Raw genomic sequence first — 72,089 nt, forward strand, 5'->3', positions numbered from 1 at the left:
CACAGCCCGATCAGTCGGCGAGCTCGTTAACTTCCAAATCGGGCTCAAATCAGGCTTAAAATCCTTTAGTGTGAACTAGGCATAAGGCACTCGGCCTGCTGCCGTGTGCCAAGCACGCTTCTCACCAATGATAATATACAACCATATCGCACTGCGACTCATGTAATATTGCTCATATATATTACTTAACAGCTGAAAATGTCTTTATTTGTTACAAAAAAATATATATATAAAAAAAAAAAAATATATATATATATATATATATATATATATATATATATATATATATATTTATATCTTTATAGTTTGTATATCTTTATTGTTGTTACTAAGTTAATTTAAAAAAAAGTTAATCAATACAATAACAAATGTTTTAATGATTTACTAATGTACACCAGACATCCCAAGTCTCCCGGATGTTCGGGAGTCTCCCGCAAACGTATAGTGGCTCCAGGATGCCTGCAAACGAGTGATAATCTCCTGGAAATCGCGTGTCTCCCTCCAGGTCCTCAAATAAGTCACGCACCCTTCTAACCCCTCTCCACCGGATCTCTCCTCGCTCTTCAGACATGTCGTATGCACTCTGTCAAACACCCCCCATCCCCCATCCCCCCCTCACCCCTCTTCAACTGTTTTACGTAGCATAACTCTCGCAAATTGCAACACTCTCACCTTGGGAATGACTACTCTCAACTTGAGATGTCGGGTACACTGTAAAAATGATATATGTTTTCATGACCTATTGAACTGCATAACCAATGTTACTTATTAAAGCAAGTTAAACATATTTCAGCTTCATTAAAGTTACACAAGATCCAGTAGTATATGTACAGTTAATTTGACCCAATCTGAACATTTCAGTCAGCACCTCAGTTTAACACTAACTAACTAGACTCTGTTGTACAGTGTTACTGTTTAAACAATCACACACACTTCATCATGTGTCCACTCATGTCCAATGTAAAAATCTCTATCCTGAAGCAAAACCACTGATGTAGTTCAGGGTTGCCATAACCTCATCTCTGGCCGAAACTCAACTATGTAAAAAGGAACATTTCACTCAATGGCATGCATGGAAAAAAGCAAGAAAAGGATGAGGAGAAGTAATGAAATAAAAGACCGGGGCCAAACTTCTTGACCGTGCAGCTCATTGACTGAAACATGCGATAGGTGTGGCACAGTGGCAGAGAGCGGAAACCAAAACCAAATGGTAATAAGCTGAGATGGAGCGAGGCCTCCGTCGAGCCAGCCCAACTAGGGTTGTAAATCATGCGACTGGGCGTTTTTCGAGCGACTTCAGTGCTGACACACACTCGCACACCGCAGACGGAGAGCCAGACGCTGGAGGAAGGATCCAGGCAGTGCCATGACTGAGGCTCTTGAGTCTCTAATGACAAACGGTAATGAAGATGAACGTTATTAGTATTAAAGACTATTGAGCAGATGCTAGCCAATCATGTTTACACAACACTGGAAAAGTAATGTGATTGGTTGTTGTCCTCTGCAAAGTATAAAAGTTGACATGTTTTGTGAATGAACTATGAAGTGTATGGGCAACACAGTGACTCAGTGGTTAGCACTGTCACCTCACAGCAAGAAGGCTGCTGATTCGATTCCCAGCTGGGCCCATTGGCATTTCTGTGTGGAGTTTGCATGTTTTCCCCGTGTTGGCGTAGGTTTTCTACGGGTGCTCCGGTTTCCCAAACAGTCCAAAGACATGCAGTATAGTGTTATAGTGTTTGAGTGTGTATGGGTGTTTCCCAGTTCTGGGTTAAGGCTGGGTTGGCGATTCATTCCGCTATGGTGACCCCTGATGAATAAAGGGGCTAAGCTGAAGAAAAACGGATGTAAATATCATCCCAGGTGAACGTGGTGAAGATGTGGAGCGAGGAGACATCTGATAACCAAGATGAGCAGTAACAACTAAAAAGATCTGACTTGAGCAAGATTTTCAACAGCTACCAACTACACTTGAAATGATCTCTGGTTTTGTAATCTGTATTAAACGAATGTGATAGACAATCTGACCTTGTGAATTCCTGCCATTCAAAACTAAAATCACTTGACGTCAACCACTTGTACAGCCACAAACTTGTAAAGAAAGATGTCAATGTCGTTTTGGGAGAAGATTTGACTTCAGGAATTGCTTATAGAGTACTTTTAAAAGCATGAGCAAATAGACACGGCTTCATTCAGAAGATTATATTGTATACTTTCGGTAGTTTCATAGTTTGATTGACAGCATGATGTCTGATCAAGTCTTTCAGAAATGTTCATTAAGAAGGTTGGTGCCGTGATTTCGTTTTCTTCGAGTGTGCATGAGCATTAGCTTGGACAACCTGAAAAAAAAATAGTGTTATTGAGATTTTTGAAACTAAATAAATTCTTAACATCTACCCTGCAAATGATGGCATATTTTGTGCCTCTGGGTGGATTTCTGGATAAGTTTGTCATGTTCAGAGTTTCTCAACTGTGTTCCTGGAGGCCCCCCAAGAGCACACATTTTGGATGTCTCTCTTATCAGAAACACCCTTTTTAAAAAAGATCTTGGAGTTCGTTGTAACAGGCTAATGAGTTCAATCAGGTGCATTCGATTAGAAAGACATCCACAATATGTGCTGTTGGGGAGTCTCCAGGAACACGGTTGGGAAACACTGACAGAGCGAGTTTACAAGCACGTTCTTATGGAGAATATGCCAAAATTGAATCAAAGGTCATGTAAACGCCTTAAAATTAGTTTTTTTTTTTGTTAGGGAAAAGGTCACAAACAGTTTACAAAAAAATATATATATAATATTAATAATTATATTAATTTGATTAGTACATATATACATACAGTTGCAGTCAGAGTTATTAGCCCCCTGTTGTTATTTTTTTTATTTTTTTTTTTATTCCTTTAAATATTTCCCAAATTATATTTAACAGAGCAAGGAAATTTTCACGGTATGTCTGATAATATTTTTTCCACTGGAGAAAGTCTTATTTGTTTAATTTTAGCTAGAATAAAAGCAGTTTTATTATTAAAAAAAAAAAAAAAAACATTTTAAGGTCAAAATTATTAGCCTCTTTAAGCTATAGTTTTTTTTTTCTTTTGATAGTCTACAAACTGGTGGACAAACCATTGTTATACAATAACTTGCCTAATTACCCTAACCTGCCTAGTTAACCTAATTAACCTAGTTAAGCCTTTAAATGTCACTTTAAGCTGTATAGAAGTGTCTTAAAAATTATCTAGTCAAATAGTATTTATTGTCATCATGGCAAAGGTAAAAAAAATCAATTATTATATGGGTTATTAAAACTATTATGTTTAGAAATGTGTTGAAAAATCTTCTCTCTGTTAAACAGAAATTGGGGACAAAAAATAAACGGGGATAATAATTCTGACTTGAACTGTAAGTATTTATTTACAAACCGGAGACTCTATTTTTGCATTTGTTCATTTGATTAATTGTATTATTTCACTTTTTTCAGATATAACTAGTAACTGATAAAGGAAAGAATGACAAATTGAACATTGTGAAAGAGAGACACATATAGCTAGACAAAAAATGACGTCAAAGGAAATCGCAAGCTGTATACATATGTAGTAATCAGACAAAGATGGATGGATGGATAGATAGATAGAACAATAGATAGAACTCTAGATGGATAGGACAGAAAGACGGACGGACGGACAGACAGACAGATACATAGATAGAATGCTAGATAGCTAGAACAGACAATCAGATAGACAGTCGATAGATAGATAGCCAATTATTTATTAATTATATATAAAAACTAAATGACATTTTTGTAACAAACACACACACACACACACACACACATATATATATATATATATATATATATATATATATATATATATATATATATATATATATATATTTAACACGCGGCATACATAGTGAGCACTTTCAGAGTAAATAACTTCCTCCGTGTTAATATAGCGATCAGCAGCTGAAGTTTTGGTCATCTTTGATCTTTAACCAGGGAAACTGGGGAGTTATGAAATGCATCATCGAGGGAGAACATTTTTAGAGAACGCACTGGGGAAAGAACTCATCGCCTTTTCACAAACGGCTCACAAGCTGACCATAACACGCTTGAATTTACAACCCTTGTCTAAGTTCATTTATCATTCCAGTCAAGAGCTTTACATAAACCCTCATGCTTTTGAAATGAAACCTATCATTTAAAGTTACTAAACGCAGTGCCTTGGATGTATCGAATAAACAAGCGGCATGGAATCAGGCAAACCCATGTTATATTAGTATTCAAAATGTGGCTGAGGGATGAGAAAGCTAACACTGAGAACTCAGTTTAAACTGCTCTGGAGCAGGCGATTGATACATTTGTTGGCGAGCCAGCCAGAGGTCATGCATGCACCAAATGAAATCTCCTGATCAGAGTTGGGCAAGTTACTTCCAAAATGCAATACAGTATACACTGTAAACAAATGCTGGGTTCCACACAATCGATTTCTGTTGGGGCAACATGAAGGAGTTAAGTTAATTTATTAGCTTTTACACATGTAAGTGAATTGAACACAAAACAATCCAGTTTAAACTTAAGAATTGTTTTGTTTCATATCATTTTAAGTAAGTAGTTTGGACAAAGAGCAAGCATCATTTTTGAGTGTATATTGCTAGTTACTAAAAGTGGTATGTAACAAGTTAAATTCAACATAGGCTCATTCTGAAAATAGGTAGGCCCGTGCACACCGGGACGCTTTTTGCTTGCGTTTTTTTGTCTACGCTTAACGCCTCGTGACTAAATTAAGGACGCCAATGAGACTGTGCACAAAACACCAGGCGTAAAAGCGTCGTTTTTAAAAAAAAAACGCCTCATGCTCGGTCAAAACCTTCTCCTCCAATCAGATTGGCATTTTTGTTCACGTGCATGGAGTTGCTAAAGTTACAGTAAACAGCACTTGGAGGCGCTCAAGCGCAAAACTGTTAATGAGAGCGCACATTGAAAATGATGCCTAGAGGCGAAATGAACGTGCAGCTGCTTATTGCTCTGTGAACAATAAACATTTCCTCATCTCTAGAGCTGAAGCTGCTACTTGAACCATCCATGCTTGTTCGAACAAAGCTCTTTGGTTCGAGTCACCATTAACTTTTACAAGTGTGTGAACTTACCCTCTTCCTCAGAAAAACTGAACGCTTCACTAGCAAGAAAACAGATAAACAGACCATCTGCAGCACGAGGATAAAGAACGAGCCTCTTCCATTCAGCCTCTTTACTTTTACTTTTTACTCCTTTACTTTGTAACGGTGGTTGGTAGTAATAATTAAGTTTATATATAATTTGAATGAAGAAAAATAAAAAGAAATTTCAAATTTCAAAATCCAGTTTAGGTGGGATTCGAACACAGGCCCATCTGTACCACAGTCCACACTCAACTGCTGGTCCAAGTGATCACTGGGAAATTTCAGATTTTCACGGCCTTTAATCTCACTCCCAGCGGACCTCAAAAAAAAAAAAAAATAAATTAGTTAACAATATTTTTAATTAAACTTTGGGCGCCAGACAAGATTACCTTGCCAAAAAGAAAAACATTTACTAATACCCTGGTTAGCCACGGCCGGCATTCAACCACCATACACAATGAAAAAGAAAAGGATAAATAATAACAACGCAACACACTTTGAATGAAATCAACTGTTGTATTTTTAACACACAGTACAACAAATATATTTTCTAAATAATAACTAATTTTTTTCACCACTGTTAAATCTTGGTTAATGATTTTTAACAAAAAAATAATTATTACTGCTTAGTCAATAAAATAAAATAAAGAAAACATCAAACAACAAACAATCAATCAAACAAACAATAACGTGTGGCTGAGGTAAAAGAAACCAGAGAGAAAGAGAAATGTAAAGAAAGTTTGTGAAATTGAGTTGCAATGGCTGTGGATTGTATGGGTGTATGAATGAATGTGAATGACCTAAATAACTGACCCGGCAAACAACGCTGATTCGGTACAGGTCCACCTTTGCTTTCGATCCCCATAAGATCCTGCAGACCCCTCGCACTTAATCGCTAGTGTAGTTTTCTGGTCAGCCTGTCCACCATCACTTTCACACCACAGTATTTATCGTCACACCTCCATCTTCAAAGCCAACAGCTCTTCACCTTTGTATCTTTCTTGTTTCTTGTCTTTTCTCCTCCCACGATTTCACCACCAACACACAAATAAAAAAAATAAAAAAACAGCAAAGAAAACAGCAACTCCAACAGCAGCTCTAACAACCCGGAGCAACCCTCAATAGTGATGTGACGTTGTGCGCCGAGGCTTCGAAGCATGTATCAAAAAACGATACATCTCGCATTGAAGCAGTGTACCGGAGCTTGATTCGTTTTGCCATCATCACGTGATCAGTGACGTCCGAAGCTTAATTTTCGCCTATACCCACGTGACTGCTTCGAATTTTGATTCAAAGGTTTAAACACCCTCATAGTAAAGTGTATAGCGAGAGATTAGGCGTCGATTACATACATTTGTAATGTTTTAAAGCACTGCACCAGTCCCACACACCAGTAATTAAACTAAAATAAAATAGTATTTTTTAGTAAAAAGGTTTTGAACCATACTAAAGCGCATTAGCGTATTTTTTTTTTACAAATATCTTTGAAGATAACCACCGCATATTGTAGTATTGTGTTTAACAGAGACCATCTGGTGAGTGCAGCTCTGAGGCATCATTCACATAGCCTCCTCCTAGAGCACTTGCCTCCCATACAGGAATCGCTGATTCGATCCCTGCTTGGAGCAGGACTAATTGTATTATGATAAACTTTTGAATACCTTGGATTTTACTACAATCATCAGTTGTGTAATAAAATATATCTTGTGTAAAAACTACAGTAATTGAGTAATTTGTTGATATTGCTGTTGTTGTATTACTACATGAATGAGTTGGTCAGTTGTGAACATTTGACATTATGGCACCACAGTGCTTTCCCACACTTTAAACAGAAGAGGTCCTCATCGAGCTCTGATTTAGAAAGCTTCGAGTAACGAACCTTTTTCCGATACAATTGAGTCGAGCGCTTCACTGGTTCAGAAAGCTTCATTTCACCATCACTAACCCTCAACACCCCCTTTTATGGTCTCCTATTGTGTACCTGACCTTCCGCTTCCTCCCGACCCTGGAAGTAAGGTTTTGGAAGCTCGAGAGAGAGCAAAACAGAGCAGCGCCTCCTAGTGGCACTTTGAGAAAATGGGAGAACATTTTATTCGCCACAACTTTCCTGGATGAGGAAAGTTACTCACTCCATTGAAGTCATCCATTATCCTACATATTTATTTGTTGTTTGTTAAGTACAAAGTTTTGTTTGCTTGCTTGTTCGTTTTTTTCAGTGGCAACAGTACGTCCCCCCAATAATGTATATGAGATTGTCAAAAATGTACACGGCCCCCTCCTGAGGATTTGTGAAATAAAAATTGCAAGAATACGTAGTCACATATTTTTCGGTTCTCAAAAATGTAGCCCTTTCCAATTTCCAATGGGCCTGGGTTGGTTATACTACTGTGTTACAGCTTAAAAGTAATGTACTACTGTAAACACATTACTCTTATAAAGTGATACTCCTAACGCTGCTCCTGATGGTGGTAAAAAATCATTTCAGACACAATAATCATGATGCGTGCAGGAGTTGTTGGCTGTTAACATATGAATAATATTCTTGCCTGAACACTAAGCAGATGTAGCAGATGACTGTGTTTTATAAATGAAGTGCATGTTTCGGACAGGCGTCTGCTCTGTAGTAAACTCACGATGAGAACATATCGACAGAAGGTCAGCAGCAGCGAGGGTGTAAGAAATGCTCCGGCGTTTGCAAAGGTCTTCAGGGGCTCTTGAATGTGAGGAAATTTCACTGGAACGTAAGCGCTGCAGTATTTCATTTATTGCTTCCACTGAATCAAAGTTCTTGGTAGACTGAAAACATACAAGGCCAAACTGTCATGAGCGCCAACCCAAATCATGAACACAATGAGGATAATTTTGGATGTTTGTTTCCAGCATTGCAGACATAATTTAAGATTAATTAAAAATATAATTAATCTCTTACCAGTATCCAAGCACCCTTATTGTATTTACTGTATAGCAGTGGTTCCCAAAGTGTAGGTTGGCCCCCCTGGGGGGGTGTAGGACAATGGGGGTGGGGTGGTTGCTTGACGATTTTCTGGTGATTTTTTAATTATTTTTTTTATTATTTATTAAATTGTTAAAATGAGCATATTTTATCCATAACCTACTGAACAACAATCCAGTAGTTAATAGTAACATTGTTAACACTTTAAAAATAAACATTAAAAAAACAACATGCAAATAAAAAGCCATCAGCCTCTCATTTTTTTTTTTATTTTATTTATTTATTTATTTTATTTTTTTTGTGACCCCTGAGGTGATTAGATTATGTTAAAGATACAACTCTCTGACACCTTTACGGCTCTCATGTAGATTACAAATAAATACAGGTCCTAACTGAACATTTAAAAATAAATGATGAATAGACTTGGGCCTATATGTAAGTATGCGTCATGTTCAAGGTTTATATTTTCATAACCACTTCAGAAAAGATAAGGGGTCATAAGTCACTGGCATTGTTATTTTGGAGGTCAGGGGCTGAAAAGTTTGGGAACCCCTGCTGTATAGGAAGAGACGTCCCAATTTGATGGCTGCAAAAATAGTAGCATCTGTTTTAATGTAATAAGCTAAAACTTCATCATTATTTAGCAGAGCAAATACATTTATGTGATATTTATTTCTTTTATGTAAAGTTTCAATTATGGCATAAAAAAATCCATATCACAAATGTTCAACCTTTTTATTTTGTAATATTGGATTTTGTCCTACTTCCTACTTTTTGATTTTGTGTTGTTGTTGTTGATTTCTCATAGTAACAGATAATATTAAAATTGTCAAATAATTTACTGATATTAGAAAGTAAATAAATCTTAAAAGATAAGATTTATGGAAAAGGTTTTAATGTGTACACTACCAGTCAAAACTCAGTTCATGTTTTTTTTTTTTTTTTTTGGTTAAGAAAAAAAAATTGCTTCATCAAGGCAGCATTTATTAAATGAAAAAAAAAATGTTTAAAATAAATACAAATTTTAATGTAATGCTTTTTATAGTGCAATAACATTTCACTATTTTACGATTTGTACTGTATGTTTGATGAAATAAACGCAGCCTTGGTGAGCAGGAGAAGCTTGATTTAAAACATTTAAAAATCCTACTAACACCAAACTTTTGACCGCTAGTGTATATTAAACAAATACATGCATTGTTTGTCTGTTTATTTATTTTACTATTCGTTTATTTATTTGACCTCTGTTCTATTGTATTTTTACTGTGTGTATTATGCTAATCTAGTCATAAAAAAAAAAAAAAAAAAATATATATATATATATATATATATATATATATATATATATATATATATATATATATATATATATATATATGTAAAAATTTATTTTTTTTAAGTTTTAGTGAAAAAAAAAACTGTATTGCACTTTTTTGTTGCTTATTTTTTTATAAAGCTATATTTTTATTTAAAAGTATTGTTAAAGTTTAAAAAAATTAAATAATAATAATAATAATAACAGCAATAAAAACAACAACAATAATAAAATAATAATAATAATAATTATTATTATTATTATAATCATCTTCTTAGTTATTTTATTTTTTATTTTACTAATTAGTTATTTTTTTATTTAGTTATTTATTTATTGTGAATAACAATAGTCAGTTCCTAACCAGCCAAATACAGACATTTTATGGATGTTATTCCTTACTGTACCTTTTAATGCTGATTTGTTGCACTCTGCATAACATTAATGGAAAAATAAAAAACGTCACAATCACCTCTTCAGTGGTGTACCCTGTCAGATGTTTTCTGATTTGGGAATTGCCCTACTATCATGGGCACCTCCAAAAAGTAGCGGCACCGTGAAAATGATCAAAAAAGCAGAGGCTTTATTGCCATGTAAGATACCAGATCTGGTTCCCGCCAGGTAGTTTCTGAGCCCTGAGTTTGACTTTTGACTGTATTGTGTTCAGTCTTCAGTGACTGTAAACGTCACACATGCCGTGTTTTCCTCACAGGCGCTTCTGTATGAAAGGGCTCTCCTGTTGGCACCACACACAATGACTTTGTTGTTGGAGAGTGGCACGAGTCTATCTCTTACAACACAAGGCTGTCTTTCATGTATCCCTTAGGTAGAAACTGTCCAATGAGAAGTTCAAGTAGAGAAAATAAACTGGGGGTCGAAATCACTCACTGAAGCTACTAAACACTATCTATGTTTCTATCCAAAGATGCAATTCATGGGCAAAAGTGGAATATTGCATAAAACACTTGCAAATAAAGCACACATACAATCAGTTAAAGAAAACAAAGCACCCTACTGTATCATACACCCAGCGGAATAAGGCACAAGACATGTCCCAGAAAACAATTTTGTGTTTAATGGACGTCTAATAGACATCTAAATGTAGACAGCTTGGCTAAAACAAGGGGCTGTCAGTGAAAATCTAATAGACATCTAAGAATAGCCCAAAACTAGACTAGTTGTCAAATAGACAGATTAGACAGACCCTATATGTGTAGTCATTCATTTCTGTCTTTTTGATGACTAGTCTAGTTTTGGCCTATTCTTAAGACGTCCAATAGATTTTCACTGACATCTTAAATTTAGCCTTGTTTTAGCCTATATGACTATGTTCAGACGTCTATTAGACATCTATTAGAAATCTTCTGTAATGCTCTGTTTGCTGGCTGCCCAGCATCCTCTATTAACAAACCTCAGCTAGTACAAAATGCAGCAGCCAGAGTTCTTACCAGGTCTAGAATATATGACCATATCACCCCAATTTTATCCTCTTTACACCGGCTGCCTTTTAAGATCTGTATTGATTTTAAAATACTGCTTCCTACCTATAAAGCTCTAAATAATCTAGCTCCTGTTTATCTAACCAACCTTCTGTCTCGCTACAATCCAATCTGCTCTTTAAGATCTCAAAACTCAGGGCTAGGTAGTACCTAGAACAGCTAAGTCAAGTAAAGGAGGTTGAGCCTTCTCATTTATGGCTCCTAAACTCTGGAATAGCCTTCCTTATAGTTTCCGAGGCTCAGACACACTCTCGCAGTTCAAAACTAGATTAAAGACCTATCTGTTTAGTAAAGCATACACTCAGTGCATCACTTAGCGGTACGGTGCATGAATGTGCTCCACGCAGGTTTCTGCATCTCGTTTATATACATTATGAACAGCAGCTATGCTAATTATTCTCTTTATTCTCTATTTCTACCTGGGGATACTCATCCCGAGGCCCCCAGAGATTATGCAATGCCACTGATGCGATTCCAAGACCTGTGGCGAGATGACCCCAAGGTTCCTATAATCCTGGACCAGGCTGTATCCTGAGCATGTGACTGATTTATGTGACGCTTTGTCCAGAGGAGAAATGGTTTGGTCTGACTGAGCCTGGTTTCTCTCCAGGTTTTTCATTCTTTACTTTTGCCAATTGATAAAGTTTTTTCCTTGCTGCTGTCGCCACTGTCTTGCATGGTTCGAGATCTGTAGAGTTGCGCATCGATGGATTTGCTCTTCAGTGTTTGGTCTCTCAGTTTTGTATATTAAACCACACTGAACTGAGCTAAACTGAACTGAAATGAACTCTGAAAACTAAACTGACAATGTTTCAATTTACTATAATCTTCTATGTTAAGCTGCTTTGACACAACACAATCTATAATGTAAAATATAGAAATATAGGTAAAATAGAAATATAGGTAAATTTTATATATATATATATATATATATATATATATATATATATATATATATATATATATATATATATATATATATACACAATATAGTCACTTCTCTTTTAGAAAGGCTTGAATGGAATATCTGCATCTTAACTGCTGGTGAGTTGTGTAACATCTGAATGAAACCCATGTATTACACACATTAACTTCTGTTAGTTAATATGTCTCTTAGTCTGCCCTAATCCCTTGTTAAATTCAATCTAGGGGGAAATTAATAAATATCCTGAACATCACAGTCTGGTTAGACTTTGGTCTCTATCACCCATTGACCTCAACAAGGCCGTCGGTAAAGGGACATCCAGCTGTGATATCGCATGCGGCACATTGAGTATCGTATTAAATGAGCTCTATTATGTGTCCTTTGACATCACTGCACGGCTTGATAAGTCTCCCAATTACAGCCGAGCCGTTTGCATCACACACTGTGATTCCACCCGAAATCTGAGAAAGGTCATGAGATCAGATTCGGTTGAAATGAAAGCGACCGTAATTATGTTTTTACTCGCGGTGGTTCTGGATGGATGGTGTTCAATTGCTCTGTGGTCACAGATTGCTCGAGCAAACATGGCGACCAGGCCAAAGTAAACAAACACACTGCCCTAACATCTACTAATCCAGCGCAATGCGACGGATGGGTTGATAAATGTTGTAGAGGCTGGGATTTATGCGCTCCTTTCTTGTCTTAGGCACTCCTTGCTTTAGTGGCCTACTAAGAGGTGAATGAACAAACCAGATGAGTCGAAGTTTAGACTTTAATGAAAAGCCTGCTTATACTAACATGTTAGCTTAAATGTTAGCTGAGAATGAGCACTTTAACTGGATGAGTTGGTTTGTAAATGATATAATAATTGCACACTAATAACTCTATTTTTTTATTTATTCATTCATTCATTTTCTTTTTGACTTTTTATTAATCAGGGGTCGCCACAGGGGAATAAACCCCCAACTTAACCAGTATATGTGTGAATGCCTTTCCAGCCACAACCCAACACTAAAAACACCCATACAGGTGTTTTCAATGGCCAATTTAGCTCATTCAATTATATAGCACATGACTTTGGACTTTCGGGGAAACCGGAACACCCAAGGGAAACCCACGCAAGCACGGGGAGAACATGCAAACTTACAGAAATGCCAGCTGACCCAACCACGGTTTGAAAGAGTGACCTTCTTGCTGTGAGGCGATCGTGGCACCCTCTGCGCCACCATGACGCTTAATTTTATTTAATCATTCTCAGATGTTCCTAAATTTATCAGTTGTCAGATATAAATGAAAATAAATGAAATCTAAGTTGAATTAGTTTAGTTGCCAGTTTGTTCATCAATTTAGTCAACTTATATAATGTGTGTTAACGTCTGTGTTCCAGCCATCTCTGTGTCTATAAAGGTCCCCTGTTGGACAGACAGACGTCACTCGCTTCAGGCATGTGTTAAAAGAAATTATAAATAAATACTTGTTTTCAGTTATATTATGAAAAATTACCTTAAATAAAGTGACAGTCCCGTCTTAGTAACATATTGTAGAATTGTGTGTGTGTTTAAAGGATTTGCCAAGATTAAACACTACACTGTATATTTCAACCCAGGCTCATTCTGAAAACGTACCTCTATATACATTTGTAGCACCAAATACGCCCCAGGAGGTATGTATTTTTTTTGCAGATTCTGTTTTCACAAATCCATCTGAGGCCTTTGTGTACACTTTTTGAGATCTCAAATTTCTCGTGTGAGTTCCATTTGCGCCTTCTGTTCTCACGTAAACCCACCAGAGGCCGCTATTGACTGACTGAATGACTGACTGACTGACTGATTGACTGACCCACCCTCCTCCTTTCCTGAACCCAACCAATTTTATTGATTGACCCACCCAACCACTTCCCTAAACCTAACTAATAATTTCTATCAGAAAAGTTTTCAGATTTTAACACATTCTCACCCTGTTCTTTATTTGTTTACTTTATTTTTTGGATTCTGTTTTTGTGTTTCTAGTTTTCTGGAATCGCTCTTCACTGGAATCAAACCCTCTCATTTTGGTTAACTCCTATGCGTCTCAAGTCTGTCGATGTACATGACGAGCTAATGGGACAAGCAGGTTACAGCGGGAAAGCTGTTCATATGGAGGTACGTGGTCAGCTGGTAAGCGCGAAAAGGAATGGCATTAAACCACCTTGTAGCGTTCATTTAAAAAAATTAAATGCAACCATACGTTTATTTGGCTAAATAATTTGCGGTCTCCAGAAACGTATATGAGGGCTACATTTTCAGTAAGAGCCTATGTTGGTATATTCAAGTTGATCTCGTACTATATTTATTTATTTATTTAACATACACTGTTAAATGAAGGGTTACTCCCCAATTCATTCATATTGTCCCAACACAAATTGATTAAGTTAAGTGAACTTAATACTTGGCAAAGCAGTGGCGCAGTAGGTAGTGCTGTCGCCTCACAGCAAGAAGGTCGCTGGTTCGAGCCTCGGCTCAGTTGGCGTTTCTGTGTGGAGTTTGCATGTTCTCCCTGCGTTCGCATGGGTTTCCTCTGGGTGCTCTGGTTTTCCCCACAGTGCAAAGACATGTGGTACAGATGAATTGGGTAGGCTAAATTGTCTGTAGTGTGTGAATGTGTGTAGGGATGAATGCCAGAGATGGGTTAAGGCTGGAGGGGCATCCGCTGCGTAAAAACTTGCTGGATAAATTGGCGGTCCATTCCGCTGTGGCCACCCAGGATTAATAAAGGGACTAAGCCGACAAGAAAATGAATGAACGAACTTAATACTTTTGACAAATTGATGTCGATTGAACATTAAAAAAAAAAAAAAGTTATCCCAATGAAATCTCAAGAATTGTGTTGTTTCAGCTCATTTTAAATAAACAAATATATATATATATATATATATATATATATATATATATATATATATATATATATATATATATATATATATATATACTTTTTTGAGTGTATATTACATATTCTCTTTTTGTTGTTTAGTTTAGTTGTTGTTTAGTTTAAAATAAAGCATCCGATCTGAAAATTCATTGAAAAACTAAAATAAAAATATCAAAAGCTAAAATTGAAATTAAATAAAATTCAAAAATAAAAAGTAATTTTAGAAAACTAAAATAGTTACTAAGTGACATCCAGATATCCCTGGTGTAGTGTTTTGTTTTTCACTAGTGTTTATTTTTTTCACCAGTATATTGGTAACATCCAAACAAATCCATATATGCAAAGAAAACAAAACTAATTAGTTTTAAATTAAGTTATGTGTAATAAAATGAAATGACACAGAATAAAAATATTAAACACATGAAAAAGGGGAGGTGTAGAGAGGCAGTGAAAGCCTAGACAGCAGCTGAAATCTCACAGTAGTTCTTTAGAAAGCCTCTGCCCATCATAATTGTAAATTACTATTGAATGAAGATGAAACCAGGGTGGACATTTCAGCAAGGCAATGATCCAAATCACAGCCAAAGAAGCTCCCCAGCCAATCACCCGACTTAAATCCAATAGAAAGATCCGGTTTTTATTGACAGAACCATCAAGATTTTTACACTGTTGAAATCTGTGAAAAGTCAATGCATGTGACTTCATCCTCCAAACCATTAAATCTAACAACCTACTGATAATACATGTATATAATTTCAAAGGCATATCTGATTTCTCTTGGACCTGTCAACATATGTATTTGCCGGAAACTTTGCAAGGGTTCCTGCCGCAGGTGCATGTTCAATAATCATAAAATCCCACAGCGGGACTCTCATTAATCAGTGTATTATTCAGAAACATGCCTGAGAATGTTGCTAATGACACAATTATTGATGAATGAGCTGCAGATGGAACTAATGCAAGTCATTAGCACTCTTTGTAAGGATGATTTCAATTATCGAAGCTAAACAACTATGAAATATAAGCAAATGCTTAATATATCAATATTTTGGTAGAACATTATGTGTTTCGATTGCTTACGGATTGTTGTTGCAATAGCTCTTATCAGTGTTTATAGTGGTTTCATTCTGTTCTGGGTAATCTGCAATGTCAAATTAAGACAATATGTGAACTATTATGTAAATGTGATGGTGTTTATCATTAAGTCTTGTTTATTAGAAAAACAATGTCTGCACATTCTTAAACATTTGTACATATTGTGTACGTTCAGATTTTTTTTTCATGAAAGAATATATACTGATTAATTTATGTTAAAATTTACTGACGTTTATATATAATTGCCTTAAAAAAAAACGTACAATTTTGTTCAGTGCATTCATATGTATTTTGTTGTTTGGTAATTTCTGGGAGAATAAAATTGCACAATTTTTAGAAAACATGTCTAATCAAAATAATTATAGTTATTAAAAGAATAATTATAATTATAATAATTTTATAACACATTTAAATAAGATTTTGCTTATTATATTTGTTTAAATAAATACATACAGTTATCCATTAATCCATGCATATTCTCGCCCATGTTGGTGTGGATTTCCTCCAGGTGATCCGGTTTCCCCCACAAGTACAAAGACATGGGCCATAGGTGAATTGGGTAAGCTAAATTGGCTGTAATGTATATGTGTGAATGAATGTGCATGGATGTTTCCTAGTGATGGGTGAATAAGTTGGCGGTTTATATCGCTGTGGTGACACCAGATTAATAAATGGACTAAGCCAAACAGAAAATGAATAAATGAGTTATCATTATTTCATCAAAAATATTTGTTGTAGTCTGGTGTATATTAGTAGTTCTTCTTTTATTAACTGCATCACCTATCTTTCATTAGTCTATTAGTGAACTGTTTGGGTGTAAGATTAGTAGCATAAATTGACACATAATTGCAGTTATTTTCGTAATATTTAGGACAATGTCTTCTGTAAAGCACTATTATAGTAAACACATTTAATATTCTAACGACTGCAAATTAACGTTGTAAAAACCTTCTCCAGAGTGCTCAGGATCTCAGATTGGGCTGAAGGTTTACATTTTTAAACAAGAGAAGGACCCTAAGCACACAGCTAAAATAATGAAGGAAAGACTTCACAACAACACTGCGACTATTCTTGATATGCCCAGCCAGAGCTCTGACTTAAACCCAATTAAGCATCTCTGGATAGGCCTAAAACTGACAAAACTGGAGAGGATCTGCAAGGAGGAATGGCAGAGAATCCCCAAATCCGAGTGTGAAAAACTTGTATCTTTTTCAAAAAGACTGATGGCTGTATTAGTTTAAAAGGGTGTTTCTACTTAATACTGAGCAAAGGGTCTGAATACTTAGGACCATGTGATATTTCAGTTGTTCTTTTTTAACAAAACTGCAAAAATGTTAACAATTCTGTGTTTTTCTGTCAGTATGGGGTGCTTTATGTATATTAATAAGGGGAAAAATGAATTTGATTTTAGCAAGTGGCTGTGATATAACAAAGAGTGAACAATTTAAGGGGGTCTGAATACTTTCCGGACACACTGTAACAGCACAGAGACTGTAGAGGCATGCTGTAGAATATACAGGGTCATGAATGTTGTTATCTGGCACCAATATTTTAACAGTAGATCCTTTAAGTCCAGTAGTATTCAAGGTGGATCCACTATGGATCGCATTGTACATGCCACAAATGTTCAGTTGTACTGAAATCTGTGGAACCTTGAGGCCATGGTAAAACCTTGAACTCTTCGTTATGTTTTTCAAACCATGGCTGAATTATGTTTGCAGAGTGCATTATCCTACTGGAAGAAGATACTGGAACACAGTTGTCATGCTGTGAAATAAAGTTTAGTTAAGTAGCATAAGTCAAATTTATGTCAATATGGATGGATGGTCCAAGGTTTTTCATCAAAGCATTACAATGCAACCATAGGCTTGTTATAATCCACCAGAAAATCCAAGTGCTATCACGTGCTCAAATAAACATGCCCACATACGTGGCCAACCATGTAATTTAAAAGAAAATTGTGCACATGATATTAGGTGACCTTTTTCTACTGCTCCATCCCATTCCAACACTCACGTCAGCTCTTTGATTGTAGCTGTGAAACTCTGTGACAATCATCTGCTCTGGATATGGAGCCAAAATTATAGGAACCTCTGGACAAGGAGAAACAGACAGACTAACATGAGTGTACGTGCCTTTCTAATTACAGTGTCTTTTTGAGAAGTGTCTCTGAGAAGATGGCCCCAACTACAGCTTACTGGGAATTAAACCTGCAAACTTTGCACTTCGAGTCAGAATATATAATCATTATACCACAACAACAACAACAGTAATTGCTGAATTAAACAATTTCTGAACAATTTGTTCATTGGAAAGGTGCATTATTGTGGTGAAAAAGCCGCTTCTACCAAGAAGTGAACCTGGTCTTCAAAAGTGTATAGATGAAGTCTGCATGAATGGCCAGACCTAGGGTTTCCCTGACTCAAGGTTTCCCAGAATAACATTTTTTAAAACCTAACGGCCAGACGTAGGGTTTCCCATAAAAATATTCAACACAAGCTCATTGTGAATACATACCCCTGTCAGAGTTTTTGGAGAGAATGAAGTATGTAGCGGTACGTATGGCTGCATTTTGTTTTTAAAATGAATGATACAAGCTGGTATGATTCCGCCAACTCTTCTGTTCAGAAAAGCTGGACGGCTTTTCCGCTGGTATCAGTTTGCCCAGTGGCTCATCACATACATCCCAGGACTTGGGAGGCGGAGCAGAGTTGACCGCAATGACGGGGTCCAAGTCCACCAAAGAACGGTTCCATGAAGCAGGTAAAACAAAAACAAAGGCCAAGCAATAAATAAGCAAGTAAATAAGAGGGTGAGAATGTAGGATCTGAAAGAGTGGTAAAAAAAAAACAGGGAGCTGTGAGGGTTTTTCTTTTTTTGCATAGTTTTTGAAAAGGCTGTCAGCTGGGTTTGCAAAATAGGTAGTTATCAGCCAGTCAGTCTTTCAATCAGTTGACAGGGGCCTCTAGTGGAATTACATGAGCAGGCGCGAATGGCACTGATAAGAGAAATTTGACATCTCATAAAAAGCATACACATCGCCCTCTTTTGGATTCGCAAATGAATGTATACAGGGGTACATATCCACAATAAGCCTGGGTTGAAACCAATGCTCAAACCCAATGGCCAGACCATAGGTTTCCCATCAAAACGATGCTCAAACCCAATGACCAGACCTTGGGTTTTCCATCAAAACATTCCTCAAAACACAATGGCCAGACCCTGGGTTTCCCATCAAAACAATGTTCAAACCCAATGACCAGACCCTGGGTTTTCCATCAAAACATTCCTTAAAACCCAGTAGCCTGACCCTGGGTTTCCCTTCAAAACATTGCTCAAAACCCAATAGCCAGAACCAGGGTTTTCTATCAATGCAATTATTAAACCCAATGGCCAGACCCTGGGCTTACTACCAAACATTGTTCAAAACCCAATGCCCAGACCCTTGGTTTCCCATCAAAACAATTATCAAACCCAATGATTAGACGCAAGGTTTCCCATCAAAACACTGCTTTAAAACCCAATGGCCAGACCTTTGATTTCCCATGAAAACAATTCTCAAACCCAATGACCACCCCCAAGGTTTCCCATCAAAACAATTTTTAAACCCAATGATTAGACGCAAGGTTTCCCATCAAAACACTGCTCAAAACCCAATGGCCAGACCCTTGGTTTCCCATCAAAACAATTCTCAAACCCAATGTTTCCCATCAAAACACTGCTCAAAACCCAATGGCCAGACCCTTGGTTTCCCATCAAAACAATTCTGAAAGCCAACGGTCAGACCCTGGGTTTCCCATCAAAACACTGCTCAAAACCCAATGGCCAGACCCAGGGTTTCCCATCAAAACAATTTTCAAAAGCCAATGGCCAATCCCAGGGTTTCCTATCAAAACATTCCTCAACACACAATGGCCAGACCCAGGCTTTCTCATCAAAACGTTGCTCAAAACCACATTCTTTCCACCTGGCTTGTCTTTATCACATGATGTATTGAGGTGCCATCATTTCACATGAACCTCATCAATGGCTGTCCACATGAGGACAAGAAAATTTGGCCTATGGAGATCTTCCACTGTGACAGGTTCCAGTACTGATGTTCACATACCTATTGTAGGTGCTTTTGACAGTGTGGAAAGTGGACTTCATAAGCACTCTAATTGGCTACACAGACCCATACGCATCAGATGGCAATGCATAGTTTTTGTGGGAATAAATTTGAATCACTTAAGTTAAAGTAGGGCTTCTGAAAATTTGGACCAGATGGGATAGACCTCATTTCCCTTATGCACTGATGAGTCTTGGTCCCCCGACCCCCCTATCGCCAGTTTGTGGTTTATCCCTCATCTAATGACTGTTGGTAAATTCTCACAACTGCTAACTGGAAGCAACACACAAGCATCGCTATAACAATATGAACCTTGTCAAAGTTGTCAGATCTCTTTTTCTGCCCTTTCTCCTGCATTTAAAACACAGAATTACGACATTACCTGATAAGCAAACAATCGAAAGAGCCCATATGTGGCCTTGTTAGGACATGATTAGTGATATTCATTTCACCTGTGTCTTGCTGTAACATTTTGTCTAATCTGTGTCTGTGCAACACTGGGAAATGGCACCATATGAAGCCCCAATGGGAAGGTTTTAAGTCACCGAAGTTCCCACAGACAATGCTGGCGCCTTTTTTCTGTGACGCTGGTCGCCTTGATGTTCAAATTATCCAATAATGGATTTGAAAGCAACCGAAAGACACCACACTCTACACCTGATATATCAGAGCCATTACGTATGACCAGCAGCTGCCTGCTTTGATGACTATATGTTTTCCTTTCCAAGGGAGACAATAGATAGTGACCACAGAATCACCAGTGTACTTGCGAGGAAATTCGATCACACTGTAGATTGTAGACCTCCATGTTGAAATAAACCCCAAGCATTGTGATTGTGAGATAGAAACACATTTCCCGCACGAGATAACTGCATTACATCACGTCCCAGATACCTCGAATAAAAGAGCTGTGTGGAATTTCCATAATGGCTGTGAGCTTTAAGATCACAGCAAGCCAACGGTCTGCAAACCGCAATGTGATGGAGGACATGTTCACTACAAACCTGTTTATAATAACACGTCAAAAAAAAAAAACTCAGCTTTAGGTATTGTACAGTCTTGCAGAGCCAAAGCGTTTGACTTACAGTATATAAAGAGGTTGTAATCTGAGCAAAACTTTCATTCATTCATTCATACACCTTTTTAATTTTACTTCACAACAAAGCCCCTGATCATAATATCAAATAATTTTGTTTTTAGTGTATGGTTGTAAAAATGTTTCTAGAATTAATCTGGAAATTCCAGCTAGGTTTTTGTGTGCAATGTGGTCTAATATTGGGCCAGTGCTAGAAAATTTTAGAAACAAATTATTGGAAAACACTGGTTTCCTTCAGACTGTAGATCTGCAGAATATCAAATTGAGCTGTAACCTCAGACTTACTTACTTTACTTCATTTTTACTGCCATATCCTACACCTATTGAATGTAGTTAAAAAGCTCCTATTATGGGTTTTTGAGAATGACCTTTCATGTATTGTGTAACAAAGCTCTAGATAAAGTGAAATTTCCAGCTGAGGCTTAAATCTGAAAGTGGACAGTGTTTAAAACTATTGATTCATTTATAAAAGAAATCCAAATTAATTTTGAAATTAAAAATGAAGCACCCGAAATTAAATGAAACTCCGGAGGAAATGCGGATAGCATGGTGACGCAATGACGTTAATCGAATTATGTGCTATAAAATGTAAAATGGGATCATGAAAGTAACACTCAAAAAGCAAATGTAAACACCTTAGTCTTGTAAACACCTTAGTCTTATTATTCTCTCAATGGGATTTAAGCAAAAATTTGATTACTGATGTCCATGTAAACGTAGTCATTGTGTAGTGGTTTTACAAGCTACCGTGTAAATGTTACAATATAGGTTTTAATCATGTTTTTATTCAAGACTTGTCAATAAAGAAGCTATTTTTGTACTGTGCCAGTGTCTCTGACTCTAATTGGTGGAGTGAACTTGTGCGTGCATTTATAGGTGGTGCGTGTGTTTAAATTCTTTGGCCGAAATTTCAAAGGTGGCGTAGTCAGGTAAACTGGTGTGTTTTTATTATATTGGGAGTTTTGAGCCTCCATCTGCCTGCCTGCCATCCGTCACACTGGTAACAGCAGGAAAGTGGTTACCACGGAGGTAACCGGACAGCTGGTAAGCGCGAAAAGGAACAACATCATACCTCCCGTACTGTTTGTTTTAAAGACGAAATGCAGTCATGCGTACTTCTGGCTACATAATTCGCAATTTCCAGAAACGTTTATAGGGTTATGTTTTTAGAATGAGCCTGTCTTGGAATGGAAGGTCATTTGGTCATCACCTCAGTCATATGCAGATGCTAACATGTAGTCAGTGCTGGAGAATTTCACAAACAAAAATTATGGGGAAAAACACAGGATTTCTCAGAGCCCTTACCATTAAATCAGCTAGGCATTCCCAAAAGGCCTGTCTAAATACAGACGTCCAGGGTTGGTTTCTCTAGGGTGGTGTTGAGGTCATAATGTGAGATGGAGGGATCAGGCCCTGGGGTCAGTTTCCGTCTTCTCTGCTGCCTGTAATGTCGGATGAGAATTGGCAGGATTTCTCACTGCTGGATTCAAATGTGACAGGTTTGATAGTCCAGGGTCCTGAGCTCTTGTTAACAATATGAGGCCCACACCTATGTTATGTGTCAAAGCTCAAATCCATCCCGCTCCGGCTCTCTGAGGTAAAGACCTTCAACCGGTCCAAATTTCACTGACTGCTCCTACTAGAAAATGAGAGTTGATCCCTCATGAATTCATAAGGACCGTAACAAGACCTCCGCACTGAGAATCCAGAATGGTGAGTAATGCAAAAATCTGATCAGCATAGACGTATTTAGGGTTATTCAGCTTCAATGGTATGCTTAGGTCACAAGTTACGTGTTTTTATTGATACAAGAGGGGATTAAAGTTCTGGTGCCTGTGTACTTGATCAAAGGGAAACCTTCCAGCATGTTATTATATATTGCTTTAATGTCTGCCTAAATGACTGAAATGTAATACTTGAATTTTCCCTTCAGTATTATTATTATTATTATTATTTGGTGAATGTTTCTACTTATTTGTAATTGAAATTGAGTCAGTTTTAACTCTATCGTTAACTTTTAAAGACTAAACTTTAATTTATAATACAGTTTCTGTTCTGGATAGGGATGATTCCTCAATTAATTCAGCCTGTTTTGGAGCATTATGTGTTTGTTTTCCAAGCATTATATCTTTTGTTTTTCAAACGATTTGTTCTTTTTAATCATTTTTTTTGTTTCATATTAATTTTAATAATAAATTGGTCACACACAGAGACCATGAGTTGGAATTTTCACGCTGTAATGCTGTGTTCTCCTCTCTCTCTTCAAAGATGAAAATGAAAGAAGATCCTAATTGATCAGGACCAGGCCCGGATTGGCTAATCGGGAGGACTGGGAGAATTCCCCATAAGCCGGTCCGTTTTTTGGCCGTGAGGGCAGGTGTCCCTAGCTGCTTGCACTCTCAGCGGTCGCACTTTTTTTCATGTATTTATTTATTTATTTGACCATAGGCTCTCTCTTTTTATTCATTATTTTTGGCCGCAGTTCCGCTCTTTTTATTTATTTGCTCAAAGCCGCGTGAAATTAATTATGAGAGAAAAAGATTAAAGAATCAATAGCCTGTACTGTAATACTGTGGTCAAAAGAGTCTTGCAGGTAACAGTGAAATGCTTATTTTTTATTCCAATCACACTAGCATTGCAAGGCCATTGTGGTCCTGATGTCAGCATGTTGCGTTTCAACGCTGCTGACCCAAATTTGAACCTATATATATATATATATATATATATATATATATATATATATATATATATATATATATATATATATATATATATATATATATATTTTTTTTTTTTTTTTTTTTTTTTTACATTTTTAGTGTTAGGACATGTAATACTGTTTGGGTTATTTATGTAAGTGTACATATTTTATTTTTATTTTTTTTGTGTGACCACCGTTACAAAGAACTTAATATCTATAAAGAATTTTGCACAGAATATATATTCAGATATTGCAGGAAAGGATGTTTTAAAGAATAGTGTTGGAGATTTAGCTACCCTTTAATGTTCTCATATTTATGAAAAACATTTGAAGTTCTAAAGCTGCTGTTTCCTTGAAAAATACGTAATAGTGTCATTAGAAACTGAATTGGAAATGACGATATTTTAATATAGTAGGTCGTGAACTGAGGTGGGCCGGTCTAAGGCTTTAAACTCCAAAGCTAAAAACAAGTCCCACTCCGACCCTGATCAGGAGCAGCCATTTGCATTGCAACCAGTGTTCTTTAACCATTTACTACAATCTGTCTTAATATTGCATACTTTGTCATAAAGTGGTCTGTGCTGTGAGATGAAGTGGATTAATTTGTCACGTCATTTAGAAATTTTACATCAAATTGATGTCCAGTAGACATCCACTCATTGATGCCCCTTTGACCACCAAAATAAAGACACAAAAAGTATTATAAATTCAGAAAATTTGGTCCCACTTGATATTAACTTAACTATTAGGTGCTTACACTTAAAATAATAATTATAATGTACTTATTGTGTAAATGCATGTTTTACATTGTACTCTTGATTGATTAAATACCTGCATGTAATTACATATGTAATCAATTTCTGTAATCACATCTTACACCTTAACAGACCCTTAAACTTACCCATACTACGATGTCTCTCACTCTACCCGTATCCCACCTCATGACCACAAGAAGTGTTCTGCAATACATTATGAACACAGTATGTACATCTGTTTCATGCAACTACATAGTAGTTAAGGTCACTTAATATAAAGTGGGACCAAAAAGTTGTATTTATCTGTAAGCTTAAATTCGAATTTACTAATGTACACTGGATTTTGCACCCGCTGCCAATGTTATCGCTTGATTGAATAGGAGTTATCAGTGGTTATCAGCTGATAGATATGGGTCAGAAGGGGCCTTCTGCATCTACTGGTAGGCTCAAAATGCTGCTATCATCCATCCACGTAGTTAATCGGCTATTAAAGAAGACTCTAGATCCAGATCTGTTTTTATATTACTGTGATGGTTGGGTTTGGGGTTGGGGAAGACGTTAATAAAATACAATTGGGAATGGGAAATTTAATCAATTGTAACGGGGAGACTGACACGGAGGGATCCATTATGCAGTATTTATTAGTCACACTTTCGCTCAAACAATCAACACGCACAAAGGTGCGAACAAACAACAACAACAGTAATAAAGGTCTTAGGGCTGGCGGCTGACAGACAGAGAGTGATTTACCAGGCATGGGTCAGAGGCAGGCGGCGTGATTCAGAGTCCGTGTATCAGGCTTGGGTCGAGGGCTGGACAGCGAGTATCAGAGTCCGTGTAACAGGCTTGGGTCGTGGGCAGGCAGAAGGCAAAGCAGAGTCAGAAACGGGCTGGAGTAATACACTGGAGATCAGGCAGGATATAACGCTCAGTAATGTTGGCCGGGGCTGAACAAGACTTCGCAAAGACTGAGTGTTTGAGTGCGGCTTATAAAGGGTACGTGGGTCATTAACGGGATTCAGTTCAGGTGTGCTAGATCAGTGTAAGTGGATGATGTAATGCTTAGAAGTCCGGAGATGGTGGCCTCTGCTGGCCAGCGAGGGGAGTGACTGGGACCGAGTCGGTGACATAAATAAAATTCTTGTTAACTTCTGGCCTCAGCTGTATGTAATATATAGCTGATTAACCATGTGGATACATGATAACAGCCTTCTGAGCCTACTAGTAGGTGCAGAAGGCCCCTACTGGCCTATATCTACCAGCTGATAACCACTATATAACCGTCATACCGGCCTTGTAGCGTTTGTTTTAAAGATGAAATCCTCTGGCTACATAATTTGCACTCTCCAGAAATGTAGACAGGGGTACATATTCACAGTGAGCCTGAGTTGATATTAGATCAAAATATATAAATATTTTAAAAGATACAATACCACACTTTTCTGAATCTTCCGGTATATGTATCAAAATTTTCACATCATTTCAAACTTTCAGACTAGGCTTTTTCAAGCCAACCTTAAAGTTTTGCTGGCCAAACTTCTTTATTATTATTTTTTTTTAGTGTAAAGAAATTAAACTCTTTGAAAATATTAATTGAATATATAAATCTCAAATTTGCCAGTGTCTTTTTTCAGTTATAAGTGCTAAATGTAGTAAATGCTGTCAACCAGCAGTAATTATACGCTTAGCACTTTAGAGAAACCACCATGCTGCAACTTTATTTATGGGATTTTCCTATCAATAGCCCTTGAGTGATGCGGTTCACATGTAAAGCTGGCCTCTACTTGAGGCCCGAGCAGGTTGGATTAACAACACATGCAATTTCTTTTATTCGCTCAACAACTAAGTCATTTCCTCTTGACTTCTTTTGAAAATCCTCACTGGTCTGGAATTGGGTCCAAGTCTCGAGGACCCCCGGTTCTGTCCTGCTTTCATGTGACTCCAGGCAGTTCATAACACAAATAAATAAAGGAGGAAAACAGCAGATGCATGGCTAGAGGCCGGTCAGGCTACTGCACGACAAGCCAGACATCTGTAGATCAGTCACAGTAATCAATCAGGCCATGCTGGTTATCAAGAGATCCTAAAGTCTGCTATTTTGACATTTGGAACATAACATAAAGATACTGGTCTAGTCTATGTCAACAATGCAGTTTAATGCAAATAATACGTTTATTAACAGTGTTTTTAGGAAAATTAACATTGTACTTATGTATTTACCTACTTGCCTACTTACTGTACATACTTACCTACTTGCCTAATTGTTTACTTACCTTCTTGCTTACCTACTTACTTATGTACTTACCCGACTTACCTACATACCTATTTACTTACCTACTTGCTTACCTACCTCTGTACTTACTTGGTTATCTACCTACTTACTGACTGTACCTACTTACTTGCTTACCTACTTACTTAAGTACTTACCTACTTGATAACCTACTTGCTTGCTTGCTAACATACATTCAGTATCTACATGTGCTTACCTACTTACTTAATTACTTACTTGCCTACTTAATCACTTACTTACCCACTTACTTATCTACCAATTTATTGATCTACTTGCGTACATACTTACCTACTTACTTAGCTACTTACTTAGCTACTTACTTATGTACCTATAAACTTGCTTACTTACAAACCTACTTACTTATTTACCTACTTACCTACCTATACTTAGCTACTTGTTTACGAACCCACTTACTTATTTACCTACTTGCTTACTGACTTACTGACATACCTACTAACTTAGGTACTTGCATACCCACTTACGTACGTACTTATTTATTTACATAATTATTTACCTACTTACTTAGCTACTTAATTATCTACCTACCTACTTATTTACCTACCTACTTACTTACTTACCTACTTACTTACTTACCTAATAAAAAACCTACACTAATTATTTACCGATTTACTTAGATACCTACGTATTTGCCTACTTACTCACCTACTAAACGACCAAGCTACTTAATTATGTACCTACTAACTTATTTACCTAACTACTTATCTACTTACTTAGGTATTTCCGCACATACTTACCTACCTACTTATTTACTTACCTATCTACCTACTTACCTAACTACCTAAATACTTCCCTACTTCCCTACTTACTTCCCTACTCACTTTCCTAACTACTTATTTACTTACCTAACTACCTACTTACTTACCTATCTACCTAATTACTTACCTACTTATTTATCTACTTCCCTACTTACTTCCCTACTCACCTACCTACTTATTTACTTACCTACCTACCTACTTACTTACCTAACTACCTAATTACTTACCTACTTCCCTACTTACTTCCCTACTCACTTACCTACCTACTTATTTACTTACATACCAATCTAATTGCTTACCTAACTACCTAATTACTTACCTACTTACCTACTTACTTACTTACATAACTACCTAATTACTTACCTACTTCCCTACTCACTTACCTACCTACTTATTGACTTACTTACATACCTACTTACTTACTTGTCTATCTACTTACTAACATACTTATCTACTTACCTACTTACATTTTTGTATAGTTTTATAAAAAAAAAAAACTATACAAAAAAGTAGTATAGGATATTGTTTTTTTTAAATAAATGAATACCTTTTTTTAAAATACAGTTTTTCTCAGTCACTTTGGTGCATTTCTCACAACACTATTTACATTTGCACAACAGTTAATGCATTTCTCAAAACAATTAGTCATTTGTGAACAGCATAGCAGCGGTTTCTCATTCCGTCCAAACATATTGCAAATGCTTTTGGACATGCATCAATTGCTTTCGTAAAACTCTCTGCTGTTTATAACATTATCATTTGCTTATGTCATGTCAGTCAAAATTAAATAAACTTGTAAATCCTGAATAGTTATTCCATATAAAACTAATAGTCCTCATTTCATTACTTAAGTCATTACATACAAAAATGTTGAACTAGTTGTCAAAATCTGTCTAGCAAATTTTATTTTTTTAAAATTATCGTTATTTTCCTGAAAATGTCTTAAAAATTGAACAATTTTATGAATGATTTACAGACCTGTGTATGTTGTAGGTTCAGTTCCAATATGCACTGCAATATTGTTTACAGTTGTGCAGAGCTCAACCCAAAGGGAGTTTATGTTTGTTGTAAATAAGGCTGTGTATATTCTTTTGCACAATGCTGTGAATAAATTAAAATTGTAAAGAGCAAATGCAGTAAAAATGTAAAACATACATATTCAGTGTCTTGTACTCAGATACCTCACTAAATGCAGTGATGTCTAACTTTACTGTAGTTTTCAAATGAATGTGCAAATAGTATATAGTGCTGTCTTGAGCATTTTCAGGAAGTGTCACCAACATCTGACTTTTTTGCATTTGGAAGAAATGTACAGAGTAAACTGTCATAATGAAAACATGACAAAGCCAATTGGCTCTCTTGTTCACAAACAATGGTGTCAGCACTTTTAATTTTGATGACACTGACACTTTGGTGACATGAATACTTGCTTTTGAGGAATGAGCTATCCATTTTGAGCATGTGACGCACTTTTGCAGGTTATCAACTAGGTTTTGCAGTTTGCACTTATTGTTTTGAGAAATGCATTAACTGTTGTGCAGAAATGCACTAGTGTTGTGAAAAACGCACCAAAGCGACTGAGAAAAACTGTAAAATAAAATTGTGCTCACCAAATCTGCATTAGTTTAATGGAAAATACAGAAAAAAACTGCAATATTGTCCCTGGAAAAGATTAAAATCTGGAAAAGCACACACACACACAATTATGTCTAATGTTTTTTTTTTTTTTTTTTTTTTTTTTAAATAACTAATAATTCCTAAACGTCCCACAGCGGAGTAAAAAAAAATTCATTTGGTTTTTCATTTTTAAGTGGTTGCAAATAATATGTTTGGCTGAAATTAAACAAATTACTTTTAATAATGTTTAACTTAACTTGTGTTTAAAAAAATAGCAAAACCAATGAATCATTTTTATCAATAAATTAAAATAGTTTGCACTAACGCAGGGCTGTAGTAGTAAACTCAATACTGATGTCCTGTTCCCTTTTGCTAACCTCATTATTCTGATGCTGTCTTGATGACAAGACCAGATGTGCATTAATAAACACTCTGAGGCCCTTTGAATGAACCCTGTGTTTTATTTTATACAGTTCACTCATTCATTTTCAAGACATCACGAGCAATCGACAACCAGTAATAGAGCCCATGGGCTTCTTATTGCATGTTTTGGATTAGAGATACTTCATATTTCCTGTCTCTTTATCAGGAGGATGGTTGGTCTCGTCTCGCCAACCACACAGCACTGAGCTAAAAATACATTAGTGTGCTACAGCCAGACCACAATACGCCCATTGCATGTGCTGAAATGATTTAGCATGGATTGACATTGCCTACAAATTGCATTTCTAAATCATAAGTAATGGAACTTTTCCATGTTTCTACTCCAGAGTTCAAGGAAGATGCATTCTGGGATGGGAATAGGAAGCATGACAGTACGACACACAGAAGTGTTTTATGTGTTTTGAATTCTGTGGCTGTCCTGACCTCAAATACACTTCAGTTTCTACTGCTTGATGAGTTTTTATGTGTTTAGGGCTCCAATCTGAAAAATAAAATAAATAAATAAAATAAAAATAATAAATAAAATGTAAATACATAAATATTGAAAATATGGAATCATTTAATGGATGGATGGATGGATGGATGGATGGCTGGACGGACAGCTCATTTAGTAGATAGATAGATAGATAGATAGATAGATAGATAGATAGATAGATAGATAGATAGATAGATAGATAGATAGATAGATAGATAGATAGATAGATAGATAGATAGATAGATAGATAGATAGATAGATAGAAATATGGACAGACATATAGAACATTTGATGGATGGATGGATGGATGGATAGACATATAGAACATTTGATGGAAGGATGGATGGATGGATGGATGGATGGATGGATGTATGGATGGATGGATGGACAAATAAATGGATGGACAAATGGATGGATGGACAGATGGGCCATTGGATAGATAGATAGATAGATAGATAGGTAGATAGATAGATAGATAGATAGATAGATAGATAGATAGATAGATAGATAGATAGATAGATAGATAGATGGATGGATGGATGGATGGATGGATGGATGGATGGATGGATGGATGGATGGATGGATGGATGGATGGACAAATAGATGGATGGTCAGATGGGCCATTTAAAAGATAGATAGATTGATGGATGGATGGATGGATGGATGGATGGATGGATGGATGGATGGATGGATGGATGGATAGATAGATAGATAGATAGATAGATAGATAGATAGATAGATAGATAGATAGATAGATAGATAGATAGATAGATAGATAGATCATTGGATGGATGGATGGATGATGGACAAACAGATGGATGGTCAGATGGGCCATTTAAAAGATAGATAGATGGATGGATGGATGAATGGATAGATAGATAGATAGATAGATAGATAGATAGATAGATAGATAGATAGATAGATAGATAGATAGATAGATAGATAGATAGATAGAGAGATGGATGGATGGATGGATGGATGGATGGATGGATGGATGGATGGATGGATGGATGGATGGATGATGGACAAATAGATGGATGGTCAGATGGGCCATTTAAAAGATAGATAGATTGATGGATGGATGGATGGATGGATGGATGGATGGATGGATGGATAGATAGATGATAGATAGATAGATAGATAGATAGATAGATAGATAGATAGATAGATAGATAGATAGATAGATAGATAGATAGATAGATAGATAGATAGATAGATAGATAGATCATTGGATGGATGGATGGATGATGGACAAACAGATGGATGGTCAGATGGGCCATTTAAAAGATAGATAGATGGATGGATGGATGAATGGATAGATAGATAGATAGATAGATAGATAGATAGATAGATAGATAGATAGATAGATAGATGGATGGATGGATGGATGGATGGATGGATGGATGGATGGATGGATGGATGGATGGATGGATGGATGGATGGATGGATAGATAGATAGATAGATAGATAGATAGATAGATAGATAGATAGATAGATAGATAGATAGATAGATAGATAGATGATGGATGGATGGATGGATGGATGGATGGATGGATGAACAGACAGCTCATTTAATAGATAGATAGATGGATAGATAGATAGATAGATAGATAGATAGATAGATAGATAGATAGATAGATAGATAGATAGATAGATAGATAGATAGATAGATAGATAGATAGATAGATAGATAGATAGATAGATAGATAGATAGATGATGGATGGATGGATGGATGGATGGATGGATGGATGGATGGATGGATGGATGGATGGAGGGACAGACGGACGGAAGGACGGACGTGGGTAGGTAGGTTGATAGATATCATGAAGTGGCCAAAAGGAAAAAAATGATAAAATCCACACATTCAGCTGAAACCAGATCTGTGGCTGAGCAATGTGTTCCAGGCCAAACCTCTCCATTTTTCCCACTTTGACATTTGTTTGATGAAACAGATGGAATAATGACAACTTGGATTGATACAAGGAAAGAATATCAGGAGAAAAAAAAGTTTTCAAGTTTCCACTCATTGGGTATTAGATATGATGCATGAATATGAATCTGATATAATGTTTTCGGAGGTTTGACTAAGATCTGGCCTGTTAATAAAATTAGCGCTAGAGTTTATTTTATGCCTAAATTTGTCTTTACATGCATGTTTAAATTCAGATTCACAGCTAAACTTATCTAGCCAAGACTGAAACGTCTTTCTCTCTACTGGCAGTATTTTGCTTGATTCATATTCCTTAATTATTTATATAATGTGCATATGTAGTCTAAAGACCTCTGGTGAAGGAAATTAGTATTCTAATGTCCTTGTGAAAAATCTAACATATGGTTCCTGTTTAATTAAACAGTAACCTTCTTTTTTTTTCTTTTTAAAATTTTTCAAAAAGCTATTAATGTTTTTTTACAAAAAGATTTTACTTATGAGAAAAACGGGCAGCACGGTGGTGCAGTGGGTAGCACAATCACCTCGCAGCAAGAAGGTCGCTGATTTGAGCCCCGGCTGAGTCACTTGGCACATTTGTGTAGTTTGCATGTTCTCCCCATGTCTGGATGAGTTTCCTCCGAGGGCCCCAGGTACCCCCACAGTCCTAAGATATAGAGTATAGGTGAATTGGGTAAGCTAATTTGTCTGTAGTTTATGTGTGTAAATGAGTGTGCATGGATGTTTCCCAATGATGGGTTGCAACTGGGAGGGCATCCGCTGCGTAAAACATTTGCTGGATAAGTTGGCAGTTCATTCCGCTGTGGTGACTCCAGATTAATAAAGGGACTAAGCTGAGAAGACAATGAATGAATGAAGGAAAAACACGCATGGTGGCTCAGCGGTTAGCACTGTCGCCTCACAGCAAGAGGGTCACTGGTTCGGGCCTCGGCTGGGTCAGTTGGTGTTTCCGTGTGGAGTTCGTGCTCATGATTTGCCTGCTTTCGCGTGGGTTTCCTCCGATTTCCCTCACAGTCCAAAGACATGTGGTACAGGTGAATTGGGTAAGCTACATTGTCCGTAGTGTATGAGTGTGTGTGGATGTTACCCAGAGATGGGTTGCGGCTGGAAGGGCATCCGCTGCGTAAAAACCTGCTGGATAAATTGGTGGTTCGTTCCGCTGTGTTCCTTGAATTAATAAAGGGACTAAGCTGAAAAGAAAATGAATGAAAGAAAATTGGACATAGTGTGTGTAAATTCAAGAGTGTACGGATGTGTATGGCTGCAATATAACAAAGAGTAAAAAAGGACAACAAAATTAGACCCTGTGCTTACGCGCAAAGCGGATTTTTCAGGTCCTTAAATTAGCAAAAGTGGATTCCAACACGCCCCTAATTGCTTTTGAGCTCTGCACTTTGCACTTTGCGCATGGATCGTCAAAATAGATCCCATAAAGTCATGCTGCAGTGGAAAAATAATTAATATTGTGTCTAACTCCCATGAGCTTGGAGGACTGCACCCATACATCTCTGCAGTGACTCAAATCACTTATTAATAAAGTCATCTGGAATGGCAAAGAAAGTGTTCTTGCAGGAGTTTATCAAGATTTGTTGTATTCATCTTCAACACCTACGCCATCTTACCCCAGACATGCTCAATAATTTTCATTTCAGGTTACTGGGCTGGCCAGTCCTGGAGCACATTGACTTTCTTTGCTTTTAGGAACTTTGATGTGGAGGCTGAAGTATAAAAAGGAGCGCTATCCTGCTGAAGAATTTGCCCTATTCTGTGGTTTGTAATGTAATTTGCAGCACAAATGTCTTGATACCTCAGGCTGTTGATGTTGCCATCCTCTCTTCAGATCTCTTGGACACCTCCATACTGAATATAACCCTAAACTTCACTGATTTCTAATGGCCCGTTTCCACTGAGTGGTACGGTACGGTTTGGTTTGGTACGCTTTTATGGCCGTTTCCACTGTCAAAAGGCGTATCGAACCAAACCGTACCGTACCACTTTTTCAGGACCCTTTCGAAAGGGTCCCAAACTGCAGAAAGGGTCCCAAAAGGTGGAGCTACACGCGCAGCTGAGCGCTATTGGTTTACAGATATACGTCATTCGTAGACTCAACAAGCCAGAATGTAAACAAAGGACCCGCCATGTTTGAAATACACAGCGAGAGATTACAGCGGAATTATAAATACATATGCAGCCATGGTCAATCCTGCAAACAAACCCTGTCGTCGTCAAGATAAACAGCCACAAAACCATGGAGAAGAGCAGATTCACCCTGTGCCGCGTAGTTTTTAACGAGCCAGTCTGAAGCCCGAGTGGTTTCGCTTTCTTTCTTGCGCTCGCGCGTCTCTATCTGAAATAACAAACTTCTTGATCTGATAATAATAACATGCACTTGATTATTGACAAGCTTAGGAAACCTGATCCTGTGAGAAGCTGACAAACGCGAGAGTGACACATTCAGAAAGGAAAGGACAAACGCGAGAGTGGAGCGCGGGAAAAAGGCTAAGCCAAGGGGCACGTTATTTCTTCAGCAAACGTGAACAAACTGCCTTGTTTTAATCTTTATTATCACCTTTTGGACTAATATGAACTGGGAATGATGGAATGACTCTCTAACAGAGGCTACATGTGCTGCTGAAGATTACAGACACAGATGAGAGGTTTTCACTGACTGTAGGCTATACTTTGTGTTGTTTTGAACCTAATTAACGACGAAATGACTGCTTTGAGTAGTTCTTCTGTAGTTGGTAACATATTGGAGACTGTAAGGGTCTGTATGTGTTCATATATGTTCATTTATTTATTTATTTAATATAATTATAGACGTTACAGTAGGCTATTTCGCTAACATTTCGCTGTCATTGATCTGCAGTTCAATCAACTCCTGTTTATAGAAAAGTTAGTAATAAACATTTATACACAAGTATTTATGTGTGTAAAGCATCTGTTTTGTGAGAAGTGCTGTTCATATGATATGTGAACGACCTGTGCAGCTTTATTATAGACATTTTCTTGAGCAAAAATGACATCGACTGAAACTTTGTCATACACCACGCCCACCAAAAGGGTACCCTTGGTAGTGGAAACGCAAGCCTGATAAAGGTGACCCGTACCGACCCGAACCGTACCGTACTGTACAAGTCAGTGGAAACGAGCCATAAGAGAATCTTGGGTCCATGCAGGATCCAATAGGTCGTTTGCGGTATTTGTGATGATTGGGAAGCAGTTCAACAGATGATTCATCTGAAAAAACTACCTTCTGCCACTTTTCCAAATGAGCAACCAGAAATCAAGTTAGTCCATGTTGCTCTTACAACTGAGATTGAGGACAAGACTATTGTCAGGTTGTGTATGAGTAAACGCTTATGTTTCATTTTACACAAAACAATAACAAACCAACCCCAAGGTGACAATTTTATCCAATCTGGCCAAATGGAAAAGAAAGCTGACTGCAGTTGTGGGTTCGTGGTATGCGGTCAATCTTTTATCAGCTCACACCGAAACCAATAACTTTTACACCCAAACCTACATCCCATGGCCATGAGTCTCCAGAGCATCCATCTTTCTGTTCTCTTCCGCTATTTAACACCTCTTTAACATTGTTTCTGCCCCATTTCACAGTAGTCTACAAACACACACATATTGTAGCACACTGCCCCGGCACACACATGGCGAATGAACCCAACATCTGCACTGAACAAAAGGATTTATTGGATTTACTACTTTTTTTTTTAAGGTAAGTGGTTGCAAGCTATTTCTATGAGCTGAATTCAAACAAACTAATTAAGTTGAACATCACTAAATTTCATTTGTTTGTTTAAATTCAACCCGTATAAATAGTTTGCAACGAATTACAATCGAAAAAAAATAGCAAATATGATGAATCATTTTTTTCAGTGTGCTTCACAGCATATGAGTGGGCATTGCAGTGACCGCTGGAGAAAGGAATGCCATTGAGTTGTTACTGATTACAGCCAGAAGGAATCATCACGTCACCCAACACATATGGTGTAGCATTCTCATCTGCAATCCAATGTCCACAGATGAGTTTCCTCATTCCTGGAGAAATCGCTACATGTGTTCATGTGCTTACGGATGAGCTCGTTTATACAGACTGAGTTGAATCGATATGGAAAGTTATTCATAATTTCCACGGACGGTGGGCTCATATGTGTTTGGCGAATTGGATAATAAGAGAGAAATGATTAGCTCTCATTCTCAGATGAGAAATTATGTTTTCTGGAAGAAATAATGTAGCTATCGTAATTGCAAACAGATTGCAAAGCCGTGGAAACTTAGCTCCTCTATAAATATAGTTCCTAATTACTGTTAATGCACACCTGATGGGAAAGACTAAGTCTTTGGAATATACTATTCAATAATATATCACTGGAAATTGTGGTTTGGTTTCTTGCGGATATGCCTGCAGTGCCTGTCGCTTTTGTCGGTAAAAGTTGTACGCTTCTTAATAAAAATCCCAGCAGGCACGCAACGTCATAAGACGTTAATATTAGGTTAGATTTAGGTTGTGATGTCAGGTTACCCAAATTCAATGTCTAGACAGCATCCAAAGACAATGTTATTTTGATGTCCAATAACAACATCAAGTGACGTTAATGTTTAGTTGATTTTAGGTTGTGTTGGAAAGTAACCAAACTCCGTCGAGCCAACATTTTAAACCAACATCATAATGGCGTCAAACACTGAGGTTAATTCATCAGGTATGGCAACCAAAATCTGATAGAAATCTGATAGACATCAGAGTGGCAACGTGCACACAACGTCAAGGTTTAACATCATTAGACTTAGATATTTGGTTGTTTTTAGGTTGCGTTGGAAAGTGACCAAAATCTAGCATCTGTCCAACATTGGATACTGGCGCCAGTCTGACATTGGGTTCTGATGTCAACCTGATTAATATATATATATATATATATATATATATATATATATATATATATATATATATATATATATATATATATATATATATAATCTTAGAGTTTTCTTGTTTCTAGTCCAAATATCTAAAAATATTTATATCAAGTAGCATTTTCCGTTTTCAGAAATATTGCCAAAAAATAATTTTTATTTATTTATTTTTTTTACCTTAAAACAAGCTAAATATTTTGCCAATAGGTTAAGTAGTATAAGCTTATTTCAAAGTAAAAGCAAGATTATTTTACTTGCCCCATTAGCAGATTGTTTTTGCTTTTTTTAACAAAAAAAAAACTCACTTAATTTTGACAATATTTCTCATGCCAATATTTATTGCTTCTCTAGAAAATACTTGTTGATTTAATTATTTTTCAAGAGTTCACAATTAGCTGATGATTGATTATACAGCGTGTTTGGCATGCTGTCCCAGAAGAGAGCCTTGAGCTCATAAGACCCTCTAGCTCGGGTCTCCCTCCCATTTGCAAGGAGAGAAAGGAATTTGAGCTCAGGTAGATCACAAGAACTTCCCTACTGTTTTTAGCTAATGACCAAATGAATTGCTATGAAGATACAACTGCTAACCAGTAGCACATTTATGGTGCCAGTTTGGATTAGTCAATTAACTTAAGTTGCATGTCTTTAGAAGGTGGGAGGAAACAGGGGGACCCAGGGAAAACCCATGTGAGCACGGAACATGTAAACTCCACAAAGAAACATTGACTGGCCTGGCAAGGACCTGAACCAGTGACATTCTTACTGTGAGGCAACAGTGATAACCACTGTGCTGTCGTTCTGTTTTTTTGCAGTTTTTTTTTCGCCTGCTTTTCTCATGTAAATCCACCAGAGGCCACTGTTGAGTGACCCACCCTCCTCCTTCCCTAAACCCAACCAATAGTATTTTCAAAAGCACAGATTGACCCGCCCAACCACTTCCCAAAACCCAAATGGCAATTTTAAAAAGCAATCCAGAAAAAGAAAAGCCCTTGCCTGATTTTTACCACATTTTCAGATTTGACTACATTCTCACCCTGTTATTTACTTGTTTATTTTTTGGATTCTGTTTTTGTCTTGCCTGCATTCTGGAACTGTTCCTCAGTGGACTCGAACCCCGCCATGGTCAACTCCTCTCTGCATCTCAAGTCCACTGACGTACAGGGCGAGCTAACTGGACAAACTGGTAACATCGGGAAAGCCATCCATACGGAGGTAAGTGGTCAGCTGGTAAGCGCGAAAAAGGAACGGCATCACACCGCCGTATAATTCATTTTAACAATGAAATTGAGCCATATGGAGCCATTTTGGCTACATAATTCACAATATTCTACGTTTTCAGAATGAGCCTATGTTGAGATTAGTTTATAAATAAACTTCACTTTTAGAAACAAGACAAAATCTTTTTATTTTTTTTATTAGCATTAAAAAAGTGTCTAACAACTCCATGCTTATAATAACTAGGTCTGTCAACACAGAGTAGTAGTAGCTCCTTCTAGAGCTCCCTCACTCAGCAACTGAGGTATATAGAGACATGAATTTATCATGTGATGGGATTTTAAATCGTATTTCATTTATTGAACTTCACATTTATTTGTAAGTAAGTACTGTGCATTTATTCTGTATGGCCATACATCCAAAGCATAGTTATGGGGCTGGGGGGGAGGGGGTATCTACTTGGATGATAGTGCGCTAACCACACACCAGCTATAGGTGTAGTGGACAGACAGTGAAAGAGCCAATTGGGTGAATGGGGATGATTGGGATGCCTTGAGGGGTTAGGAGCGATCGATGGAATTTGTCCAGGACACCGGGGTTACACTTCTACTCTTTATGAGAAGTCATGACCTCAGTTTAACATCTCTGAAAGACAGCGCTTTCTGACAGTATAGTGTCCCCTTCACTATACTGGGGCATTAGGACACACACAAACCACAGGTTGAGCACCCCCTGCTGGCCTCACTAACCAACAGCAACCAAGTTTTCTCATGTGGTCTCCCATCCTGGTACTGACCAGGCTCAGCCATGCTTAGCTTGGGCTGCAGGGTGATATGGCTATGGCATATTTCTAGAGTATGAAAATTTCACTGAGGTTTTCGTCCTCATAATGTCCTCAAAGACCCGTGTCCTCATCACCAGCATTATAAGCCAAAAAGCTTTCCAGTTATTGACCTGGAAGTAAAGATTAAAGTGTGCTAAATGAAAGAAACTTCATTTATAAAAGGCCTTTTAAAAATGCGAATGAAAAAAAGAAGCTTCTTTTTTTTAAGCACCGGACAAGATCTAAGGTCACTCCAGGAAAGCAAGACCAGGCATGTTTTTGAGAAGGTCGGGAATGTAACCTCACAGCACCTTGTGCGTGCCCGCATTTTGTGCCCTGCGTTTGAGTGGTTTCTCATGTCAAATTCATAAAAGTGAGCCCCGGTTATCTGGGGTCAGCCAAGAAGCAAGCTGAGGTTGGAGGAACGCAGCAAAGCCATTGGCATTCGCAGATGGTAGAGCCCCGCGGGCCAGCTGAAACAAATGCCTGCCTGATAACACATATATACACATTCTTAGACACTCTGCCATTGATAATCAAACCCACAAATCCACACTCACAATAGAATGGATTCACACTCATCTGTGGGAACACACAAACACACACACACACACACACACACACACAAGACCCCTGGAAGACTTCCGACTTGGCCTGTGCGGCAGCCAGTTTGGTTTGCTCTGAGAGCTGGTGTGTTGATACTTCATTGCATGCTTCAACGTGAGTAATACTTTTAATTATGGGTGTTCTGATTGTATGTAGTTTATTTCCTGGAGCTGAATCCAGATATTGGGTCATTCCCGCTGCACAATCTGTTCACAATTTAAATTCCTGGAAGAAGAAAATCTGTAACGATTTTTGAATTTATTTATTTTCCAAAGTCATTAAATGTATGTGACGTGAATTTCAAAGCTAATGTCACTGTGTAGCGCTTGAAATGCACGCAAAGCAGGCTTAGGATTATAAAGAAAAGAAAAATCTGGTGTTCCTCTGTAGATAATCATTGGAAATATAATCAAATAAAGTCATAATGTACAATATTTCTTGCATGAAAGGATTGCTGGTCTCATGCTGGTCATTACACTTATAACTAAGTCATACTTACATGCTAGTTCACAATGAATATTCAAATTAGCATGGTAAACAATGTAGGGAGGGCATCACAGGTTGTCAAGTGAATATAACACCAACTTCAGCTCAGTGAAGCAGTCTAGGTGGAATAGCGCTATTTATGTCTGTTTTGTTGTTAAACTAAATAAAAATCTACATAATCGATGCTGTAAAAAGTCTCTTATGAAATTGAAAATTGTCACATCAATCTTTCCAGATTTTAGTGGCTGAACAACATTTCCGTGCAAATACGCCATTCGTAAAACAACAAAACTTACAAAAGCTTTGCATGACTAAAATACTTCTAAAACAAAACATGCCCTGTCTAAAAGAAATACTTCAGCTATAGTGTCGTCCTTCCTCCAGCGTGCAAAACTAACTCCAATTTTAATTCAGGATTTTTAAAAGTTTTGATTCAGCATTTGTTTTTACCGCTGTCACTCTCTCATGTGCATGTGAATGCACGTGTACTTCTGTGTGAAAAGGGCTGTGCAGATGTACAATTCTACATTTGTTGACAAACAGTTTGGGCTACTTATCGGAATTCTGAAAATTGTCGGACCAAAAAAATTTTATTTGGAGGAATTTTATTTCTTAAGCCGCCTTTCCACTGCACATTGGGACACGACTGTCGGAATACGCCCCCTTGTGGCACTCGCACAGAATTTTCAGCTCTGACGTGCACCATGGATGAATACTAAAAACTCATAGACTGCTAAAAGATATTGGAGGGACTGTGGAGGCAACATAAAAATTATATTTTTATTACTTTATTACTTACATTTATGAATATAAATGTTATATATATATATATATATATATATATATATATATATATATATATATATATATATATATATATATATAAATATATATATATATATATATATATATATATATATATATAAATATATATATAAATATATATATATATATATATATATATATATATATATATATATATATATATATAAATATATATATATATATATATATATATATATATATATATAAATATATATATAAATATATATATATATATATATATATATATATATATATATATATATATATATATATATATATATATAAGAGAGAGAGAGAGAGAGAGAGAGAGACTTTTTTTGATTCCAAAAAAAAAAAATTGTATTTCTTATCTCGCACACACAGATCTGCTTGGACAACACTGGAATACATCACATCTGGTCGGCCGGTCGCATACGGTGTAGTCGCAGGAATAATTTAACGGATCCGCAGCTCAATTCAAATTCGAATTTTCTGCATACGGAGATGATCGGAACTCCACACAGCTCCCGGACTATTCAGACTTTCAGTCTGTCGCTTGTTGTTTGTTGTGTGCAGTGGAAAGGAGCATTCACACCTTACAAGTGGTATAAAGTAACTAATTACAAATACTCCGATTACTGTAGATGAGTACTTTTTTTCTCAGAAAATGTAATTCATTTAGTAGTTTTAAAAATGTGTACTTTTACTTTCTCTTCAGTACATTTTCACATCGGTACTTTTATTTCACTACTTTTTCAATCTGCAGTCACTACATTATTTTTTCTTGTCTATGGGGATTAGAAAAACCAGTCCTGTGATTCCTGTCCAATCAAATCACACATAGAGTTAAAGCGCCTCTTAATGATCTACTTCAAAACATGGGTGATTTATAATTGCAGCAAATTGTTCGCATTAAAAAGCATTAAAGAGTCCAAAAGAAGATGTCCACAATTCTTACACGCAATGACCCAGAGACTGGTTAGATGCATGTCACTGATGAGAAGATGACAGATTTTTAGTATATGATGACTGGAATGGCCTTAAACACCCAGCAGGCATAAGACATCATAACATGATGTTACAGCTTGACGTTGTGTGAACCAATTTGACATCTATCATATGTTGGAAAGTCTATGGTATTTGATATCAATATGACTTTGGTTTAAGATGTTGACTCAACGTTGAATTTTGGTTGCCATACCGGACTTATACATGTCAGTATTTGATATCAATATAACTTTGGTTTAAGATGTTAACTCAACTTTGGATTTTAAACGCTTTCTAACACAACCTGAAATCAACCAAATATCAACATCATTTGACGTCTTAAGTGGACATCAAAATAATGTTGTTCCTAGACTGCTGGCTAGACATTGAATTTTGGTCACCTGATATCACAACCTAAATCTAACCTAATATTGAAATCTTATGATGTTGTGCGCTTGCTGGGCAATAACTAAATACACTACAGAATGTTACACTTACACACATCCCTGTATTACATGTGAATGCATCAGCCTTTTACAGAGTAATACTTATTACTCACTACTCTTGAGTTTTTTTTTTTGAAAGGGCAACTTTTTACTCATACTTTAGTAATATTTACAACAGATACTTTTACTCTACTTGCACTATATTTTTTGGCAAGTAATGGTATTACTAAAGCATTTTTCAGTACTCTTTCCACCACTGCACCTTACTAAGAATATAAAAATACACGTGAAGTTAAAGTCAGAATTATTAGCCCCCCCTTTTAAATGTTTTTTTTTTCTGTTTTTTAAGCATTTCCCAAATGATGTTTAACAAAGCAAGCACATTTTCACAGTATGTCTGATAATATTTTTTTTTTTTTGTTGGAAAAAGTCTTATTTGTTTTATTTTGGCATGAATAAAAGCAGATTTTTCATTTTCAAGGTCATTTTAAAGTCAAAATTATTAGCCCCCTTAAGCTATATATTTTTTGATAGTCTACAGCAGGGGTGGCCAATCCTGTTCCTGGAGATCCACCTTCCTGCAAATTTCAGTTGCAACCCTTATCAAACACACCTGTCTGTAATTATCAAGTGGATTTCAGGTCCTAATTAATTGGTTCAGGTGGGTTTGATCAGGGTAGAAGCTAAACTGTACAGGAAGGTAAATCTCCAGGAACAGGATTGAGCACCCCTGGTCTACAGAACAAACCATTGTTACACAATAACTTGCCTAATTACCCTAGCCTGCCTGGTTAACTTAATTAACCTAGTTAAGCCTTTAAATGTCACTTTAAGCTGTATAGAAGTGTCTTGAGACATATCAAGTCAAATATTATTTACTGTCATCATGGCAAAGAAGAAATAAATTAGTTATTAGAGATGAGTAATTAAAACTATTGTGTTTAGAAATGTGCTAAAAAAAATCGGTAAACAGAAATTGGTCCATTAAACAGAAATTGGGGAAAAAATAAACAGGGGGGGCTAATAATTCTGACTTCAACTGTACATACATTTAGATTATTTACTTTAACCATTATTTTTGTATTGTAAAGACACTTTCAGCCGGCTCACACACACAAAAATTGTTTCTGAGGACAAATACCTCTTGCAGCATTACCTTTCACAGCATTTGCATTCATTTTTAATAAACAGTGGCTTCTACAAAGAAATTCAAGTATTGTAGTGTTATCTGTCATAAGGATTACTTGGTTCAGAAAACAAGAAACTTTACATTCCAGCAAGAAACTTGCTTTCAAAGGCACTGAAATATAGTTTCCTCCATATCCTTTCATCATTTAATTATTTCCATCTCAAGTTTTGCAAGTGAACACATTTTCTTGAGGGAATGCAAAAGTTTTTCCGAGCAAATACAAAGTTGCTTGGGGGCAAAGAAAAAGCAAAACTTTGTTGCTCTCTCTCTCTCTCTCTCTCTCTCTCTCTCTCTCTCTCTCTCTCTCTCTCTCTCTCTCTCATTTGTCATTTTTATAAAACTACAATCACCATGTCCCTTTAGGGGCTCCGTAATGAACAGTGTTGCTGCATTAATACTGACATTTCAAATCTGCACTCTGCTGTGGACCAGCCAGTCGGTGCCAAGGGCTTGTCAATAAGTCTCTGCAGCCCTATTGATGCAGTGAGCCAGCATGTGGACTGCTGGAGTGGAAGTGAATGACTGTGGTCTAAATGCTGGATGTCAATGCAGGCCTGTGTTTCCTCTGGCTGGGCAGCAGGTTACTGTGGGCTGAGTAAGAGAGCGGTCAAGGACAGGGGAACTCAGAGGCCCAGAGAGAGAGAGTGTTGTAGTGGTTTGGAGATGCGGAGGGGGGGGTTGGGGTCAGCAGGGGGTGATTAATGGATAGGACTGTGGTTCTGTTGTCCTCAGCTTAAACTCACCTGCCCCTTGACCTGAGCCTTCTTACCACCAGCTGGCTGAACAAAGACAAGGTGACACTGCCACTCATGGCTCCAGGCCTATGGGAGATCAACTCTGACCTTCACTGGGGACATGACATACAGTTGAAGACAAAATTATTTGCCCTCCTGTTATTTTCTTTTTTTTTTTTCTAAAATTTCCCAAATTATGCTGAACAGATCAAGGATTTTTTGACTATTTTCTCTTCTGGAGAAAGTTTTATTTGTTTTATTTCGGCTAGGATAAAAGCAGTTTTTCTTAAAAAATAAAATAAAATTGAGGTCAATGTTATTAGCCCCTTTTTATATATATATATACACTACCTGACAAAAGTCGCCCATTCAAGTTTTAGAAACAGCAAATAATAACGACTCCTAGTTGATTATTTGGTAATAGAAGTGGCTTATATGAAAGGCAAATGCCTCAGATTACACTTAAAATATATATGATCATGTCTTGATTTTTAATTATTTAATTAGCACAGTAAAGTCTGCTCAGACAAAAGTCTTGTCACTTAACAGAAATAATGTACTGTATAGAATATAAATTCATGCTGCAGTGGAAAAAGAACTAATATTGTTTATGACTCCCATGAGCTTGAAGGACTGCATTCATACATCTCTGCAGTGACTTAAATCACCTAAGTCATCTGGAATGGTAAAGAGAGCGTTCTTGCAGGACTCCCAGAGTTCATCAAGATTCTTTGGATTCATCTTCAATGCCTCCTTCATCATCTTACCCCAGACATGCTTAATAATGTTCATTTCTGGTGACTAAGCTGGCCAATCCTGGAGCACATTGACCATCTTTGATTTCAGGAACTTTGATTTGGAGGCTGAAGTTTAGGAAGAAGCGCTATCCTTCTGAAGAATTTTACGCTTCCTTGTGGTTTGTAATGTAATGGGCAGCACAAATGTCTTGATACCTCAGGCTGTTGATGTTGCCATCCAGTCTGCAGATCTCTTGCATGCCCCCATACTGAATGTAACCCCAAACCATGATCTTTTCTTAACCTAACTTGACTGAGTTCTTTGAGAATCTTGGGTCCATGCGGGTTCCAATAGTTCTTCAGCGGTATTTGTGTTGATTGCAACCCAGGCTCATTCTGGAAATGTAGCCCCGCGAACGTTTCTGGAGACCACAAAATACCGCCCGGAAGGTATGTGTTTGTGAAGTTTTTGTTTTCGCAAATCTGCAAGAGGCCGCTTTGCATGCTTTTTCGCATCTCCAACGCCTATGCTGTTCTCGCGTAAAAGCTGCTGTAGGGTGCTGTCGAGCAACTGTCTGTCAGACTGACTGAATGACTGAATGATTGACTAGGCAAACGCACCCTCCTCCTCCTCCTTCCCTAAACACAACCAGTTTAACCGATTGACTCGTCCTTGGCCCACCCGCCCACTTCCCTAAACCCAAGCAACGATTTACATATGCCATGCAAAAAAAGAAAAGCCCTTGTCTGATTTTGACCACGTTTTCAGATTTCACCACATTCTCACCCTGTTATGAACTCTGTTATGGACGCTTTGTTTTTTGTCTTACCTGATTTCTGGAACCGCTTTTCCCTGGACTCGAACCCGTCGTGGCCGTCATCGCGGTCGGCTCCCCTCTGAGTCTCCGCTTCACCGACCTATACGACTAAGCTAACCGGACAAACTGGTTGCTGCGGGAAAGCCCTCCACATAGAGGTGAGCTGTCAGCCGGCGAGCACGAAGAGGAGCGCCCCGTAGCGTTCGCTTGAAAAAAAGAAATGCAGCCATACGTACCTCCAGCCACGTAAATCGCCGTCTCCAGAAACGTCCAAAGGCATACATTTTTCGAATGAGCTTGGGTTGGATGATTGGGATGCAGTTCAACAGATGATTCATCTGAAAAATCTGCAACACGGGCTCATTGTGGAAACGTAGTCCCGCAGACGTTTCTGGAGGCCGCGGAATACGTCCCAGCGGGTACGTCCGTCTGCAGTTTTTGTTTTTGCGAATCCGCGAGACGCCGCTGTTGTGCGCTTTTTCGCATCTCAAACGCCTCTCGCGAGTGTGGTTTGCGCCCACGCTGTTCTCGCGTGAACCCGCCAGAGGCCGCTGTCCAACTGACCGGATGATTGACTGCGCCCCGCCCACCTCCTTCCCTGAACCCAACCAATTTTACCGATCGTCCCGCCCGTCTGCTCGCTTCCCTAAACCTGAGCAACAGTTTACAAAAGCTGTCCAAAAAAAGAAAAGCTCTGATTTTTTTTTCTACCACGTTTTCGGATTTCACCGCGTCCTCACCCAAAACTCGTTCACTTAATTTTTGGGATTCTGTTTTTGTCTTACCTGATTGCTGGAACTGCTCTTCCCTGGACTCGAAACCAATCGCCATGGTCGACTCCTCTCTGCATCTCGAGCCTGCCGACGTACACGGTGAGCTGAGTGGACAAACAGGTTGCAGCGGGGAAGCCCTCCACAAGGAGGTAAGCGGTCGGCCGGCCGGCCAGCAAGCGCGAAAGGGAACAGCATCACACCGCCCCGCAGCGTTCGCTTGAAAAAAATTAATGCGGCCGTACGTACCTCCCAGGACGTATGGCGCAGTCTCCAGAAACGTCAGCGGGACTACGTTTTCAGAATGAGCTTGGGTTGAAAATCTGCCTTCTGCCACTTTCCAAATGATCAACTAGAAGTCAAGTTATTATTTGTTTCTCTTACAACTGGGATCGACGACAAGACTTTTGTCAAGTAGTGTACATTTTTTTTTTTTCTTCGATTGTCTACAGAACAAACCATTATTATTTATTGATTTGCCTAATTACCCTAACTTACTTAATCAACCTAGTTAAGCCCTTAAATTGCACTTTAAGCTGAATATTAGTACATTAAAAATATCTAGTAAAATATTTTTTACTGTCATCATGGCAAAGATAAAGGAAATCAGTTATAAGAAATTAGTTATTACCTATGTTTAGAAATGTGTTGAAAAAATCGTCTTTTGCTTTAAACAGATATTGGGGCTTTATTTATATTTCATTGTGCTTTGCAAGTTGAATTGCAGGTTTTGCAACAACAACACATTTTATGAGCTAATGCACAAATGTTTCTTAGGAGAATCCAGTCATTTTGTGAGGGAGCTTAAATGTTTTGCTATAGCGAAGACAAATTTATCTCTGTGAATATATAATTATAATATATAATTATCCCATCTCTTTTGTTTTGCATCGCTGTGTCCCCTTAGAGGCTCCGTACTTTGTGACTGGGCAGCAGAGAGTAGATTGTGACTACACAGGCTGATCAGCTCAACCATGCATCTGTGAAGCAGGAAGAAGCGATTTCAGGGGATTCCAAGAGGGGACTAACATTAGTTTACATTGATGAGGCAATAGGGCAGGTGTTGTCCCGCTCTGTTGCTCCACCTGCTGCTGCCCGTCAGCCTCAGAAGCGCATGCTGCACATTCTAATGCTGTCACCCAAGCCAGAGTTTCCTCTCTTTGCTATCTCAAATATTATATACTTGCTTCCTATACAGAAAAACGATCCTCGCTAACACACTGTCCTCCATGAGACAGTATCAATCCGGGTTGTTTTATCTCGGACTGTTTGTTTTGGTAAATCCTTTGCATGGCACAAGCATGGGAAAGCGATTCCCTGATCTTGACAGTGCATGGGTGCCTTAGATGGACATCCCAAAGCCGGTTTCTGTCATCCGATACTCCATGTTGGAGATCTGGGGGTTTGGAAGCGCTCCCTCGATATAGCTGGAGGGCTCGTTAAATTAATGAAACACTCTGTGATCAGTGCATATTTCACAGCACAGCAGAATGCATGCCAGCGCAGCCAGTCAGGCCCAGTTCACGCAGAGCCATGCCTTATCATCATCATCATCATGCTAACATGAAATGAATGAGGAGTTGTACAGAAGTATGTGTTTTGATATCCAATGTTTTGTATTTTTAATGACATTATTCTGAGCTTACAGTCAACATTGAATTCCAATAGCATTAATTTGACTTTCTGAATGATTGATCAGGGACATTGAACAATGAAAATGCAGGATTTTATTCATCAGGAATTGATTGGACTGTGAAAAAGCGGGTGTTATATGTCAGGATAATGCCAATTTTGGAGGGGAGAGGTTGAAAAAGTGAGTGGAATTCATGAGGTCAGTCAAAAAAGGAAGTTATTTCACATGTAGAACATTTTCATTAGATTTTGACAAATGATTATGACGACAAACTTTGGAGGAGATTCAGGTTATCAATATGCCCATGCATCCATCCGTTAATTTAAGTGTTGTGTGCAATGCATTACAAGTAACACAATTTCCGTAAGAATATTACCTTTTTAAGTAATAAGTAAAGTAACACATTACTTTAAAAAAAAAAGTAATAATATGTGAGTTACAGAGGGTAGCGCTCTCGCCTCACAGCAAGAAGGTCACAGGATCGAGCCTCAGCTGAGTCAGTTGGCATTTCTGTCTGGAGTTTGCATGTTCTCCCCATGTTCGCGTGGGTTTCCAACCGGTAATCTGGTTTTCCCCACAAGTCCACAGACATGCGGTATAGGTGAATTGGGTAGGCTAAGTTGTCTGTTGTGTAGTGTATAGGTGTTTCCCAGTGATGGGTTGAAGCTGGAAGAGTCTTCGCTGTGTAAAACATATGCTAAATTGGCGGTTCATTCTTCTGTGGTGACCCCTGATTAATAAAGGGACTAAGCCGGAAAGAAAATGAATGAATGAATATGTAAGTTACTCTCTAGCTAGCGGCTAGCTCTCTGCAACTCCCACATAGTCACCCACTGAAAGTAAGCAGGGCTGCGCCTGGTCGGGGTGGGAGAACACATGGGAAAGCTGGGTTGTTACCGGAAGTGGTGCAAGTGAGTCCAGCAGGGTTGCTCAACCTGTGGTCTGTGTGACATCTAAGGCCTAAGTATGTTGATGGAGTCTTTCGGATGAGACGTTAATCCAAGATTCTGACTCTTTGTGGTCATTAAAAATCCCAGGATCTTTCAAATAAAAGAGTAGGGGTTTAACCCCGGCATCCTCTCCAAATTTGCCCACTGGCCTCTGTCTGGACACCTCTAATCATCCACACATCATAATTGGCTTCATTCTGTCTTCTCTCCACCAATCAGCTTGTGTATGGTGTGCGGTTTGACACAGTTTGGCTGCCATTGCGTTATCCGGGCAGATGCTGCACACTGGTGCTGTATGAAGAGACCCCCCCCCCCCAAAAAAAATGTGTAAAGCACTTTGAGTGTCCAGAAATGTGCTATATCAATGTAAGGAATTATTATTATTATTATTATTATTATTATTATTTAAAAAATGTAAGGCAAGTTCTAAGATTATCCGACATTATTGTGTTTGATGTGTAATTTATGACCAAACCTATTTTTTGAGATCAAGCCTTGGCTGGGTAAGAAAAAGTAATGCAAAAGTAACTCAGAAGTAACATTGCTTACCATAAAAAGTAAACAAGCACTGCAACTAGTTACTTTTTACTCCGTAATGCATTACTTTCAATAGTATCTTTCCCCAGCACTGAATTTGACAACTTGGCTCATTCTGAAAACATAGCCCTATATTCATTTCTGAAGATCGCGAATTATATAGCCAGAGGTACGTTTGATGCATTCCATCTTTAAATGAATGCTACAGGGTGGTATGATGCCATTCCTTTTCATGCTAACAGCTGACCGCTTACCTCCGTATGGACGGCTTTCCTGCTGTTACCAGTTTGTCCAGTAGCTCACCATGTACATTGGCAGACTTGAGACACAGAGAAGAGTTGACCATGACAACAGTGTTTAAGTCCAGCGAAGAATGGTTCCAGAAAGCAGGTTAGACAAAACAAAAGCCAAAAAATAAAATGAACAAGTAACAGGGTGAGAATGTGGTAAAATCTGAAAATGTAGTAAAAATCAGGCAAGGACTTTTCTTTTCTGGATTGCTTTTTTAAAACTGTCAGATGGGTTTAGGGAAGTAGGTGGGCGGGTCAATCGGCGCTTTTGAAAACACTATCGGTTGGGTTTAGGGAAGGAGGAGGGTGGGTCAGTAGATCAGTCATTATTTTCTCACCCTCATGTCATTCCAGTCCTCTGAGACTTTTGTCCGTCTTCCGAACATAGGATAATTTACATGAAGTTAGGAGGTACAGCAAACTGAAATGATATCTCCAGCCACCTAGTGCCTAAACTGCAGCTCTGCACAAGAAGTTTGGTTAGAGGAGAAACTGTCATGCCTAACTTAGCCTGGTTTCTATCAAGGTTATTTTTCCTTCATTTTTGTCAATTGGTAAACTTTGTTCCTCGCCAGTGTTTCCACCGGCTTGCTTGGTTTTGGACTTGTGGAGCTGTGCATCATGGATTTGCTCTTCAGTGTTTGGACTTTCAGCAGTGAAAATTAAACCACATTGAACTGAACTAAACCGAACTTCAACTCTGAAAACTGGACTGACAGTTCCAATCTACTAGAACTTCAATGTTAATCTGCTTCGAAACAATCTACATTGTAAAAGTGCTATAGAAATAAGGTAAGAATTTATTTTGATGGTCCCATTGAACATTTTATCGACTAAAAGTTGCATTGCAAGTACATGCCAAATTCTCACTTGAGTATTAGTAGACTGTCTGCTTAACATCTCCTGACACTACTCCTTCAACAGACATGTAACTGACTATAAGAAACTATGCAAGTACATGTCAACTTACACAAATCCTAACCCCAATCCAACAGTCTACTTGTAATCTAATGAGAATGAGTTAGCATGTAGATGCAATGTAACTTAATTTCAACAAAATGCATGGCAAGGAACATAAAAAAAGTGATACCAGAAATAAAGATGAATTGAACTGAATGTTCATTTTTAAATTAACTAATCCTTTACATTCATTTGAAACCTACTTTATTGCATCCATTTCTTTACATTTAAGGCAATTGGAATTAAACAGGTATTCTCAGCCCAATCTGACTGCAATTCCTTAAACACAAGTCTACTTTGTGTTGCTCAAGTATGCATAAACATAGAAACTGTGACATAATGACCTGTTGTTCAGCCATTTCTGTTATTAGTTTTGAACTATAAAAAGGACACCACAGTGCTCGATCAAACAGTCCAGCCCTTGTTCCGACTGCAGTGTGATATCAAACATTGGCGCCATGTCTACAGTGAGAAAAGTCTGAAGAAACTCAAGCAGATGATTGTGACTCTGTCGTGCAAAGGGCCCTGGCAGGGAAGGAAGTGGACAGTGGGGGGGAGGAAAAAACTCTAAACCCGTATGCCTGTTTACAAGAATCGCCACAATTACCACAAAGCCCCTCCATCTCTGAATCCCGTGAGGCTGTCGCATCTGTGAGGAGAGATCCGGCCAGGGCAAGAGCGTTTTCCCAGAGATATCAGTGAACACACACTCTCCTGCACAAGTTAACACACACAGATACAGACTAGTGAGAATGGTTTTACATCTGAACACGTGACCTGCCTCATTCTGTTTGAGTTGCTTCTAAACAGGAATTATTTAGTTTTATATGTAATGAATGAAAATGGACATTATACATGGGAAAATAATTAAAATATATTTTTTTAAATAGTTTTTGTTTTTCCCAGTCAGTACTATCAAACGTGAACATGGTTGTTGGTGCCAGACAGGCTGGTCTGAGTATTTCAGAAAACTGCTGATCTACTGGGATTTTCACGTACAACCATCACTAGGGTTTACAGTGAATGGTTTGAAAAAGGGAAAATATTCAGTGAGCGGCAGTTCTGTGGGTACAAATGCCTTGTAGATGCAGAGGAAAATGGCCAGACTGGTTCCAGCTAATAAAAAAGGCAACAGTACCTTAAATAAGCACTCGTTGCAACTGAGGTATGTGGAGTTTCTGGTCTGATGAGTTTCGATTTCTTCTAAGACATTTAAATGGTAGGGTCAAAATTTGGCATCAATTTCATGAAAGCATGGATCCATTTTGCCTTGTATCACCGGTTCAGGCTGCTGATGTTGGTGTAATGGTATGGTGGATTTTTTTCTTGGCAGTTATTACCAACTGAGCATTGTGTCAACGCCGCAACCTACTTGAGTTTTGTTGCTGACATTGTCTATCCCAGTGGTTCTCAAACTTTTTTCATCAAGTACCACCTCAGAAAAAAATTGTCTCTTCAAGTACCACCAGTAAAATGAGCAGCATTGAAATACAGTAGCGTAGTTGGCCCAGTTAAGCAGCTACAACTCTGCACAGTTAAAAAACGTGGCAGATTACCTCAGAAATATAGGCTATATGTCATATATTACATATTATATACATAATTTTTGATACATTTTGAAATGTGTGTAGCATGTACATGACATATTTCATTTCTCCGCGTACCACTAGAAGGAAGTCTGCGTACCACTAGTGGTACATGTACCACAGTTTGAGAACCACTGGTCTATCCCTTTAAGACCACAATATACCCATCTTCCGATGGCTACTTCAAGCAGGACAACACGGCAAGTCATAAAGCATGAATCCTCTCAGACTGGTTTCTTGAACATGACAATTAGTTCACTGTACTCAAATGGCCTCAAGAGTCATCAGATCTCAATCCATTAGAGCACTGTTAGGATGTGGTGGAACATTGTCTACTCTTCCCTGTTGACCTACTTTCACCTACTTTCTGCTGAATCTGAATTTCACAATCTGACTATCTGGTTTTGAATTTTAGAATATTGTGTTTGATGTTCTAAATTTTTCTTCATCCTGACAATTTTTAAAATGTATTTTTACAAAGTCTACAGTTCAAAAGACCAAAAATCTGAAGTTTGAAAATGTGTCTATAAAAAATTCAGCCTTGAAAAATTCAGTTGTCTTACATTTCAGATGTTATGTATTCAAGTTAAGAAATTCAAATTAAGAAATTAAAATTCAAAGCTATCCTTATCAGCATATAAAAAAATCATATTTATTAAATTACAATTGTCAATAATTCAAATTAACACAATTCAAATTCAGATTGTTTTGGCATGTTATTAGCTCCATACTGAAAGCAGAGCATTTTCTATCTACAGAGATAGACACAGATTATAATTATATATTTTCATACTATGATAACCTAATAAATAGGAAATATTAACAGGCCACTATTCTGTTAAAAATGTAAAATTTTAGTCCAAGAGTTTGTATGGTGTGTTTCCCTTAAAGAAACTCCTTCGCTACATTTTACTGTTTGGTTGATTTGCACTTGGGTGAAAATGTGCTTTTCGCTAACAAGTTTGCTTGTTTGTTTGTTTATACCTGATTGGATCTATACAGGTTAGTCCTGCCTTTCTTATAGGTGAATAAAATATTATTGGTTTATGTTGAGAGAGTCGATGAGTGAGATAGAGAGAACGAGGCCGCAGGGTTTGTCTCTGAGAAAATCGTAACTTTTATAACTGCAAATCGTGAGTTATACAGATGAAACTTTATTGTGATTTAAACTGTTTTTTTCAGTTGTGTATAGATCATAGTGATTGCAGTGAGTGTTTATAATTGTGAGTATATTGAGCTGAAGACATTGAAGCCTGTGTGGGAGCACATCCTCATGTTTTAGCAGTCACTTTTACACTATTAGCCTAACGTTTCATCGAACAAACTGTTGTGAGAGTGAGACTTTAAGCACCGTGATTCGGATGTTTTTATTTTTCTGGGAGTCGGTAAGGGAAACCTGATTGCAGTTTTTGGAACATTGTAAGCGTTTACTGAACACGGAGAGTGAAAGATCATTCGGATGATCAGATTAATTTCATCGGCAGGAGTTTGGGCTGACACTATATCGGACTGATGGTTTGCGATCGAGGATATCGTTTGCTGTGACGGACGACGATCTTGACTGAAGGCTAAAGGAACGCCAGGTACATTTTGTATTATTTTATTTATTGCTCATTTAAGTGTAAAGAGGCCATTTAGCAGTTTCAAAGGTCAATACGCACAGGTGAGTAAGACTGTGTTTGTGCAAGTGGGCCCACTTTCATTTATATTCCAGTGTAGGAAAAGTTTATTCATTTTCCGGTTAACATTCACAAAAGAGAGAAAAGGTGTATTTTTACAGCTATTTAGAGAATATTTGTTTCGAGATTCTATAACCTGAGGCATACGAGTGCACTAAATAATTGTAAGTAACCTGGATCTGTTTGACCTCTAAAAATGAATGGAAGTGAATGAGACCGGAAGTCCCGAGCCAAAAAGATTCAAATGGCTGCGCCCGCTCGTACGCGAAGAAAAAGATGAATAGAAATCTGGGGCCTCATCTACAAAGACTTCCATTGAATTCAGACTAAAACATTGTGTACGCACAAAGCTGTAAATGTGCATATGCAGTGAAAAATTCAGATGTATGAAATCCTACGCATCTTCTCTTTGTACATCCGAATTAACATGAAACTGAGTGCACAAGCGTAAAACCCTTCCCTGCCTCCTCCTTAGGCAGGTGCACACATAGGGCTCAACCTGTGCAGTGCACATGCCCTTTTTAGTCTTGGATAGAAAGTGCCCTTCCAAAATGATCAAAAGTGCCCCTGCGACGCGGCACACCTTCGGTCCCGCCCTTCAGTAGACGCGCGACAACACCGCTCTTGAGTACGCGCGCATCCACTCTGCAGACCAATACCCCCCCTCCCCCCGCTCTTCCAAAATTTTATCCTGCACATGCCCTTTGGACGGTCTCTGCCTGGGGCCTACTCCTCCTAAATATGGTAATGACTCCAGTTTTTCAAAACCAAATGAAAAAGCAATGGCAAAAGCAAGCAAAAATAGAAACTTTGAACAGAATGTAAATTGGAGGTGGTCCTATCGGAGGTACCTGGAGAAAACAGTGTTATTTGCTAGTTTGTCCTCCAGAATTAATAACAAAAGAAACGAAAATAGAGTGGGAGAGTTTACCTAATGTGGTTAATGCAGTGGGGTCTGAACGGCGCACTGTGAGTGAATAAAAAAAAAATGGTCAGATGTAAAGGTGTACAATTTAGTTGTGTCTATTTAGGCTAAGTGCAAATAGCACACTTCATTGGAATGAGCTGGTTGAGTGATTCCCGCCCGTTTGATTGAAAGAGACAACATAAACTAAAGAGGGCAGAAATCAGCAGCGTGAGTGGCATAGCTCGTAAAGCGCATGGCAACATGTTTTCACACTATCAATCATGAACCCGGTTCGAATCCAGCATCTTTTTTCCCCATTACATATCAGATTTTGCCTACTCTTCATCACGAGGAAGACAAGTAGGAATCATTAATAAGTGTATGTATTATGTTAAGCACATTTGAGCATTACATTTTATTTGCACATTTATTAAATGGAAATGTTTCCGACATATGCAAATTCATCTTTAGATGGCGCCTTTATAGCAATGTGCGTGCAGCCGATCGCTCCTATTACATTGGGAAAACCGGTGATCGATGCAAATTGCGCTTTAATGTTTGGCTGGTCAACTGCATTGAATGGAAACCTTATAAACCTGCTAGATATGTTGATGATCCCATCCCATACAGCTGGCATTGCATGGCTCAAAGATACTTTGTAGTGTGCAATTTAACACAGTTGCCTCTAGGAGTCGCCAATGGAAATAAAACAAACACACACAATAAATGCACGTATGCCAGGCATGAAGTTGGTGTGGACCAACGCACATTCTCACGTTCATTTTATCGTTAGTAAATCTAAACGCAAGCGTGAAACCTGGTGGATGCAAAGTTTTTGTGCATGCGTCGCGTTGATACATGAGGCCCCTGGTGCTTCATCCTTTTTATTTATTTATTTTTTTATTGAAATAATTTCAATTACAAAACTATACGGTAAAACATAATAAAACTGACATTAAAAGATAATTTGAAATCAAAACATTAAGACTCTGGTCATTTCCAGTTATTTCTTTAAAACTCGACATGCTTTGTCAGTCAGAATTTTGTGGAGCTCACCCAAAATGTTCTCATTTTTGTAATATACATACAGTTTTTCCACATATCTTTCCATTTTCCTTATTAAAATTCCCCATACATCCATCACCATTTTCTCTTTGTTTGTCACAATTCTCCTTTCCCACATTGCATTCTTCATCAGCATTATACATAGGTTAACAATTTTCTTATTCTGCTCCATCCTAGAGCATAGGTCAGGACAAGCCTAAGAGGACAGGGGGCGCTACACATACCCACACAAATGCGGTAGACCAGTCATTCAAGCTCCTGCGACAAGTTTAGCAGTTTGCTGCATTGCACGGTTCAAGCTTGGTGAACTCTGACCTGCAAAATTGTGTCACATGACTACATAAGACCAATCAAAGATCAAAACATGACCTCTGTACAGAAATTTAATCGCTTACTTTTCTTAATGTCTAATCATCTTGTTTAATCTCACCCATTTTTGCAGCGATGTACGACAGAATTTTGCATGCTCAAATTGTAGTGTGATCGCAGCTTTACCTGTAGGTTTCAAACAAGCCTGAAGGACTTAATTAGTTTTATCAGATGTGTTTATTTAGGGTTGTGCAGAGCTGTGGCCCTCCAGGAACCAATTTGACACCCCTTATATAGAGCAAAGGATTCATAATTGAATCAAGCCTATTGAGTTGTGTATTATTTTCTAATAATCCAACTGCCCGTTTCCATTGTCAATACAACAATACATTAAGGTCATCGTTGTATTCTAGTTCACTGTACAGAACAGTCTAGCCTAGTTGTCAGCTGTTGTGTTATCTTTGGCACAGTAGTCGATATCTGTCAGATCAGTCAGGTTGTAGTTTGGGAGAGAAGTACTCTACCTCAACGTAGACTCTCAGGAGGCCTAGACTGGTTCTGGTGTCAGGGAGTTCCCTACCGAGAACCTGCAACCATGTAAAAGAATCACTGGCCCGTCCCATTCCAGGCATTGCAGACATTGGAAAGAATGCTGTGATGAAAGTTGTGATAGGTTCAAGCAGGATGAATGACATTCTCATGAAATTGGGAGGAGGTTATGGGAGAAACTTGAAGGAGTCTGCAATGGAAGTGGGGCAATGGGCATTAGTGAGGTTTAAAGGGACTAGAAATGCAACGAATATAGATTTTGGTTGTGCGATTATAGTCTGAAAAATAACGATTATCATGATTATTATGCATTAATTTCTAGGGATGTAACGGTATGAGAATTTCACGGTACGGTAATACCTCGGTATGAATGTCATGGTACGGTATTTATTGAATCATTTACAGGAAAAAACAAAACTTATGAAAATACTCCAAAAAAGTGCCAAAAGTGTCAATGACATACAAATTAGCCATCTATCTGTAAGCTTTGAAACAGGAACTTTAATTTTAATAACAAAAAAATATTAAACCATGTAAAAAAATAAAGTTTAAATTTAGTATTGTTGAAAACTCATCACATTCAACATTTAATCACTCACTCACTTAGATAGAGATGGGTTTAAAGGAAAATTATCATATAAATATAATCAGGTAAAAGCTGGTATCTTTGGGTATTTACAATGTCCCCTGCAACAGAAAAAAACCCTCTCATTTGGGACTGAGGTTTCTGGGACAAGAGAGATATGACTTGGCCCAGGTTGACAGCAGTAGGTAACGTTGTGCATTGTCTTTCCCCCACTTGAGAGGACAAACCATGAGTAAGATAGAGGTCTCATGTCTGCATCAATCTGAACAGTGTGCTGACAACACCGCTATTCAGTACGCGTGCGACAACACAGCTGATAAGAACTCGCGCGACAACACCGCTATTCAGTAAGCGCGCGGCGACAACACCCGCTTTAGAGTTTTCCAGCTCTTTTTTATCCCCGCTTCTAGCAGCACACTCCTTTTCCGCATTACTGGATCTGTAGCGACAACAGACCGCAAGGGATGATGGTCAAGCATGGGCTGATGGGAATTGTAGTTTTCGCTACCTCCCGTTCGCTTCATTCGCCTGAGCAAATTTTCTCAGAAGACCTATAGTTTTACCGAGTCATGCGACTACGGTAATATCGGAAAAAAATTATATTGCGGTATGACGGTATTTACAATACCGTTACATCCTTATTAATTTCTAAACACCACTAGTTTAGAAAATCAGATGAAAAATCCATATATTTTGAAGTGTTATTATTTTGTTCTGTATTAATTGCTTACTGAGCAGCAATAAATATTAAAAACAAACAATAATCCATTTCTCTCCTTGTGCTAAAAAAATAAGTTAAATTTCGGACATTTAAACAATTTTACACTGTAAATAAATAACAGAACAATGAATAATTGATGATAAAAAAGTGTTGTCTAATGTAGGGCTTTACTTGGTAGCACCGATACTCCCAACTTCAAAAATTTTAGGAGCACCATAAAAAATGTAGAAGCACCCACCAAAAATCAATGAGCACCACTGCAAATTGTATATTACCATATATATATTGTATTTGAAAACAACATCAATCAGGACTAACAAAATCCAGAAAGAACTAACTAATTCTGTTACAACCTATTGATATTTGTGCAATAATTGCAAAATTAATGTCTAATAATTATAAAATATTATGATGACGATGATGATAATAATACTAACAATGACAAACATTATCATGCTCCCTTGAATGTGAGTTATCTGCTTTAACAAGTCCAGCTGTTACATGATAACAAATAAATCTATGGTTTGCATCAAACAAAAATGAATCATTGCTGTAAGAAATACACATTTTGCAGTATTGCTTTTATACGCATGTCGATATAATAACCAGAAAGAACGGACAAAAGAAAAAAGAAAAGTCTCACTTCTCTCGTTATGTCTCAAGTCCTATTATGCTCTGATTTACATTTTTCTGTGTTTGTTGAATAAAGCAGGTGAGTCTGTCGACCCAATGCGCGGCGCAGAGCAGCATTCTCGCGATGACCACCTGTGCAATACTGTTATTTATCATGAGCCGAAGTTTCGATTTAAACTTAGTGAAGTCGAGCTTCTTTGGCAAAGATCTATACACTGTTAGACTTTACATTTAGCGTCTATTTGCGCTGAACGCAGTGAATGCAATGCATCAAGATTTAAGCTATTAAACAGCTGATAAACTCACCCAGTCTTTTATCACTCTCTCCGAAATCACGGGACTGATATCGGCTGGCGATTCAAATCACGATATAATCACTCTCATCAGCGCCAATATTTGTAACTTTAAATGGGGTTGCAAACCTGTGTACTTTTCATTTCTTCTTCCTCAAACTTCAGCCCGTTTGCAGTTCCCGCGGTCACAAAAGCCCCATATTAACTACTGCGCCTGAAAAGTGTGAGCGTGTAGCGTTGCGTGCACATCCCTCCTTTGGAAATAATGAGCTTGCTTTAGTTAATAGCCTCAGTCATAGTTATGTGCGTGGTTATTAGTGTCGATGTACAAATTAGCGCACAGCTGGCATAACTTTTAGTTGTCGCAGATTTGATCTGTGCAGAGACACAGTGTTGAGAAGCCTTTACGATTAATTAACCTTGATGAATCAAAGTGCCGTTAATAGTGAAACCGGTTAATCAATGCATTCCTCAAAGGGACAGTTCAACCAATTGTTTTAATTTCATAATATACTCACTCTTCACTTGTTTTAAACCTACTTGACTTCTTTCTTCTCTTGAACACAAAATAAAATATTTTGAAGAAAGCTGCAACCATTGACTTCCATTTGTTTTTTGTATTACGGAATTCAATTGTTGGAGACATTAAGATTTCTCCAAAATCTGTTGTGTTCAACAGAATAAATAAACTCGGTTTCTTTAAGAACCACTTGAGCGTAAGTAAATTTGTTTTGGGGGCGTACTATTCCTTTAAACTATACAAGTTATTCCAGATGAATGTACTCGGGTAGTACAGACTGTCTTGTTCTGTTTGCCGACAGAGAGAGTCAGGACTAGTCATGTAGTCGTCACTGTAATCTAGGAATGGGCGTTAACACCTGCTAAAGACGGGCATGAAAAGGATCCTGTGGGCATGCCGTTCTGATATTAGCCCCCTATGAAACTTTAGAGCAATGCATAAATCAGACACTGCATAACACAACAGTCCTATACGAGAACTATTTGTGCTATATCATACAACTGACAAGCTTCTTTTAAGATGGAATGTTGGATGGACATTCTTAACGTGCCAATGTGTCAGATTATGTACATCTATGAGAAGTGAATTGAGATTGCATTTGAAATAAAATCCCTGAATTTGAATTAAGGTATAGGCTATGCTGAATTACTCTTACATTTGAAAGGATAGGATCGGAGAGGAAAGCACAGGGTAGGCGAGGGTAGGGTAGGCATTTGATGGATCGTTTTTGGTTTTGGACCATGGTATATGAACATCATCAAATGGTAGATGTTCACGCCTGTTAACAGGTATTGATTTTGTTTGATCTGTTTTAAATTCCAAAGTGCCAAAACAGAATGGCATAAATCGGACACATCAGTCATGCTTGTCAGGAAAATGAGTTAATTCTTAAATACTAGGGATGTAACGGTATTGTAAATACCGTCATACCGCAATATTAATTTTTTTCGATATTACCGAAGTCGCATGACTCGGTAAAACTATAGGTCTTCTGAGAAAATTTGCTCAGGCGAATGAAGCGAACGGGAGGTAGCTGAAACTTCATTTCCCATCAGCCCCGGCGTGGCCATAATCCTTTGCGGTCTGTTGTCGCTACAGATCCAGTAATGCGGAAATGGAGTGTGCTGCTAGTAGCGGAGATGAAAAAAAGATGGAAATGATCGAACCTAAAGCGGGTGTTGTCGCCGCGCGCGTGCTGAATAGCGGTGCTGTCGCGCGCGTGCTGAATAGCGGTGCTGTCGCGCGGGTTCTGATCAGCTGTGTTGTCGCGCGCGTATTGTAAAGCGCCGAGGGGGGGTTGAGCGTGCATACTCAAGAGAGGTGTTATCGCGCGCCTACTGAAGGGCTGGACTGGACGGAGGTTGTGTCGCGTCGCGGGGGCACTTTTGATCGTTTTGGAAGGGCATTTTCTATCCAAGACTAAAAAGGGCATGTGCACTGCACAGGTTGAGCCCTGTGTGTGCACGTGCCTGCAAGTTGGGGAATACGACTAATAACAGTCATGGGGACTGCAGAAACACAGCACACTGTTCAGATTGATGCAGACATTGACTTGTACCGCAAAGAGATCTCTATCTCACTCATGGTTTATCCTCTCAAGTGGGGGAAAGACAATGCACAACGTTACCCACTGCTGTCAACATGGGCCAAGTCATATCTCTCTTGTCCCAGAATCCTCAGTCCCAAATGAGAGGGGTTTTTTCTGTTGCAGGGGACATTGTAAATACCCAGAGATACCAGCTTTTACCAGATTATAGTTATATGATAATTTTCCTTTAAACCCATCTCTATCTAAGTGAGTGATTAAATGTTAAATGTGATGAGTTTTCAACAATACTAAATTGAAACTTTATTTTTTTTACATGGTTTAATAATTTTTTGTTATTAAAATTGAAGTTCCTGTTTCAAAGCTAACAGATAGATGGCTAATTTGTATGTCATTGACACTTTTGGCACTTTTTTGGAGTATTTTCAAAAGTTTTTTTTTTTCCTGTAAATGATTCAGTAAATACCGTACCGTGACATTCATACCGAGGTATTACCGTACCGTGAAATTCTGATACCGTTACATCCCTATTAAATACATAAATACGTTTTTAGGTAGCCAGTGTTTTACTATGATTAGTTTCACATTAGAACAGAAGTGTACCAAAGTTAAGGTAGACTCTGGGAAACAAACCAAATTGTCGCATCAAATGAATCTGGATCAGCACCAAAAGTGTAAAAGCACTTAATTTGTGTAAGACAAAATGTATTTGAATTTATTTTATTTAACAGGGACAATGCTCATTAATCAACAGTAAAACTGTAAATAAGCCAGAGTTAGCCACAAGGGCTAATTTTCATCTGTTGCCCCCTGCCAGATTTTAAAAGGCAACCTAAAATAAAAAAAACACGTCATTACACATACAAAAACAGTAAAGTTACAAATGACAAAAAGAGATGAAAACATGTAAATAAGAATTTATTAAAATGTTAGACAAAAGAATTACACATGATTACAAACTTGATTTGCTTTTAGCCATTTCTTTAACTTGTATTTAAAAGTAGAATAATTACTCAACTACTCAACACATTCATTCAACAACTACTCAAAAACTACTCAACACATTCATTCAGAGAACAAGCAGATTCTATATTTGAATAAGTTCAACATAATTACCTACGGGCGTCACAGTAGTGCAGTGTGTAGAGTTTGCATGTTCTCCATGTGTTTCTATGGGTTTCCTTCGGGTGCTTTGGTTTTCCCCATATGAGGTGAATTAAATAAGCTAAATTGCCCGCAGTGGATGTGTGTGAATGCAAGAGTGTTTCCCAGGGTTGGGTTGTGGCGGGAAAGGCATCCACTGTGTAAAACATGCTGGGTAATCTGGCTGTTCATTCTGCTGTGATGACTAGGCATGGGCTGCTATAAGATGCTGACGGTATGATAACCTTGGATAAAAATATCACAGTTTCGTGGTGTTGTGATTGCTCTAAATTATATTATTTTTAAATATCTGGGTTAAAAAAACAAAACAAAATTTTTTTTCGCCTTTGAACACAATATATTTTATTTTGAGAAACATTTAAAATATTTTGGAGCAGTAAACATGTCAGGCTACATAATTAATTTATATATATATATATATATATATATATATATATATATATATATATATATATATATATATATATATAAAGATATATATCTTCATTTATTTCATACCTTAGGAACGGTATTGCAGAACATTTTGACGGTTTTAAAATCTTAACTTTTCCTAACCACGGTATACCTTGAAAACTGTTATCGTCCTATGCTTAGTGGCGACCCCTGATTAATAAAGGGACGAGAGGCCGGCACACACTGTGGGATTTTTTTTTTTATAATCCTGAAGGATTGTAGCATGTCAGACCGCACGAAGAGGGCTCACACTTTAAGATCTCAGCTGTCATAAAGTCAGACTGAACAACAATGAAGACGCGTCAAACACAAAAGAAAACCCGGAGTTTGACGTCATCCACCTGTGACACCCTCACTATCCCGCGTTCTGAAATAATTCCTCACAGCAAAATGTAAACAATCTGTAACGGCAATTTTGCACCCGGCATGCCTCAATAATTAAACCAGGAGGAATAAAACAGTTTTGACATTTTCTCGTGGTCGATTGACTTGTCGCATAGATTGCATTATCAAATTTTGAGCTCCTATTGGTTCTTGGATTTACGCTCATCACAGCTGTTGTCAAACTGCAGGAAAGTGTTTGAAATCTTCTGATACTGCCAGAACTTTACCGGATGAAAAATCTGATCGCAAATTCGCAATGGGCACTAAGCGGCTGTCTGTGAATATGTCAACCCAGCGATCAAAGATCACCGATTTTAGCCCAGGATTTCAGGAATCTTTTAAGATTTGCCAAATTTGTCTCAGATGACAAAATCGTGGCTAGAATCTGCATGAGCAGGGCTTTAGCCAAAAAGAAACTATGATCCTTGTGTGCTATAAAGCAAATTCCATCTGGATTCTGCAATTGTTTCCACGGTTGACACATCACAGAAATTAATAATTTACTATATGTTACCCATGTACTTACGTGTTTGCATGTGTAACCCCGCCGGTCCTACGCCACTTAACCCGCTCAGAGCTGGTATCGAACCGGTGACCTTCCGCATAGGAGTCGGTTGCTCTACCAAGGAGGCTAAAGACCATGGCCTCTAGCGTTAGTCGCTAGAGCACCTTTAGAGGTCAGAGGAGTGAGGTTTACCTGCACAGCACACACTAGCTGGCCTCCGTTACACTCACCCCCCTAAACCTCACTCCCATCCGGGTCACGGCACCAATGTAACATCGCCGGTCCTACGCCACTTAACACGCTCAGAGCTGGTATCGAACCGGCGACCTTCCGCATGGGAGTCGGTTGCTCTACCAAGGAGGCTAAAGACCATGGCCTCTAGCGTTAGTCGCTAGAGCACCTTTAGAGGTCAGAGGAGTGAGGTTTACCTGCACAGCACACACTAGCTGGCCTCCGTTACACTCACCCCCCTAAACCTCACTCCCATCCGAGTCACGGCACCAATGTAACATCGCCGGTCCTACGCCACTTAACACACTCAGAGCTGGTATCGAACCGGCGACCTTCCGCATGGGAGTCGGTTGCTCTACCGAGGAGGCTAAATACCATGGCCTCTAGCGTCTGTCGCTAGGGCACCTTTAGAGGTTTCCTCCGGATGCTCCAGTTCCAACAACATGCGGTGAATTAAATAAACTAAAATGGCTGGAGTGTATGTTCGAGAGCAAATGGGTGTTTCCCAGTTCTGGGTTGTGGCCTAAAGGGCATTCGCTGTGTAAAACATATGGTGGATAAGTTGGCGGTTCATTTTGCTGTGGTGACCCCAGTGAATGAATGTATCTTACCCCTCTGGTTTTACAAGGCACATGTGCAAGGGTGTGAAAGACTGCATATGATCAGGTGTGCGATGTTTACTCACACTACGGATGGGAGAAACACAGATTTTCCAAGCCTCTAAACAAACAAAATGATTTTTGCAAAATTGCTTTGTAAAATGATTAAACAAAACACATTAGAATGTGCTCTTTTCAAGCATTAAATTAAAAATATAACATAAATGCACTTATCTAACTTCTTTACATATTCATGTCTGCATTATTTGCCTTCTTTTATACATTTTCAAGTTTTAGGTCAGGGGTCACCAATCTCGTTCTTGGAGGTCCGGTGCCTTGCAGGGTTTAGCTCCAACTTGCCTCAACACGCCTGCCTGGGTGTTTTAATTATACCTAGCCAGGCCTTGATTAGCTTGTTCAGGTGTGTTCGAAGGGTTGAAGCTAAAATCTGCAGGACACCGGACCTCCAGGAACAAGTTTAGTGTCCCCTGGTTAAGATATTGTTTGTTCCATGATGGCCTCTGCTAAACAGGCCAACAAGAGACTCATCCATTCATTCGGCTTAGTCTCTATTGAGAGGTAGCCACAGCAGAATACACCGCCAACTATTCCAGCTTATGTTTTACACAGCGGATGCCCTTCCAGCTGCAACCCAGTACACCCACACACATACACACACACACACACACACACACACTCCTACACAGCAACCAATTTTGTTTCACCCAATTCACCTATACCACATGTCTTTGAACTGTGGAGGAAACCGGAGCACCCAGAAATCCACATGAACATGAAGAGAACATGCAAACTCCACAGAGAAATGCCAACTGACCCAGCCGGGACTCAAACCAGTGGCTTTCTTGCTGCGAGGCTACAGTGCTAACCACAGAGCCACTATTCTCTTTTATTAACTAGCATTCCTTTTCAGCTTACAAATGTCTCATTAAAACATCTACACACCCATAAAACTGATCTGAGAAAAAAAAATGAAGCCATTTACCACTAGGGGCGATATGAATGAAGCCGTGTGATTTATGTGGAGTTTATGGCATTAAACAGATCGCTCAGAAGCAGAGAATTATTACATTTCCGAAACAGTAATGATCTAAACGAAGTTCTGTTTACTGAAATCATGAGACCAAACCAAATTGATTCGGTTTTGATTCAAAACAAAAGATTCATCAAATTTTTTAAGCTTCTTTAAGCAGTGTTTCGAAAGCAGCCATGACTAACTCACACACCTCTCACTAGATGGCCTCTTAATTCCTCACTCTCATCTGGGTCATGGCACCAATGCAAACCCTTTAAACATACATGAATCACCTTGAGCGGGGAATCAATTTGGTTATTTTTTCATGAGCAGAATCACTGACCTCTAAGAAAATACTGAAAATTTCAGTCATATATTTGGAGAGAACTCCAGTCTGATATTAACAGCAGCACAGTATGTTTTAACCTTAAATTAATCAGAAACATTATTACAATCTGAATTAATATGTTTTATTATTATTATTATTATTAACACATATTAGTCTCTTTTTTGTTATTTGTTTACACTCACTGGCCACTGTATTAGGTACACCTGTCCAACTACTCGTTAACACAAATTTCGGTCCCACTTTATATTAAGTGTCCTTAACTACTATGTACTTACATCAAAAAATAAATACAATGTACTTACTGTGTTTATAATGTATTTGAGAACACTTTTGGTGCTTTTGAGTTGGGATAGAGGTTGGGTAATGGACAGGTTTGGTGGCATGGGTAAGTTTAAGGGTGGGTTAAGGTGTAAGGGATGGACAACAGTGTTTTTACAAATGTAGTTACAAAAGTTAATTACAGATGTAGTTACATACTTGTATTTAGTCAAGCATAAGTACACAGTAAATACATGTATTTACACAATAAGTACATTGTAACAAACTATTAATTCTGGTGTAAGTACATATTAGTTAAGGCCACTTAATATAAAGTGGGACCCAAATTTCAAATTAGCCAATCACATGGCAGCAACTCAATTCATTTAAGCATGTGGACATGGTCAAGTTGATCTGCTGCAGTTCAAACTGAACATCGTTGAAAGTGGCATAGTTGTTGGTCTGAGTATTTCAGAAACACTTTTGTCTGTGACACCCCACGTTGTCGTTTGCCTAGAGCGCCGGTTAAGTTTGCGTCTGTACTGTTTACCAAAAAGTAGTTGATTGTATTTGCTAAAAAATGTAAGATAAGTAGTTGCAAACTATGTATACGGGCTAAATTAAAACAAAGAAATTATATGTAGTAATATTCAACTTGATTGTTTGATTTAATCCAACTCAGAGGGATTATTAGCAACCACTCACCTAAAAAATAATTGTAAATTAATCATTAAACCAATGAATAATTTTTTTTTGTCATCATGCCAATTAAGCTCTTTTGAACTGAATTGAATAGAGAGAGAGAATGAGAGAGAAAGAAAGAGAGCGAGAAAATGTCCACCACCCCTCATGCCGAGACAGACATGAGCCAGACAATACAACTGTCCAAAACACGCAACACTTGCATTTGAGCCAAAACACACTGACATGGAGCCTTTGAAATGGAATGCATGCAAAGACAGGCAGCTCGGTCTTAGCTGTCTCTACTGGTCAGCACTAAACATATATCTCAGAGATGGACACCTGACCCATCCAGCCATCAGAGAATGATTAATGATGAGGGGCCCTTACCAAACCCCCTCCCCCTTCTGCCAATGGACACCCAACACCTGCAGATCAGTCCGGGGCAGTGACTGACACGAGACTCATGCTGTTTCATAAGCACGTGGGTCTGTTTACTGTACTTGTCCTGAATGTTTAATGTGTTGCTCCAGAGGGTGGAGGATACAAACCCAAGCCCACAAAATTAAAAGGAGGCCAAGAGTCAGTTATGCCCTTTCTCAAATTGTTGTCTCCAGGAAAGAATATTCGCCCCCAAAAAATGAATTATTGTAAATATATATAGAGAAAGTCAATAAATCGCTGAAAAAAAATCTAAACATTCAGTGTGATTCAGTGGAGGTGGAATTTTCCACAGAGGCACATGTTTAGGCCACTATAACTCCATTCCAAATCCTAGGGAACTGCTTTGTAGTGCCTACATAGACAACTGCTTTAAATCAGTAGACCCTCGGTCACTTATTATGAGCATTTAACTTGATGAGAAACTATCATCCACCAAAATTAGCATTATTGCTACAGAAGTGACTCTGCATTTGACATTAGTGTGTTTGCTAACCAAACATTTGTGAAAGTTGTGATTTGACTTCAGAAATAATAGTATAAGGCAGCTTGACATCACACACACAAAAAAGATACTATAGTAATTTATAGTAAATTCCATAGTGTTTTAAAACCATACTTTAGTAGTATTATATTGTGTATATATTATAGTTACAACATCGTTAAAGGTCGCGTGAAGTGTTTTGAAATGTGCATTTTTATTCGATGTCTGATATAATTTCAACCAAAACACGAGGAGAGGGTGGGACATAATGATGCTCCTCCCCTTAAAAAAAAACAGCCATTAGTATTAGAGTTGGGCTGATAAACGATGTCATCGTCCATTGACAATGCAACAACACAATGCTGAGCTGGCATCGCCGATCCTCTGCCCTGCCCCCGTCGCAAACCCGCTCGCGAAAAATACACACTCAGGCCCCGTTTTCACTAATGCGTCTTTGTGTTAAAATGCCATTTTAAAATATTCCACATCCACACCGTTTTATTTACCTAGCATTTCTGAACAGCCCTCCGTTTGCTGAAAACGCACATCACATGATCACACACATAGACACAAGTGGTGCTCACTGCAGAGCCACAGACACACACACACAGCCACTCACTGTCATGCGCTCAAGTTTATCAATGATGTACCGCTGGTTCACGTCTCACTGTAGTTGTTCCCAAGTTTCCCGTAAGTTCCAGGAGTCACTATGCACCCCCCCCCCTCGCTTTTCACATGATGATGACCCATCACATGATGATGATCCATCACATTAGACATTTTACATTTTACATTAGACATCGTACAATGCCAAATTGGTCGACATCGCCCAACCCTGATTAGCATTTTATCACAGCTCTGCCAGTGAGAGTGGTTGAGCTCAAGTGCATCTAATAAAAAGCAAATGAGAAGGGAGCGAGACATGTCAGATACTAGAGAGCATTTGATTGGTTATGATTTGATGAGAAATTGAAGTATGGGTTAACGTGAATAAAATTGTTGATCCTACTAGCTTTACATGCTTATCGGTTTTATATCTTCTAAATGCAGATTGTGTCACTGTTTTGGAGCACACTAGCTTAAAGATATCTTAAAAACAAACCATACTAACATTTAAAAATCTTAAGTCACAAGTGTGATTTCCAGGAGATTAGCATTTGTTTGCAGGCATACAGGAGTCTCTATTTTCGCTATTAGACTTTCTGACATGATCCCAACTAAAGCCAACATGTGGAAAAGATGCCCTCAAAAGCTAGTCCAACAAATGTTTTCTGATGGTCGACTGTTGGATTGGTGCATCACAGCCCACTAAGTTTTCAACCACTCCTGCATATGACAGACGGCTGAAGCCCTGGCTGCAAGTGTTAAGCTTTTCCTGTGGGAAAAAAAGCATTATTTCCTATGAGGCTGACCACTGGTCCACCTCCAAACTTTGCTGGAACACTGGGCCTCGAGGAATGAAATTGGTTTTCTTGGGATAAAAGGTATCTCTGTGTATTTGTTAATTTTAATTTAAATAACAAAAAGAAAAAAAAATAACTTAACCTTGGCTTTGGGCATATTTGACCCAATGTTGGTATATGGTTAACCCATCATTTTTAAAATACATTCATTAACACATTTTCTTCAACACATTTAGAAAAAGTATTTGTTCTGCATCTAGTATCACCTGTGGTGACCCTCTCAATATTTCCATATCTATAATATATAGTTTTGTAGTATATTTTCTGACGTAAACCCGACTAGAGCAAACGTGGGGAAAAATGCCCTCAAAAACTAGTACAACAGATGTTTTCTAATGGTCAACTGTTGGATTGGTACATCATAGCCCACTGGGTATTCAACCATTTCTGCACATGAGTGACAGCTGAAACCCTGGTTGCAAATGTTAAGCTTTTCCTGTGGAAGAAAAAAAAAAATCATCATTTCCTGACCACTTGTCCACCTGCAACTCTGCAGGGACACTGGGCCTCTTCTGAGATTAGTGTGTGTGTGTGTGTGTATATATATATATATATATATATATATATATATATATATATATATATATATATATATATATATATATATATATATATATATATATATATATATATATGTGTGTGTGTGTGTGTGTGTGTGTGTGTATGTGTATACATATATATATATATATATATATATATGTGTGTGTGTGTGTGTGTGTGTGTGTGTGTGTGTGTGTGTGTGTGTGTGTGACCCAGTGTTGGGTTTTGGTCAACCTAGCATTTTAGACTACATTAATTAACAAATTTTCTTCAAAAACACATTAAAAAAAAAATACAATTGAAGAGTTTGAAGAGAGTGAAACAAAAAATGCCCTCTGAAATTTTCCTCTTAATTGGGCATTTTTATCAGGCTCCTGCATGTTCTTTAATATCACTTTTACGGCAAAGAATAAGTCCCTTTTCCTATTCTTTAAAGTGAATTATTCATTTTTTAAGGAAATTTCAGATGGCACTTAGAGATTTTTGCATCTGAACTCTACAATTTTACATTTGACTGAGTATTTGTTTAGCATCTAATATCACCTATGGCAAGGGTTCTCAAACTTTCCAACCTGCGATCCCCAAAGTAACAATGCCAGCGATCTCTACTTCTCAGAGGTGGTTATAAACATACAAATGTTGCACACACAACAGTAGACCTATATAATATATAACAGACCTAAACACAAGCATATTGACAACACAAAAAAGTGCAACAGTCTAAAAAGCATAGGCTATAATTTATAGAGTGATATAATTTGTTTAATTTAATATTATATATTCAAAAAGGTGGCAGCACAAAATCTCCAAAAATGGCAATTTATTAAATTCAAAAGACTAATACAAGGCGTTAATGCCCACGCCTTGTATCAGCCTGTTTAATTAAAAAATAAATTGGTAATTCTGGAGTTTTGGTGTTGCCGCCTTTTGGAATATAGGTTTTCACTTTTTGCTGTTTGGCTGAGCATCCATTTAAAGTGATGTGCATGCTTTTGTGCATTTTTTTCATGTTTAATTTGGCATTAACCACACCTAATGAGATACAATGTTTGGATACAATGTTTTCAGCACCAAGTCTTTTCTTGGTTTAATTTTCGAGACCACCACCATTATCCTCAATGTTTTGTAGTGGTCTGTATTTATTTTTATTGTATTTGCCATAAAGGTTTTAGAAATGTAACCTGGTGCTATAAAACCAATCTGCTGCAGCTGACACTATTGCGGTGTTGTTAATCTAACGTAAACACACAACCCTATGAAAAAAAGAAAGACTGATGGCTTTTTATTTGCAAGTTGTTGCTTTTTTAATGTAACTGTTAACTACTATTTTAATCTTCTGTAGGTTATGGATAAAATATGGCAGTTCTAATAGTTTATTAAAATTCATTTCACTTTAGTAAACCAGCAACAGCAACCCCCTGTCATTGTCCCATGACCCCCACTTTGATAACCACTGACCTATAGTGACCCTCTTAATATTTCCATATATATAATGTATAGATTTGTAGTATATTTACTGATGTAAACCCAACTAGAGACAACCTGTGGAAAAAATTACCCTCAAAAACTAGTCCAACAGATGTTTTCTAATGGTCAACTTTTGGAATGGGACATCACAGCCCATTGGGTTTACAACCACTCCTGCATATGAGTGACTGCTGAAACCCTGACTGCAAATGTTAAGCTTATCCTGTGGAAAGAAAGCAAAACATTATTTCCAGACCACTTGTCCACCTGCAACTCTGCAGGGACACTGGGCCTCTAGGACTGAGATCGGTGACCCCTGGGCTAAAAAGGTAACACTTTACAATAAGGTTCATTAGTGTAATGCATTTACTAACATTAACTATTCATGAACAACACATGTACAGCATTTATTTATAATAATTGAACATTTACTAATGCATTATTAACATTTTAAACCATGCTTGTTAACATTAGTTAATGCACCATGAGTTAACATGAACTAACAATGAACAACTCTATTTTCGTTAACTAATGTTTATTAACATGAATAAATACTGTAGTAAATGTATTGTTCATTGTTGGTGTAGTGCATTGATCCTTATGACAGTGCGTATATGGGATCTGTATTGTTCTGTGTAGCTCCTCCCCCTCTACCTCGCTCTCACTCAGTC

At 37.9% G+C, this 72,089-nt stretch overlaps 2 long non-coding RNA genes across 6 annotated transcripts; one reads left to right on the forward strand and one right to left on the reverse strand.

Moving 5' to 3' along the window:
- The first annotated feature begins 927 nt into the window (after nt 1-927).
- On the forward strand, nt 928-18,681 carry LOC147835411 (uncharacterized). 5 transcript variants are annotated; one of them, XR_015500026.1, is made up of 4 exons: nt 932-1,400; nt 13,855-14,001; nt 16,356-16,406; nt 16,805-18,142. It is a non-coding gene; the product is annotated as an uncharacterized LOC147835411 (long non-coding RNA). The 5 variants fall into 5 exon arrangements; XR_015500023.1 differs by lacking the exon at nt 16,356-16,406 and adding an exon at nt 13,233-13,288 and having other exon boundaries at nt 989-1,400; nt 16,805-17,640; XR_015500027.1 differs by having other exon boundaries at nt 1,243-1,400; nt 13,855-13,986; nt 16,805-18,681.
- A 32,460-nt stretch (nt 18,682-51,141) lies between these two features.
- Nucleotides 51,142-55,130, reverse strand: LOC147835412 (uncharacterized). Its single transcript, XR_015500121.1, has 2 exons — nt 52,694-55,130; nt 51,142-52,367 (listed from the first exon to the last, which is right to left on the reverse strand). It is a non-coding gene; the product is annotated as an uncharacterized LOC147835412 (long non-coding RNA).
- Nucleotides 55,131-72,089: the final 16,959 nt, after the last annotated feature.

The sequence above is a fragment of the Danio rerio genome, chromosome 9 (genome assembly GCF_052040795.2).
Source record: "Danio rerio strain M-AB ecotype USA chromosome 9, GRCz13ab, whole genome shotgun sequence".
Lineage (NCBI taxonomy): Eukaryota > Metazoa > Chordata > Actinopteri > Cypriniformes > Danionidae > Danio > Danio rerio.